The 72,089-nt window shown below is 48.3% G+C and overlaps 1 pseudogene across 1 annotated transcript; it reads right to left on the bottom strand.

Moving 5' to 3' along the window:
• Positions 1-28,223: 28,223 nt before the first annotated feature.
• LOC147094443 (uncharacterized) lies at positions 28,224-66,987 on the bottom strand (annotated as a pseudogene). The gene is made up of 4 exons (XR_015074741.1): positions 66,899-66,987; positions 65,244-65,408; positions 55,734-57,043; positions 28,224-28,998 (listed from the first exon to the last, which is right to left on the bottom strand). The product of XR_015074741.1 is annotated as an uncharacterized LOC147094443 (transcript).
• Positions 66,988-72,089: the final 5,102 nt, after the last annotated feature.

Genomic DNA, 72,089 nt, shown 5'->3' with positions numbered 1-72,089 from the left:
TCGTTCTTGATTTTGCCCCTCTGCTCATTATTAAACATAAAAGCTACTGAACGCTGGTCAGTGAGCAGGGTAAATCGTTTTCCGGCCAGGTAATGCCTCCAATGTCGCACCGCTTCCACAATGGCTTGGGCCTCCTTTTCGACAGAGGAGTGTCGAACCTCGGGGCCCTGGAGGGTCCTTGAGAAAAAGGCCACGGGTCTCCCCACCTGGTTAATGGTTGCAGCTAGGGTGAAGTCGGATGCGTCGCTCTCCACTTGGAAAGGGATGGACTCATCCACTGCGTGCATTGTGCCCTTCGCAATATCTCTTTTTATGAGAGTGAAGGCTGCACATGCCTCTGCTGTCAGGGGGAAGGAGGTGGACTTGATGAGGGGTCTGGCTTTGTCCGCATAGTTGGGTACCCACTGAGCATAGTAAGAGAAAATCCCTAGGCATCTCTTCAGTGCTTTTTGGCAGTGGGGGAGGGGGAGCTCCATAAGGGGGCGCATTCTGTCGGGGTCGGGGCCGATGACTCCGTTCTCCACTACGCAGCCAAGAATGGCGAGGCGTGTGGTGAGAAACATACATTTGTCCTTGTTGTATGTTAGATTCAGCCGCTGGGCCGTACGGAGGAATTTCTCTAGGTTAACGTCGTGGTCCTGCTGGTCATGGCCGCAGATGGTGACGTTGTCTAGATAGGGGAAGGTGGCCTGCAGCGCGTTCTGGTCAACCATTCGGTCCATCTCCCTTTGGAAGTCCGAAACCCCATTGGTGACGCCGAAGGGGACTCGGAGGAAGTGGTAGAGACGACAGTCAGCTTCAAAAGCTATGTAGTGGTGCTCCTCAGCCCTGATGGGAGCTGGTGGTATGCCGACTTCAGATCAATCGTCGAGAACACCCGGTATTGTGCTATCTGATTGACCATGTCAGATATGCGGGGGAGTGGGTATGCATCTAACTGGGTGTAGCGATTGACCGTCTGGCTGTAGTCAATAACTAGGCGCTGTTTTTCGCCAGTCTTCATTACCACCACTTGTGCTCGCCATGGGCTATTGCTACCCTCAATAATCCCTTCCTTCAGGAGTCTTGCTACTTCGGATTTACTGAAGCTCCTATCCCCGGCACTGTACCGCCTGCTTTTGGTAGTGATGGGCTTACAGTCGCGGGTGAGGTTAGTGAACAGGGGGGGGAGACTTTAAGCGTGGAGAGGCTGCAAATGGTGTGCAGCGGGTGATTTAAAAGCTGCTGGCTGCAGACTGTGAGTGGGGTGGGGTCTGCCGTACGCTAATGTGACACTGTTAAGGTAGCACTGAAAATCCAACCCCAGTAGGATGGCAGTGCAGAGATGGGGCAGGACAAGAAGTTTAAAATTTTGTATTCTGTGCCCCTTGCTGAAAGGGTCACTACACAGTAACAACCGACGTCTGCTGAATGGGATTTGGAAGCCATAGAGATCCGATGGTGCATTGGCAGGACCGGGAGAGAGTAACATCGCACCGTGTTGGGGTGGATAAAGCTCTCCTTGCTCCCGCTGTCGAAAGGGCAGGTAGTGGTGCGGCCGTTTACCGTAATGTCCATCATGGACCTGGACAGTTGGTGAGGGAGAGATTGGTCCAGTGTCACGGAGGCCAGCGTATGGTCGAGCGAGTCGCTGTGGTCGTCAGACGAGGCAGTGGTTGAGTCCGGTCACCCGCGATTGGAGTTGGAGTTGTCCAAGATGGCGGACAAAATGGCTGCGCCCATGATCCCGATCCCCACGCGGCGGGAGGTATCCAAGATGGTGGACAAGATGGCTGCCCCCACGGTTCACACGCGGCGCTGCTGGCGTTAGCGGTTTTACCTTTGCAGGCGCTGACGTAGTGTCCTTTCTTCCCGCAGCCAGAGCAGGTAGCATTTTTCGCCGGACAGCGTGCTCTGGGGCGTTTTGCCTGGCCACAAAAGTGACATTTCGGGCCCTTGGACATCGCTGCAGCAGTTGGTGCTGGGGGTGGCGGTCCCATGACCCAAGGTTGCAGCATCCACGGTGCAGAGCGGTTAGGGGAGAATGCGTCCATATTCCGGTAGGCCACGTCTAGCGAGAGCGCGAGGGTCACTGCCTTCTTCACGTCGATTTCGCCCTTCTCCAAAAGTCTCTGCCGGGAGTAGTCGGACTTGAGGCCCGCAATGAAAGCGTCTCGGATAAGTCCCTCCGCTGGTGTCGCGGCCGATACCTCTTTACAATCGCAGGCTCGGCCGAGTATCTGTAGTGCCCGTAGGAATGCCTCCACCGATTCCCCGGACTGCTGTTTGCGGGATCTCAGGAGGTGCCTGGCATAAACCGTATTTACCGGGCGTGTGTATTGTCCTTTTAGCAGATCGATAGCTGCCGCGTAGGTAGTCGCATCCTGGATGAGCGTGTAGATTTGGTGGCCCACCTTGGAGGCCAGGATTTTTAGTTTATTTCCATCTAGTATCACGGCTGAGGATTCCAGGTAAGCTTCGAAGCAACGCAGCCATTGTGCGAACTTGGTAGACGAACCCGCCTCTTGAGGGTCTAGGTCCAGGCATGTTGGTCTGAGGGCATGCAGCAGCGCCTGCTGCTCAGCGTTTGGTGCCGACATTTTGTTTTTGTTAATAAAATTGCTGCGCTATCAATTATTCGTAAGAGACGGAGAGTTAGGAGAGTAACTAAAAGGCTTTTATTAACAAAGAACAGAGCATGCCTCTCGTGGTTGACTTGTTCCCTAGAAGGCAGGGGGCTGCAGAGCAGTCACCTTTATACCTGGGCATGTGGGTGGAGCCAGAGGCAGAGCCAGCTGAGGCATGCATAGATACAACAGTGTGCAACAACAACAGCAACGGTGAACAACAATAACAGTGGTTTACCACAAGGCCGATAAATCCCCAGGGCCTGATAATCTACATCCTAGGGCACTTAAGGAAGTGGCCCTAGAAATAGTAGATGCATTGCTTATCATCTTCCAACATTCGATGGAATCTGGAACAGTACCCATGGATTGGAGGGTAGCTAATGTAACCCCACTAGTCAAAAAAGGTGGTAGAGAGAAAATGGGGAATTACAGACCGGTAAGCCTGACATCGGTAGTGGGGAAAATGCTAGAGTCCATTATAAAAGATGTAATAGCAGAGCACTTGGAAAAAAGTGACCGGATCGGACAAAGTCAACATGGATTTACAAAAGGTAAATCGTGCTTGACTAATATATTGGAATTTTTTGAGGATGTAACTGATAGAATAGATAAGGGAGTACCAGTGGAAGTGATGTATTTGGACTTTCAGAAGACTTTCGATAAGATCCCGCAAAAGAGATTAGCGTGTAAAGTTAAGGCATATGGGATTGGGGCAAGGTAGCGACTTGGATAGAGAACTGGTTGGCAGACAGAAAGCAGAGAGTTGGAATAACCGTGTCTTTTTCCGAGTGGCAGGCAGTGACTGGCGGGGTACCGCAGGGATCGGTCCTTGGACCCCAGCTATTCACAATATATATTAATGATCTAGACAAGGGAACTAGATGTAATATCTCCAAATTTGCAGACGACACAAAGCTGGGTGGGCGTGTGTGCTGTGAGGAGGATGCCGAGAAACTTCAGGATGATTTGGACAGGTTGGGTGATTGGGCAGAAGCATGGCAGATGCAATATAACGTGGATAAATGCGAGGTTATCCACTTTGGTGTCAAAAACAGGAAGGCAGATTATTATCTGAATGGCAACCGATTGGGAGAAGGGGAAGTGCAATGAGACCTGGGCGTCCTTGTGCACCAGTCATTGAAGGTAAGCATGCAGGTGCAGCAGGCAGTTAAGAAGGCAAATGGTATGTTGGCCTTCGTAGCGAGAGGGTTTGAGTACAGGAACAAGGATGTCTTGCTGCAGTTATACAGGGCCTTGGTGAAACCACTCCTTGAGTATTGTGTGCAGTTTTGGTCGCCTTATCTGAGGAAGGATGTTCTTGCCATGGAGGGAGTGCAGCGAATATTCACCAGACTGATACCTGGGATGGCAGGAATGACGTATGAGGAGAGATTGGGTCGATTGTGCTTTTACTCGCTGGAGTTTAGAAGAATGAGAGGGGATCTCATTGAAACTTATAAAATTCTGACAGGACTGGACAGACTAGATGCAGGAAGGATGTTCCCGATGGTCGGGGAGTCCAGAACCAGGGGTCACAGTCTAAGGATAAGGGGTAAGCCATTTAGGACAGAAATGAGGAGGAGTTTCTTCCCCCAGAGAGTGGTGAACCTGTGGAATTCTCTACCACAGAAGGCAGTAGAGGCCAATTCATTAAATATATTCAAGAAGGAGTTGCATATATTTCTGAAGGCTAAAGGGATCAAGGGGTATGGGGAGAAAGCAGGGACCGAGTACTGAATTTGAATGATCAGCCATGATCGCATTGAATGGCGGAGCAGGCTCGAGGGGCCGAATGGCCTACTGCTGCTCCTATCTTCTAAGTTTCTATGTCTTAAAGGAGGATAGCGAGGCGGAGAGGTTCAGGCTGGGAATTCCAGAGCTTAGGGCCCCCGCAACAGAAGCCACGGCCACCGATGGTGCAGCGATTATAATCCGGGCTGCTCAAGAGGGCAGAATTGGAGGAACGCAGATGTCTCGGGGCGGGGGTGGGGCGGTGGGGTGAGGAGGTTGTTTTCTTTGGAACCGAGGAGGCTGAGGGGAGACCTGATTGAGGTTTATAAAATTCTGAGGGGCCGAGATAGGAAGGACCTATTTCCCTTGGCAGAGGGGTCCACAACCAGGGGCATAGATTTAAAGTAATTGTTCGGAGGTTTAGAGGGGAGTTGAGGAGAAATGTTTTCACCCAGTGGGTGGTGGGGGTCTGGAACTCACTGCCTGACTGGGTGGTAGAGGCAGAAACTCTCATCACATTTTAAAAAGTACTTGGATATGTCCTTGAAGTGCCGTAACCTACAAGGCCACGGACCAAGTGCTGGAAAGTGGGATTAGTGTGGATAGCACTTAATCGGCCGGCACGGACAAGATGGGCCGAATGGCCTCCTTCTGTGCCATAATTTTTCTGTGATTCTATCGCGGGCGGTGGGTGGTTGTGAGGCTGAAGGGAATAACTAAGATAGGGAGGGGCGAGGCCATGGAGGGATTTGAAAACAAGGCTGAGAATTTTGAAATCAAAGCATTGCTTAACCGGGAGCCAATGTAGGTCAGCGAGCACAGGGGTGATGGGTGAATGGGACATGGCGTTGAGTTACGACACAGGTAGTTTTGGATCACCTCAAGTTTACGTGGGGTGGAATGTGGGAGGCCAGCCAGGAGTGCATTGGAATAGTCGAGTCTAGAGGTAACAAAGGCCCGGGTGAGGGTTTCAGCAGCGGATGAGCTGAGGCAAGGGCGGAGACGGGCGATGTTACCGAGGTGGAAGTAGGCGGTCTTTGTTATGCTGCGGATATGCGGTGGGAAGCTCATTTCAGGGTCAAATATAACACCAAGGTTCTGAACAGTGTGGTTCAGCCTCAGAGAGATGTTTGCGAGAGGAATGAAGTCAGTTGCTAGGGAACAGAGTTTGTGGCAGGGACTGAAAACAATTGCTTCAGTCTTCCCAATATTTAATCCATAACTGGATTAGAAGTTCGTGGAGGGGTCGAGAGAAGTGTTGGTGAGGTAGAGCTGATTGTCGTCAGCGTACATGTGGAAACTGACGCTGTGTTTTCGGATGATGTCGCCAAGGGGCAGCATTTAGATGAGCAGGTAAGAGCCCATGGGATCCAGGGCAATTTGGCACATTGGATCCAAAATTGGCTTAGTGGCAGGAGGCAGAGGGTGATGGTCGAAGGTTGTTTTTGTGATTGGAAGCCTGTGTCCAGTGGTGTACCACAGGGTCTGGGTCCTTTGCTGTTTGTAGTGTACATTAATGATTGAGATATGAATGTAGGAGGTATGACCAGTAAGTTCGCAGATGACACAAAAATTGGTGGAGTGGTAAATAGCGAGGAGGGAAGCCTCAGGCTACAGGAGAATATAGACGGGTTGGTTAGATGGGCAGCACAGTGGCAAATGGAACTTAACCCTGAAAAGTGTGAGGTGATGTATTTTGGGAAGACAAACAAGGCAAGGGAATACACAATGAATGGTAGAACCCTAGGAAGGACAGAGGATCAGAGGGACATAATAATTCTTATATAAGAACATAAGAAGCAGGAGTAGGCCATACGGCCCCTCGGGCCTGCTCCGCCATTCAATAGGATCGTGGCTGATCCGAACCTAGACTCACGTCCACCTCCCTACCCGCTCCCCGTAACCCCTAATTCCCTTATCAGTTAGGAAACTGTCTATCTCCGTTTTAAATGTATTTAATGTCGCAGCTTCCACAGCTCTCTGAGGTAGCAAATTCCATAGATTTACCACCCTCTGAGTGAAGACGTTTCTCATCATCTCAGTTTTGAAACGGCAGCCCCTTATTCTAAGATTATGCCCCCTAGTTCTAGTCTCACCCATCAGTGGAAACATTCTCCCCGCATCCACCCAATCAAGCCCCCTCACAACCTTATATGTTTCGATAAGATCGCCTCTCATTCTTCTGAACTCCAATGAGTAGAGGCCCAACCTACTCAACCTTTCCTCATAAGTCAACCCCCTCATCTCTGGAATCAACCGAGTGAACCTTCTCTGAACTGCCTCGAGAGCAAGTATATCTTTTCTTAAATATGGAAACCAAAACTGTACACAGTATTCCAGGTGTGGCCTCACCAATACCCTGTATAACTGCAGCAAGACCTCTCTGTTTTTATACTCCATCCCCCTTGCAATAAAAGCCAAGATTCCATTGGCCTTCCTGATCACCTGCTGTACCTGCATACTAACCTTCTGTGTTTCATGCACCAGGACCCCCAGATCCCTTTGTACTGTGGCACTTTGCAGTTTCTTTCCATTTAGATAATAACATGCTCTTTGATTTTTTTCTGCCAAAGTGCATAACCTCACACTTTCCAACATTATATTCCATCTGCCAAATTTCTGCCCACTCACTTAGCTTGTCTATGTCATTTTGCAGGTTTTTTATGTCCTCCTCACTCACTGCTTTCCTTCCCATCTTTGTATCGTCGGCAAACTTGGATACGTTGCACTTGGTCCCCTCCTCCAAATCGTTAATATAGATTGTAAAGAGTTGGGGTCCCAGCACTGACCCCTGCGGAACAGCACTAGTTACTGATTGCCAACCCAAGAATGAACCATTTATCCCCACTCTGTTTTCTGTTAGATAGCCAATCTTCCACCCATGCCAGTATATTACCCCCAATCCTGTGATTTTTTAAATCTTGTGCAGTAATCTTTTGTGTGGCACCTTGTCAAATGCCTTTTGGAAGTCCAAATACACCACATCCACTGGGACCTTGGTGTGCATGTACATAGATCCCTGAAGGCAGCAGGACAGGTAGATAAGGTGGTTAATAATGCATATGGGATACTTGCCTTTATTAGCCGAGGCATAGAATATAAGAGCAGGGAGGTTATGATGGAGCTGTACAAAACGCTAGTTAGGCCACAGCTGGAATACTGTGTGCAGTTCTGGTCGCCACACTATAGGAAGGATGTGATTGCTTTGGAGAGGGTGCAGAGGAGATTCACCAGGGTGTTACCTGGGCTGGAGCGCTTCAGCTATGAAGAGATACTGGACAGGCTGGTGTTGTTTTCCTTAGAGCAGAGAAGGCTGAGGGGGGACTTGATTGAGGTGTACAAAATTATGAGGGGCATAGATAGGGTAGATAGAAAGGAACTTTTCCCCTTAGTAGAGGGGTCAATAACAAGGGGGCATAGTTTCAAGGTTAGGGGCAGGAGGTTTAGAGGGGATTTGAGGAAAAACTTTTTCACCCAGAGGGTGGTTGGAATCTGGAACTCACTGTCTGAAAGGGTGGTAGAGGCAGGAACCCTCACAACAATCAAGAAGCATTTGGATGAGCACTTGAAATGCCATAGCTTACAAGGCTACGGACCAAGTGCTGGAAAATGGGATTAGATTAGACAGGACTTGATGGCCGGCGCGGACACGATGGGCCGAAGGGCCTCTTTCTGTGCTGTATAACTCTATGACTCTATGACTACAAGGCTACGGACCAAGTGCTGGAAAATGGGATTCGAATAGACAGGGCTTGATGGCCGGCGCGGACACAATGGGCTGAAGGGACTCTTTCTGTGCTATGACTCTAAATAGGAGGGGCCCAATGATAGATCCTTGGGGGACACCAGAGGTAACGATGCAGGAGCGGGAAGAGAAGCGTTGCAGGTGATTCTGTGGCTACGATTAGATAGATAAGAGTGGAACCAGGTGAGCGCAGTCCCACCCAGCTGGATGATGGTGGAGAGGTGTTGGGAGAAGGATGGAGTGGTCAACCATGTCAAAGGCTGCAGACAAGTCAGGAAGGACGAGGAGAGATAGTTTACCTTTGTCACAGTCACAAAGGATGTCATTTGATGAGACTTTGATGAGACTTGATTTGACTTCAGGACCAAGTCAATGAGGTGGATTGGGCTGTTTCTGGCCCACTGGTTATTGTGGGCATGGCTGGACACCAGTGGGACCGGCTCTGCCCTGTTTGTTCTTTGAGGCAAAATAAGCCAAAAAAAATTCCTGCTTCCCCACTTACCCTTTCTACACTCCTTTTACAGGGTTTTAGAAGTGGAGCATTTACAGACAGGAAGCTCAAACCAAACATCACCTCAAATTCTGACAAGAGTTACGTGATTCCTCAGGACCTGATTCAGTCGCTCCTCCAATCTGCTGGCACACCCGTGAGTTCACACTGGGGAGAGACCTTTTAAATGTTCTGAAAGAGCTTCAAAATCTACAAATACCTGAAGCGACACCAGTGGCCACACACTGGGGGAAACCCGGGCCCCGTGTGTGGGAAGGAATTCACTCAGCCATCCACTCCAATGATACACCAGCAAGTTCGCACTAGGGAGAGACCTTTAACCCGCTCCATGCGTGGGCAGGGATTAATTGCACCCTCCGTGCTGCTGAGACACCAGCTTGTCCACACCGATGAGAGACCGTTGACCTGCTCCGTGTTTTTGAAGTGATTCTCTCATTCTGCCACCCTCTTGAGACACCAGCTTGTTCACATTAAATGTTCTGACTGTGGGAAGAGATTTAAAAGATCCCAGGATCTGAAGAGACACCAGCTGGAGAGAGCAGGAGAGATTCTGTTCAACTGCTCTGTGTGTGGGATGAGATTCACTCAGTCCTCGAATCTGCTGGCACACCAGTGAGTTCACACTGGGGAGAGGCCGGTGAAACATTCCGACTGTGGGAAAAGCTTTCAAATGTCCCAGGAGCTGAAGGGACGCCAGCTGGAGAGAGCAGGAAAGAGGCCATTCTCCTGCTCCATGTGTGGGAAGAGATTCACTCGGCCCTCCCACCTGTTGAGACACCAGCGAGTTCACACTGGGGAGACACCATTCATCTGCTCCATGTGTAAGGAGGGATTCACTCAGTCATCCAACCTGTTGAGACACCAGCGAGTTCACACTGATGAGAGACCATTTAAATGTTCTGACTGTGAGATGAGCTTTAAAACCTCTGGGGATCTGAAGGAACACCAGCGAGTTCACTCCAATCAGAGACCATTTACATGTTCTGTCTGTGGGATGAGCTTTAAAAGCTCCAGGAACCTAAGCGGACACCAGCAAGTTCACACTGATGAGAGACCATTTAAATGTTCTGACTGTGGGAAGACATTTAAATGTTCAAAGGGCCTGAAGAGACACCAGCTGGAGAAAGAAGGAAAGAGACCATTCCCCTGCTGTGTGTGTGGCAAAGGATTCACTCGGTCATCCCACCTACAAAGACACCAGCGAGTTCACATTGTTCCGTAGTGCAGGGCCCTTTAGACAGTTGGGGTGATGTGAACATGGAACGGATGAATGTTTTATAAATTCTTGTACTGTTGTTTAATCTTTAAGACTGTTGTGCTGATGATTCCCTTCTTTTGACTGTTCATGGTGTTCCATAGAATGTACAGCACAGAAACAGGCCATTCGGCCCAACTGGTTCATTGCGGTGTTTATGCCCCACACCCACCCTACTTCAATTAACCCGATCAACATCTCCTCCCATTCCTTTCTCCCTTGTGTGGCTTCCCCATAAATGCTTCTGTGCTGTTCACCTCAACTACTCCTTGTGGTAGCGAGTTCCCCATTCTCACCATTCTCTGGGTAAAGAAGTTTCTCCTGAATTCCCTCCTGGATTTGTTAGTGACTTTTATATTTATAGCCCCATAAATATTTTGTTAAGCTGACCAGTATGTTGTTGTACTTTGTCTTTTTCTGATGAATGAAACATTACTGAGCCCCTGTACTCGTGTTATGGGATGAAGTGCCAGACAAGTAAAGGCACAATGTCTGGGTGTGAATCTGATAACCTCACGGACCGTATAGGTGTGATAACCAGACGGGCTTGTGGTTATAGTCTGGTCACAGATGGACTAAATTCCCTGAATTAGCAGGAGTTCAGGAGGTGGTCAACAGACGGGTCCAAACAATCCCGCTTCCTGAGCGGTAACCAAGCTTGTGTATAAGAACAGGCCACTTAAGCCGTTGTCAGTTGGAACAGACTCGAGAAGGTTGCACGTGAATCCACTGTACTTCTATTCTCCAGACTGAGGGAATTATCACCCGATCTGTGTCATGCAGCGCTCTTAATAAAGTCTGGAGAGACAATTTGTGTTCTTGTGAGCTTGATTATCTGGTATCCGAAACCCTGGGACTCCCGATCATTAGAGTCAACCTCAGTGTGTGGAAAGGGATTCCCTGGTGTATCCCACCCACTGACACAGCAGAGTGTCCACAGTGTGACTGCGGTGGGTCGATTCCACTGTCCCCAATGCCTTTAATCACATCCAGGACTGAACCATGTTAATTCAGGCAACTGGGGCTTGTTAATGTTAAGAGCCCCCAATAGCTGGGCTGGATTTAAAGATTATTCCCTGTTCTCTCAGTACTAGTGAGCAGAGAGAAGCTGATATTATAGAATCATAAAGCACAGTAGGATGCCTTTCGGCCCATCGTGCTGGTGCTGGCTCTCTGAAAGAGCGATGCAATTAGTCCCACTGCCCTGCTCTTTCCCCACAGCCCTGCAAATTTCTGCTTTTAGTATATATCCAATTCCCTTTTGACAGTTACTATTGAATCTGCTTCCACCTCCCATTCAGGCAGCACATTCCAGATCATCACAATTCGCTGTGTAAAAAAAGTCTCCTCATTTCCTCTCCTGATTCTTTTGCCAATGATCTGAAATCTGTGTCCTCTCGTTACCGACCCTCCTGCCAGTGACAACAGCTTCTCCTTGTTTGCTCGATCAAAACCCCTCATAATTTTGAGCACCTCGATCACAGCTCCACTTAACCATCTCTGCTCCAAGTTGTATTGCAATTGTTTCGTGAATTGTTGCTGTGATCGAGGTGCTGGATGTCCGTGCCTGGGGAATGGGACATTCTATCCTCGTGAGCACCGAGTGTCAGCATCCAGCAATCTCTGGTCAGGGACTGTCTTTTTAAACTGCCTCACATGAGCTTTTTGACGTCCTGATTTCATTATTAAACATTTCAGAGTTTTTGCAGACTGACCAAGGCTGAACAGATAAATGTGAGGTATTACATTTTGGTAGGAAGAATGGGGAGGTCACTTATCACTTGGAGGGTGCGAGTCGAGGTGAGATAGAGGAACAGAGGGATCTCGGAGTACAAATACACAAATCACTTAAAGTTGTGACACAGGTTAGCAAGACCATAAAAAAAGCAAACCAAGCACTAGGGTTTATTTCTAGAGGGATAGAATTGAAAAGTAGTGAAGTTATGCTAAACCGGTATCGAACCTTGGTTAGACCACACTTGGAGTACTGCGTACAGTTCTGGTCGCCATATTATAAAAAGGATATAGAGGCACTGGAGAGGGTGCAGAGAAGATTTACAAGGATGATACCAGAAATGCGAGGGTATACATATCAGGAAAGGATGAACAGGCTGGGTCTCTTTTCTCTTGAAAAAAGGCTGAGGGGTGACCTAATAGAGGTCTTTAAAATTATAAAAAATGTCGATAGAGTGGATACAGAGAGAATGTTTCCACTTGTGGAGAAGAGCATAACTAGAGGCCTCAATATAAGATAGTCACCAAGAAATCCCAAAGGGAATTGAGAAGAACCTTCTTTACCCAGAGAGTGGTGAGAATGTGGAACTCGCTGCCACAGGGAGTGGTTGAAGCGAATAGTATCGATGCATTTAACGGGAGGCTAGACAAGCATATGAGGGAGAAGGGAATCGAGGGTTATGCTGATAGATTTAGATGAGGAAAGACGGGAGGAGGCTCGAGTGGAGCATAAACACCAGCATGGACTGGTTGGGCCGAATGGCCTGTTTGTGTGCCGTACATCTGATGTAATCCTGTGTCAAGTATCCCAGCTGGCTTAGCTCCAGGCACTTTAGCTCAGTGGGCAGCACTCTCACTTTTGAGTTAGAATGTCGTGGGTTCAAGTCCCAGTCCAGAGACTTGAACATAAAAATCTAGGCTGACACTCCAGTACTGAGTGCTGCGCTGTCAGAGGTGCCGTCTTTTGGATGAGATGTTAAACTGAGGCCCCCGTCTGCTCTTTCAGGTGGATGTAAAAGATCCCATGGCACTACATTGAAGAAGAGCAGGGGAGTTCTCCCCGGGGTCCTGGGGCCAATATTTATCCCTCAATCAACATCACTGAAATAGATTATCTGGTCATTGTCACATTGCTGTTTGTGGGAGCTTGCTGTGCACCAATTGGCTGCCGCGTTTCCTTCATTACAACAGTGACTACACTTCAGAAGTTCTTCATTGGCTGTAAAGTGCTCTGGGACATCCTGAGGTCATGAAAGGCGCTATATAAATGCAAGTGTTTCTCAGCAAGAGGGCGAGTGTCAGTGGTTGGAGGGAGGAGCTCAGTGTTGTCACTGGGTGGACACAGACAGATTGAAGCTAAAAGACAGAGAATGCTGAAGTTTGGAATGATAACACCCAAAGTCAGGAGATGAGCCCTTTGCCTAGATAAGGGAAGTGGTTACTAAGAGACCCACAGACCTAATAACACTGCAAACTGCTCAGGCAGCAGACTTGTTGCAACATGAGAGGTCCCGAGTGAGTTGGTGCACAGACAGCAGCGCCTTGGGCATTCCTGAGACACACAAACTGGTTCTGTAACCGGGAGAACAGGTTGAGGGAGTCACCCTACATGGGACTGCTTGTCTGAGGTATTAACACAGAGTCAGCTTGGGAATGGGATGATCAGTGAATCATAGAATCATAAAAATTTACAGCACAGAAGGAGGCCATTTGTAGGTTACGGCACTTCAAGTGAATATCCAAGTACTTTTTAAATGTGATGAGGGTCTCTGCCTCTACCATCCTTTCAGGCAGTGAGTTCCAGACCCCCACCACCCTCTGGGTGAAAGAGTTTCTCCTCAAATCCCCGCTGAACTTCCGACCAATTACTTTAAATCTGTGCCCCCTGGTTATTGACCTCCCTGCTAAGGGATATAGGTCCTTCCTATCCATTCTATCTAGGCCCCTCATAATTGTGTACACCTCAATTAGGTCTCCCCTCAGCCTCCTCTGTTGCAAAGAAAACAACCCCAGCCTATCCAATCTTCCCTCATAGCTAAAATTCCCCAGACCAAGCAACACCCTCGTAAATCTCCTCTGCAACCCCTCTAGTGCAATTACATCCTTCCTGTAATGTGACCAGAACTGCACGCAGTATTTTAGCTGCAGCCTAACTAGTGTTTTATACAGGTCAAGCATAACCTCCCTGCTCTTATATTCTATGCCTTGGCTAATAAAGGCAAGTATCCCGTGTGCCTTCTCAATCTCCTTATCTACCTGTCCTGCTACCTTCAGGGATATGTGGACATGTACTCCAAGGTCCCTCTGATCTTCTCAGTGTCCTACCATTTAATGTGTTCCCTTGCCTTGTTAGCCCTCCCCAAATGCATTACCTCCCACTTCTCCGGATTGAATTCCATTTGCCACTGTTCTGCCCACCTGACCAGGCCATTGATATCTTCCTGCAGTCTGCAGCTTTCTTCTTCATTATCAACCACACTGCCAACTTTTGCATCATCTGCAAACTTCTTAATCATACTGCCTACAGTCAAGTCCAAATCATTGATTTATACCACAAAAAGCAAAGGACCCAGTACTGAGCCCTGTGGAACCCCACTGGAAACAGCCTTCCAGTCACAAAAACACCCTTCGACCATTACCCTTTTTTTCTTGCCTCTGAGCCAATTTTGGATCCATCTTGCCACTTTGCATTGGGTCCCATGGGCTTTTACTTTTATGACCAGTCTGTCATGTGGGACCTTATCAAAAGCCTTGCTAAAATCCATATAGACAACATCAAACACACGACCCTCATCGACCTCCTCAAAAAATGCAATCAAGTTAGTCAGATATGACCTTCCTTTAACAAATCCATGCTGTCTGTCCCTGATTAATCTAAATGGAGATTTATCTGTCCCTCAAAATTTTTCCCAATAATTTTCCCACCACCGTGGTTAGGCTGACTGGCCTGTAATTACTCAGTCTATCCCTTTCTCCCTTTTTAATCAATGGTACCATGTTAGCAGTCCTCCAGTTCTCCGGCACCACACCTGTAGCCAGAGAGGATTGGAAAATGATGGTCAGAGCCTCTGCTATTTCCTCTCTTACTTCTCTTAACAGTCTGGGATATATTTTATCCGGGCCTGCGGATTGAACCACCTTAGACTGGGTATTATTTAATGAGAAATGATTAATTAGCAATCTTGTTGTGCGTGGCCCCTTGGGGAGGAGCGATCATAATATGATAGAATTCTTCATTAAGATGGAGAGTGAAGTAGCTGATTCAGAGACTTGGGTACTGAATTTAAATAAAGGAAACTATGTGAGGCACGAGTTGGCTAGGATGGATTGGGGAATATTACTTAAAGGGCTAATGGTGAATAGGCAAAGGCAAACATTTAAAGAACGCATGGATGAACTAGAGAAATTGTTCATCCCTGTTTGGCATAAAAATAAAACAAAAAAGGTGACTCCACATTGGCTAACAAGGGAAATTAGGGATCGCATAAGATCCAAGGAGAGGACATATAAATTGGCCAGAAAAAGCAGCAAACCTGAGGTTTGGGAGCAGTTTAGGATTCAGCAAAGGAGGACAAAGGTATTTAATTAAGAGGGGGAAAACAGAGTATGAGAGTAAGCTTGCGGGGAACATAAAAACTGACTATAAAAGCTTCTATAGATATGTGAAGAGAAAAAGATTGGTAAAGTCAAGCATAGCTCCCTTGCAGTCAGAATCAGGGGAATTTATAATGGGGAACAAAGACATGGCAGACCAATTAAATACATACTTTGGTTCTGTCTTCACAAAGGAGGACACAAATAAACTCCCAGAGATGTCAGGGAACATAGGGTCTAATGAGAGGGAGGAACTGAATGAAATCAGTATTTGTAGGGAAATGGTGTTAGGGAAATTGACGGGATTGAAGGCCGATAAATCCCCAGGGACTGATAATCTACATCCTAGGGTACATAAGGTAGTGGCCCTAGAAATAGTAGATGCATTGCTGGTCATCTTCCAAAATTCTATAGACTCTGGAATAGTTCCCATGGATTGGAGAGTAGCTAATGTAACCCCACTAGTTAAAAAAGGTGGTAGAGAAAAAATGGGGAATTATAGACCGGTAAGCCTAACATTGGTAGTGGGGAAAATGCTGGAGCCATTATAAAAGATGTAATAGCAGAGCACTTGGAAAACAGTGACAGGATCGGACAAAGTCAATATGGATTTGCAAAAGGTAAATCATGCTTGACTAATCTACTGGAATTTTTTGAGAATGTAACTTGTAGAATAGATAAGGGAGAACCAGTGGATGTGGTGCATTTGGACTTTCAGAAGGCTTTCGGTAAGGTCCCGCATAAGAGATTAGCATGCAAAGTTAAAGCACATGGAATTGGGGGTAAGGTACTGATTGGATAGAAAACTGGTTGGCAGACAGGAAGCAAAGAGTTGGAATAAACGGGTCTTTTTCTGAGTGGAAGGCAGTGACTAGTGGGGTACAGCAGGAATCGGTGCTAGGACCCCAGTTATTTACAATATATATTAATGATCTAGACAAGGGAACTGGATATAATATCTCCAAATTTGCAGACGACACAAAGCTGGGTGGGCGTGTGTGCTGTGAGGAGGATGCTGAGAAACTACAGGATGATTTGGACAGGTTGGGTGATTGGGCAAAAGCATAGCCGATGCAATATAACGTGGATAAATGTGAGGTTAACCACTTTGGTGGCAAAAACAGGAAGGCAGATTATTATCTGATTGGCAATAGATTGGGAGAAGGGGAAGTGCAATGAGACCTGGGTGTCCTTGTGCACCAGTCGCTGAAGGTAAGCATGCAGGTGCAGCAGGCGGTTAAGAAGGCAAATGGTGTGTTGGCCTTCGTAGCGATGGGTTTGAGTACAGAAACAAGGATGTCTTGCTGCAGTTGTACAGGGCCTTGGTGAGACCACATCTTGAGTAATGTGTGCAGTTTTGGTCGCCTTTTCTGAGGAAGGATGTTCTTGCCATGGAGGGAGTGCAGCGAAGATTCACCAGACTGATACCTGGGATGGCAGGAATGATGTATGAGGAGAGATTAGGTCGATTGGGCTTGTACTCACTGGAGTTTAGAAAAATGAGAGAAGGATCTCATTGAAACTTATAAAATTCTGACAGGACTGGACAGACTAGATGTCCGAAGGATGTTCCCGATGGTCGGGGAGTCCAGAACCAGGGGTCACAGTCTAAGGATAAGGGGTAGACCATTTAGGACAGAAATGAGGAGGAATTTCTTCACCCAGAGTGGTGAACCTGTGGAATTCTCTACCACAGGAGGCAGTAGAGGCCAATTCATTAAATATATTCAAGAAGGAGTTAGATATATTTCTTAAGGCTAAAGGGATCAAGGGGTTAGGGGAGAAAGCAGGGACCGGGTACTGAATTTGGATGATCAGCCATGATCGCATTGAATGGTGGAGCAGGCTCGAGGGGCCAAATGGCCTACTCCTGCTCCTATCTTCTATGTTTCTATGTTTCTCTCCACATAACTGAAGTCCCCGATAAGAATATACAAATTAGGAGCAGGAGTTGGCCATACGGCCCCTCGAGCCTGCTCTGCCATTCAATAAGATCATGGATGATCTTCGAGCTCAACTCCACTTTCCCACCCAATCCCTATATTCCTTGATTCCCCTAGAGTCCAAAAATCTATCTATTTTAGCCTTGAATATAATCAACGACTCAGCATCCACAGCCATTTGGGGTAGAGAATTCCAAAGATTCAGAACCCTGAGTGAAGAAATTTCTCCTCATCCTTAAATGGCCGACGCCTTATCCTGAGACTATGCCCCCTAGTTCTAGACACTCCAGTCTGGGGAAACAACCTCTCAGCATCTACCCTGTCAATCCCCCTCAGAATCTTACATGTTTCAATGAGATCACCTCTCATTCTTCTAAATGCCAGAGAGTATCGGCACAATCTACTCAATCTCTCATCCCAGGGATCAATTTAGTGAACCGTTGTTGCACCGCCTCTAAGGCAAGTATGTCCTTCCTCAGATAAGACCAAAACTGTGCACAGTACTCCAGGTGTGGTCTCACCAAGGCCCTGTAAAATTGTAGTAAGACGTCCTTACTCTTGTACTGCATCCCCCTTGCAGTAAGAGCCAACATGCCATTTGCCTTCCTAATTGTCTGCTGTACCTGCATGCTAACATTCTGTGTTTCCTGTACGAGGACACCAAAATCTCTCTGAACACCAACATTTAATAGTTCCTCAATATTTAAAGAAATTCTGTGTGATAAAAATGCTAACTTCCGGGAAGTTATGTCATCACTTCCTGTGAACTATGAACTATGAACTGTGTACATACCTCACTTCCTGTAAATGTCACTTCCTGTTGGACTGGTATAAATACTGGTCTGTTCAGTATTGTAAGAGGCTTCTACCAGAGGCATGGTAAAGACCTCTCTTGTGTATAGTGTGTTTATAAGTTACTTAAAGCTTACTTTAAAGTTACTTGATGGTAAGTCTCCTTTTTCTTACATCAATTTAAGTAACTTAGTATTTACACTGACAAATACTAGACCTTCAGACAAACTCGGAAGTTAAGGATCCAGGGAACCACCCATCATGGAGAAAATCCTTAGACCTATTCGTCTGGACTTGGACCCGAATACACCAGCAGCTGGCAGGGTATGGAAGCATTGGTATCGTACTTTTGAGAATTTTCTGGATGAATGTAAAGTGGATGCTCCTGCTAAATTGAAGATACTTGTCAATTATGTGACCCCAAAAGTGTTCGAATATGTTGATGACTGGGATAATTACGAAGAGGTGATTCGGGCACTTAAGAAACTGTATGCGAAGACCCCAAATGAGGTCTATGCTAGACATCTACTGGCCACAGCCCGACAAGGGCCAGGGGAATCAATTGACGAATTCCTGCAAGAACTTCGCAGGCTCAGCGTAGATTGTAACTTTCAGGCAGCCTCAGCTGAGCTGTACCGCCAAGAAATGATTCGTGATGCTTTCATCTGCGGGATTGCCTCTCCATTTATACGCCAGCGTCTACTAGAAAGTAAAACACTTGAGCTACAAAAAGCTTTTGAACTAGCTTGTTCACTGGATTTGGCAAAGAGAAATGCAGACCTCTATCAGCTGCCCAGATCTCGATCTGCTGCTGTAGCTGCAACCAGACAATTCAAGCGGTCTCAGGTGAACCCTATCATGGGGGAATCTAATTCTGATAATTCTGATGAAGAAGAGGAGGACGACCCCACTTTAGCAGCCTCTTGGCAATCTAGGAAGGAATGCTTCTTTTGTGGAGATGCTTTTCACCCTAGGAAAACCTGCCCTGCTCGCAATGCAATCTGCAGTTATTGCGGGAAAAAAGGACACTTTGCTAAAGTTTGCCTATCAAGGGCCTCTACGAGGGCCAATCCAGCTAAGGCCTACCGAACTGCCCCAATTAGGGCCTATCAAGATGCTCCAGCTAGGACCTATCAAGCTTCCTCTCGAGCTCTCTCCCGAAGAAGCACACCGAGAGTTTTAGCCACTCTCTGTGCAACGACACCAATTACAGCTGCTTGCCCACAGAACCTGTCTCAGGCAGCCACAAAAATTTCAATTAAAGGGCATACCTTAGATGCCTTAATTGACTCAGGAAGTACTGATAGTTTCATTAAGGAACAGATTGTTGCGAAATTGAAACTACATGTCTTCCCATCGGACCAGGCAATTGCGATGGCCCAGTCATCACTTAATACCAGAATCTCCGGCTTTTGTGTTGTTGATATGACACTTCATGGTCGTATGTATCCCTCCACCCGACTTTCAGTGCTCAAAGACTTATGTAGTGATCTCCTCTTAGGGCTGGACTTCCAAAAACAGCATAAGAAACTCACCATTGAGTTTGGTGGATCCAAACCCGGACTTACTATTTCTAATATACCATCTAAATTACCATTTTGTGCATTATCAGCAGCTTCACTTGATGAACCCTCATTATTTGCCAGTATTCCGCCTCAATGCCAACCGATAATAACGAAATCGCGGTGCTTTAATCAGGGAGACCAATCTTTTATTGCGGCTGAAATCTCTCGACTTCTAGCAGAGGATATCATTGAACCATGTTCGTCGCCCTGGCGGGCTCAAGTCGTCATTGTCAAGAACCCTCTAAAACCTCACAAACAGCGACTATGCATCGATTATTCGCAAACCATCAATCAATATACCGACCTGGACGCCTACCCATTGCCACGCATTGATGATATGGTTAATAAACTGGCCGAATACAAAGTGTTCTCAACTTACGATTTAAAAAGTGCCTATCATCAGTTACCCTTGAAGGTCTCAGATAAGCAGTACACAGCCTTTGAGGCTAATGGACGGCTGTACCAATTTCGTCGCCTCCCATTCGGGGTTACTAATGGAGTGGCTGTCTTTCAACGGGCAATGGATGGCCTGGTTAAGCAGGAAAACCTAAGGGACACTTTTCCCTATCTTGATAACATTACCATTGCAGGTCACGATCAACAGGAACACGACTCCAACCTCCAAAAATTTCGGGATGCCCTCCATCGCCGTAATTTGACCCTGAATGAATCCAAATCTGTTGAGTCGCAACCGACCATCAACATCCTTGGCTACTGCGTAGGCAATGGTATCATTAAGCCAGACCCAGAAAGACTTCGCCCGCTCCAAGAGCTCCCGTCACCTAAGAATCCGGCTTCTTTACGTCGGGCTCTCGGTCTGTTTGCATACTACGCTAAATGGATTCCTCATTTTTCGGACAAAATCCAACCCTTGCTGCATGCTAGATCATTTCCACTGGGAACAGCGGCTGTTGCAGCCTTTAACCTTCTCAAAAAACAGTTGGAGAAAGCGGCTCTTCACTCCATCGATGAGAATCTCCCTTTCGTGGTTGAATGTGATGCCTCGGAGGTGGCGATCTCGGCTACTCTGAATCAGGAAGGTCGTCCTGTAGCATTTATGTCCAGGACCTTACAAGGTGCCGAGCTACATTATCCTCCGGTTGAGAAAGAAGCCACAGCCATCATAGAGGCAGTACGGAAGTGGAACCATTTTCTAGCTCGCCAGCACTTTACATTGATCACGGACCAACGATCAGTTGCCTTCATGCTCGATAATCGAAAACGAACCAAAATTAAGAATAATAAAATACAACTTTGGAGGATGGAACTGGCCTCTTTTGGTTATACCATTCTCTATCGGCCTGGCAAGGAGAATGTGGCCCCGGACACCCTCACACGGGCATTCTGCTCCACTATGTCATCCTCTACTCTCATGGATGTCCACAATGGTTTGTGTCATCCTGGCGTTACGCGCATGCTACATTTCGTACGATCACGGAATCTCCCTTTTTCCACTGGAGATGTAAAAAAAATATGCTCAGAATGCCGGCTTTGTGCGGAATTAAAACCTCAGTTCTTCCGCCCCTCAGATGGTATACTCATACATGCAACCCAACCGATGCAACGATTTAGCATCGATTTTAAGGGCCCAGTGCCCTCTTCAACTCGGAACACATATTTGCTCACCATGATCGACGAATATTCACGTTTTCCGTTTGCCTTCCCCTGCTCCAATATGCTGGCGTCCACAGTAATCTGCTGCCTTGAGCAGGTATTTTCTCTCTGTGGCATGCCGGCTTATATTCACTCAGATCGGGGTCCATCCTTTATGTCAAGGGAACTCAAGGACTACCTCTCAGAACGGGGAATTGCTACAAGCAAAACAACACCATACCATCCCATCGGAAATGGGCAGGTAGAGAGGTATAACGGTATCATCTGGAATTCCGTATGTCTCGCTTTAAGATCTCGGGGCCTACCAGACCAGCAATGGGAAACAGTGCTTCCGGATGCATTGCACTCTATACGGTCCCTGCTTTCTACAGCCACAAATACTACACCTCATGAGCGGTTCTTTGGATTCCAGCGTCGCTCATCTCATGGAACATCACTCCCGTCATGGCTAACTACTCCTGGACCTGTATTACTCCGAAGATACGTTCGGACGTCTAAAAATGACCCTCTTGTAGACGAGGTCGAACTAACCGATGCCAACCCCACCTATGCAAACATACGATATTCCGACGGCCGAGAATCTACCGTATCATTACGGGATCTGGCTCCCTGCCCACCAGGACCTAGTGGGACATCGGGTGATGGCATTTCACCAGGAAACTCTTGGGACCTATCGGGTACCCCTCTCCAGGATCCTGATCAGACACCAACTAGCTTGGTGCCGGTAGAACCCCGTGCTCAAGGTTGCGACCCTCCCAGTACCGCGCATGAAAGTACTGATCCGCCACAGACCAGCTCTGCACCTCCCTCTGAACAGAGGCAGTCCGACTTTGAACCTATTGGGGCTCGTACTCGAAGCCATGATCTCCCCGACCCTTCACAGGGCAATCCAGGCCACACAGACTCTGATCAATGGCCAACCGCATGTAAGCGGACCAGCGACCCTCTACGACGGGAATCCAAATGCGTGCGACTCTTCCTTGTTCGGCGGCTACGGACCAAAAGGTAGACCACAGCCTCCTAATCCTGCAGGAGGGAAGAATGTGATAAAAATGCTAACTTCCGGGAAGTTATGTCATCACTTCCTGTGAACTATGAACTATGAACTGTGTACATACCTCACTTCCTGTAAATGTCACTTCCTGTTGGACTGGTATAAATACTGGTCTGTTCAGTATTGTAAGAGGCTTCTACCAGAGGCATGGTAAAGACCTCTCTTGTGTATAGTGTGTTTATAAGTTACTTAAAGCTTACTTTAAAGTTACTTGATGGTAAGTCTCCTTTTTCTTACATCATTCTGTTTTCCTATTTTTCCTATCAAAGTGAATAACCTCACAATTCTCCACATTATACTCCATCTGCCGTCGTATTGCCCCCTAACCTAACCTGTCTACATCCCTTTGCAGGCTGCTTGTGTCCTCCTCTCAGCTGACTTTCCCACCTAGCTTTGTATTGTCAGCAAACATGAATACATTGCACTTGGTCCCTTCATCTAATCATTGATATAGATTGTAAATAGCTGAGGCCCAAGCATCCTTGCGGCACCCCACGAGTTACAGCCTGCCAATCAGAAATTGACCTGTTTATTCCTACTCTCTGTTTTCTGTCAGTCAACCAATCCTCTCTCCAAACTAATACATTACCCTCAATCCCACGAGCCTTTCTCTTGCTTAGCAACCTTTTATGTGGCACATTATCGAATGCCTTTTGCAAATCCAAATATACTACATCCACTGGTTCGCCTTTATCTACCCTGCCAGTTACATCCTTAAAAAACCTAATACATTTGTTAAACACGATTTCCCTTTCATAAAACCATGTTCACTCTGCCTAAGTGCCCTGTTACCACTTCCTCAGTAATGGATTCCAGCATTTTCCCCACGACTGATGTCAGGCTAACTGGACTGTAGTTCCGTTTTTGCTCTCCCTCCTTTCTTGAATAGAATGCTTGGGCCGATGGGCCCTCCCCAGAGGAGGATTAATGCTCATGCCTATGGGGCCCTCCCCTATGGATGGATGAATGCTGCTGATGGCCCACAGCACCTTATGGGTACCCAGTTTTGAGCTGCTAGGTCTGTTCAAATTCTATCGCACTTAGCACAATGGATCATTTGCACAGTGTGAAGACACTTGGTGTGATCTGTAAATTCCAACAACATGCCTCCAGTTTCTGAGTCCAAATGATAGTGAACACCAGTGGTCCCAGCACGGATCCGTGTGGGACACCAGTTCTCACTTTCTGCTAGTCCGAGAAACTCCCCTTAACTTCCACCCTCTGATTTCTGTTTTGGAGCCATCTTTCTACCCATTCTGATACCTGGACCTTGACTCCACACGGCCTGACCTTGGTCAGCCTGTAGATCGTACTTACTGTGGACACAGTACATCAATGGTGGAGGGGGTGGATATTGAGTCCTGTGCCAAGGCGCTGATGAAGTGAACTTCTCTGTCTTTGTGTTTTAGGCAACGCTGGTGGCGTTTTTCACCTCCTTCCACCTTTATAAGAATTGTTGCCGAATTATTAAACCCTTTTACAGCCTCATGAGTGGGACACGCAAACAACGAGGCCTCGTAAGTTTCCCTCAGAATTACAGACGGGCGGAAGGTGAGAATTGGTGTTCCACGGGGATTGGTGCTGGGACCACTGTTGTTCACCATTTACATGAATGATTTGGACTTGGGAATCAGAAGCACAATTTCAAAATTTGCTGATGACACTAAATTGGAGGGTGTAGTTAATACTGAGGAAGACTGCAATAGCATCCTTGTAGAATTATTCAGCTTTGTTCAGTAAATAGCAGCATCTTTTAATTTGCCTTGAATGATCACATCATTATATAGTTATGTGAAAAACAGAAATCATTAAAAGCTCCCAATTTCAGAATTGTCAGATTCAAACTCAACTTCTTCCAAGTACAATCTAACATTCAAAAATTGTAATGGATGTAGGCAAGATATTAGGACTGTTGTCTAACACAATCCAAACACAGTGACACACAGACAGATGGGCAGGTGCAGCTTCACAGCGAATCCTTTCAAGCCTCAGTAAAAAGTGGCAGACTGGCAATCCATTGTTCACTAATGGAGTTGTGATCTTTGTAAATTAAGAATGGAAATGCATGGAAATGTGTCAAAGAGTTGATTAACAGAGTGGGGCATCATCTCCCTTTGATTTCTATTTCTGACACCAGGCAACAGAAAAAGGTCATTACAACACGACATAAACAGACTCTTCAGGTGTCAGAGATCAGACTTCAGAACAACATGTCTGCCAGCTCTGGCCACAAACTCCAGTACAGTCAACCTTTCAGCAGCTGCAGCCCTGATTAAATAACTAGTAGTTTAACATGTCTAGTAGAGCTTTTGTAGCAAAATAGAAGAAATGTATTTGTGACACACACACAATTAATAATTAAATCACAATGTGATTGTGAGGATCGATTATCGTCTCTTTAACCCGAGGTGTCCACCGGTCGAGGAATGTATCAAGTGAACTGATGGACACTGCCTGCTCCCTCTCCAGGGCCACCCGGGCAGGGACAAGGCCACGGGAGAGAGGCAGGCAGCCAGAGTGACCCCCCATGGGCCCCCTCCCATCCAGGGCTGACAAATTGCTGTTTTCACCAGGCCCAAGAGCAGGTCCAGGAGAAGATCCTCCAACTTACCCACGCCCCTCCGCACCAGGTACGCAAAGATTAGGAGAGTGGGGCTAAAGTGTAGCCAAGAGTTGAGGAGCAGCCACTTCAGGTAACTATACAGGGGCTGCAACCTCTCACACTGAATATATACATGGCCCGGGGATTCCTCTTGGCCGCAGAAAACACATCTGGCCTTGGAGTCCGGAAAGGAGCTTAAACTGTTGCACACGACAGCTCCCTGCAACAGTCTCCACCCTAGATCCCCAATGGTGCTGGGAAGGACTCCCACATAGAGAGCCCTCCATTGGGGACCCTCACCTCCGTCAGACAGCAAGATGACCCGCCAGTCTGATTGAAATTGGGCAACAAACAAAATTAATCAATAAATGACACAGAAACCCGAGTGCCTGGGTCCTCAGCCCTGGTGTGAAGTACGCTGGCCACCAATTTTCCGTTACTATCTCGCACCTCAGGCCCCACCCAGTCTGGTTTAATTACTAAATGTTTTCTAACTCAGGTTTCAGGCCTGTCATTCTGAGGGAAACAAGGCCTCATTTATTGGTGTGTCGCACCCGAGCGGCTGTTAATGGCTTTAATAAACTGGCAGCAAGGTTTTTTTTAAAGGTGGAAAGAGGTGGAAAACGCAACTAGCAATGCCTCAAAACTCACGGACAGAGAAATCCACTACATCAGCGCCCCTGCCACAGGACTCAATATTCACCCCCTCCACCACTGGTGCACTGTGTCTGCAGTATGTATGGCCTACAAGATGACCATGGTCAGGCCGTGTGGAGTCAAGGGCCAGGCAACAGAATGGATGGAAAGATTGCTACAAACTTCCCTTAACTCCAACCCTCTGATTTCTGTTTTGTAGCCAGCTTTCCATCCATTCTGCTTCCTGGCCCTTCCCTCCACACGGCCTGACCTGGGTCATCTTGTTGATCTTACATACTGTTATGGATAGCAAGCTGGTCACAAAACAGAAAACAGAGAGTAGGGGTTAAGAGTAGCTACTCAGATGGGCAAAAGGTGGGAAGCGGTGTTCCACGGGGATCGGCGCTGGGATCACTATTGTTCACCATTAAAATAAACGACTTGGACTCATGAATCAGAAGAAAAATTTCAAAGTTTGTCGATAACACCAAATTGGGAGGTAGAGTTAATACGGAGGAAAACAAAATGCAAGAAGACATTAATAAATTTCAGAATGGGCGTGTAATTGGCAAATGAATTACAGTGTAGATCAGTTTGAGGTGGTGTGTTAATGAATTTCACTATAGATCAGTGTGAGGTGGTGTGTTAATGAAGGTCACTATAGATCAGTGTGATGTGGTGTGTTAATGAATTTCACTGTAGATCAGTGTGAGGTGGGGTGTTAATGAATTTCACTATAGATCAGTGTGATGTGGTGTGTTAATGAATTTCACTGTAGATCAGTGTGAGGGGTGTGTTAATGAACATCACTATAGATCAGCGTGAGGGGGTGTGTTAATGAATTTCATTATAGATCAGTGTGAGGTGGTGTGTTAATGAATTTCACTGTAGATTAGTGTGAAGTGGTGTGTTAATGAATTTCACTGTAGATCAGTGTGAGGTGGTGTGTTAATGAATTTCACTATAGGTCAGTGTGAGGTGGTGTGTTAATGAATTTCGCTGTAGATCAGTGTGAGGTGGTGTGTTAATGAGTTTCACTGTAGATCAGTGTGAGGTGGTGTGTTAATGAATTTACTATAGATCAGTGTGAGGTGGTGTGTTAATGAATTTCACTATAGATCTGTGTGAGGTGGTGTGTTAATGAATTTCGCTGTAGATCAGTGTGAGGTGGTGTGTTAATGAATTTCACTATAGATCAGTGTGAGGTGGTGTGTTAATGAATTTCACTGTAGATCAGTGTGAGGTGGTGTGTTAATGAATTTCACTATAGATCTGTGTGAGGTGGTGTGTTAATGAATTTCACTGTAGATCAGTGTGAGGTGGTGTGTTAATGAGTTTCACTGTAGATCAGTGTGAGGTGGTGTGTTAATGAATTTCACTATAGATCAGTGTGAGGTGGTGTGTTAATGAATTTCACTATAGATCAGTGTGAGGGGGTGCTTTAATGAATTTCACTATAGATCAGTGTGAGGCGGTGTGTTAATGAATGCCACGATAGATCAGTGTGAGGTGGTGTGTTAATGAATTTCACTGTAGATCAGTGTGAGGTGGTGTGTTAATGAATTTCACTATAGGTCAGTGTGAGGTGGTGCGTTTTGGTGGGAAGAATAAGGAAGCCACTCACTGCTTGGACAAGGGGGTGAAATTGGGTTGCTTTGTGCCTCCCGTGATATTTAGCGGGAGGTTAGCAGCAGAGGTAGTCAGTAGCTCCCCGCAGCACTGCACCGCTGGCAATGACGTCATCGCCACGCACAGCAGCCCGGCTGCAACCTTGGGTTGCGACCCCTGACCTATCGCCGGACGATATGTACGACAGGGTCAGGGGTCATTTCTACAGCCGCGGCGATGCAACTTAAAGGGCAGGTGTCGGGCGGCAATATTTTATTTTGGCTGACTACCAGCACCTGCCCCCTTCCCCTTTCTTCTTCGGGGTGTCGGCCGCAATCGCACAGCCCAGCGCTCCTCTTGATCCGACACCCCACTCCCCGGTGGTCCAGCAGGGCCCCGGTGTGCGCAGTGCTAGGCCCCTCTCCTTTAATCAGGGAGGGAGGTCTGCTATGACGCGGTGCTATCTGCCAACGGGCGTGGCGCTGTTACATGAATTGCTGTGAAATTCACTGGTAGTGCCTCAAGAGGGAGAGCAGCGCTTCCAGTAGCACCCTGCCTTCTGCCTGGGGTGACACGACTGAATGTGATGCGCAGGGGCGCTAACTATTTTGGGAAGTTAAAATTAGCCCCGGTGACGTTAGCGACCCAAAGGGGGTGCCACCGAATTTCCCCCTAAGAGTCTAAATGGGCTAGAGGAGCAGAGGGATCAAGGGACACAGATACACAAATCACTAAAAGTAGCAACACACATTAATAAGGCCATTAAAAGAAAGCACTGGGGTACATTCCTAAAGGAGCCTTCTGTTCCATGCCTAGGAGCTCTGAACCATGGCAGAGAGCGGCTGGGACATATTTCTCACACGCCTCGAGATTAACCCGCACAGCAACTTTGCTGTCAGTGAAGAGAGACAAGAAAGACCAAAGTGCCGTTTGCCCCTCTCAGTGTGGCCCTGAAGGACTGTGTCCAGGCTGGAGTTCTGTTCCCACCGTACGATCCTCCCCCAGATTGTCCTTTCTGAGCTCCAGCCAGGTGATGCTAAACACTCAGGTGGGAAAGACAAAAATCTACAACAACGTGTTTAAAACAAAGTTGATTTATTTGACATATATCCAGAATATTAAACTCCAGCCCAGTTCCCGGAGTTATTAACATCAGCAGAAACAACCCCCAACTGTCAGAATGAACATGGTTCAGTCCTGGATGTGATTAACAGCAGCAACAACAACAGAATCCACCCCCTGCAGTCACTTGTGAACTTGCTGGTGTGTCAGCAGGTGGGATGAGCGAGTGAATCCCTCCCCACACACGGAGCAGGTGAATGGCCTCGCCCCAGTGTGAGTGCATTCGTGTTGTATCAGCTTCCTTTTGCTTTTAAAACTCTTCTCACAGTCCGAGCATTTAAAAGGTGTCTCATCAGTGTGAACTCGCTGGTGTTTCAGCAGGTTGGATGACTGAGTGAATCCCTTCCCACACTCAGAGCAGGTGAACGGCCGCTACCCGGTGTGGACACGCTGGTGTATCAGCAGGTCGGATGAATTAGTGAATCCCTTCCCACACTCAGAGCAGGTGAACGTCCTCTCCCCAGTGTGAACACCCTGGTGTGTCAGCAGGTGGGATGAATTAGTGAATCCCTTCCCACACTCAGAGCAGGTGAACGGCCTCTCCCCGGTGTGAACTCGCTGGTGTATCAGCAGTTTGGATGATTGAGTGAATCCCATCCCACACTCAGAGCAGGTGAATGGCCTCTCCCCGGTGTGAACACACTGGTGTATCAGCAGGTTGGATGTCTGAGTGAATCCCATCCCACACTCAGAGCAGGTGAACGGCCACTCCCCGGTGTGAACACGCTGGTGTTTCAGTAGGTTGGATAACTGAGTGAATCCCTTCCCACACTCAGAGCAGGTGAACGGCCTCTCCCCGGTGTGAATGCGCTTGTGTGTCGATAGGCCAGAGGATTGGCTGAAGCCTCGTCCACACACAGAACACGTGTACGGTTTCTCCCCGCTGTAAATGGTGCTTTTTGCTTCCATGTTCAGAGGCCGATGATATTCAGATCCGATGAGTCGAGTGACTCTGTCAGATCTTGACGTGATGTTTGGTTTGAATTTCCTGTCTGCAAATCCTCCCCTTCCAGTGCCCTGTAAAATTAATTTAAAACAGGGAGCGTGAAGAAAACAAAGGCAGGTTGTGAAATTGAGCTCAATGAATTTGGTCAATTGTGGGGTCGGCACTAGAGAAAAGTGACCATGAAAGCTGCCGGATTGTCATAAAAACCCAACTGGTTCACTGATGTCCTTCAGGGAAGGGAATCCGCCACCTGGTCTGGGCCTACACAAGTCTCTGGCCTCTATGGGAGGAGAGAGTGAGAGAGAGAGAGAGAGGTGGGTGTGGTAGGGGGAGGGGGTGAAGGAAAGGAAGTTTATACATCTGCAACTCGACCAGAACTTTGATAGAACATCCAAAACCCGCAACCTCCACCACCTAGAAGGACAAGGGCAGCTGTTGTATGGGAGCACCATCACCTCCAAGTTCCCCTCCAAGTCACACACCATCCTGACTCAGATATATTCATAGTTGCTGGGTCATAATCCTGGAACTCCTTACCGAATAACACTGTGGGAATACCTTCACCACACGGACTGCAGTAGTTCAAGAAGGCGACTGACCACCCACTTCTCAACGGGAAACTGGGGATTGGCAATACAGGAAACTTTCGTTTCAACGGAGGTTAAATATCCGGAATGCTCTATCCACTGGCAAAATTCAGGAGTCGGTTCAGATAACTTTTTTTTACTTTTAGCTGCTTTTTATCTCCATTTGTGGTTCTGCAAGCGTCTAGCTGAAGCTGTTGCTTAGCTACAGAGACGCTTGCAAGCTGCACCGACTGTTTTGAAGCTGTTGCTAAGCAACAGGGTTTGTTGCTTCAGACAGAGCTCAGAAGCTCCGTATCTTTTAACTATAGCGCGCGTTTCTCCGGCAGTGTTGATCGACCGGCACCAGCTCGGTCCCGCCAGTGCCAGATATCAGAAAGTTTCCTGTATTTGCTGCTCTTGCTAGCTACGCCCACATCCCAAGAATGAATTAAAACAAATCTGTAGATGTAAACTGGATTAAAAGCCTGTACAGAAATACTTGTTCCTAAAACAATACACGTTTACATTGTACGGACAGTGTCTGTGTAACAAACTAATCTCCCCTAGAGTCCACCTCCCTTGACAGTCTCACATTGGAAATTGTTGGGTCCTCTTGGGCTCAGAAATAGTGGGGGTTAAACCCAGCAGCTTCTCCTCCATCTCCACTCCAGCTCAAACTGAAACATAGGAACATACAAACATAGAAGATAGGAGCAGCAGTAGGCTATTCGGCCCCTCATGGCTGATCATCCAAATTCAGTACCCGGTCCCTGCTTTCTCCCCATACTCCTTGATCCATTTAGCTTTAAGAAATATATCCAACTCCTTTTTGAATATATTTAATGTATTGGCCTCTACTGACTTCTGTGGTAGAGAATTCCACAGGTTCACCAGTCTCTGGGTGAAGAAATTCCTCCTCATTTCTGTCCTAAATGGCTTACCCCGTAACCTTAGACTGTGACCCCGGTTCTGGACTCCACGACCATCGGGAACATCCTTCCTGCATCTAGTCTGTCCAGTCCTGTCAGAATTTTATAAGTTTCAATGAGATCCCCTCTCATTCTTCTAAACTCCAGCGAGTACAAGCCCAATCATCCCAATCTCTCCTCATATGTCATTCCTGCCATCCCAGGTATCAGCCTGGTGAATCTTCGTTGAACTCCTTCCACGGCAAGAACATCCTTCCTCAGATAAGGTGACCAAAACTGCACACAGTACTCAAGATGTGGTCTCACCAAGGCCCTGTACAACTACAGCAAGACATCCTTGTTCCTGTACTCAAACCCTCTCGCTATGAAGGCCAACATACCATTTGCCTTCTTAACCACCTGCTGCACCTGCATGCTTACCATCAGCGACTGGTGCTCAAGGACACCCAGGTCTCATTGCACTTCCCCTTCTCCCAATCTATTGCCATTCAAATAATAATCTGCCTTCCTGTTTTTGCCACCAAAGTGGATAACCTCAGATTTATCCACATTATATTGCATCTGCCATGCTTCTGCCCAATCACCCAACCTGTCCAAATCATCCTGTAGTTTCTCGGCATCCTCCTCACAGCACACACGCCCACCCAGCTTTGTGTCATCTGCAAATTTGGAGATGTTACATCTAGTTCCCTTGTCTAGATCATTAATATATATTGTGAATAGCTGGGGTCCAAGGACCGATCCCTGCGGTACCCCACTAGTCACTGCCTGCCACTCGGAAAAAGACCCGTTTATTCCAACACTTTGCTTCCTGTCTGCCAACCATTTCTCTATCCAAGCCAATACCTTGTCCCCAATCCCAGGTGCCTTAACTTTACACACTAATCTCTTATGCGGGACCTTATCGAAAGCCTTCTGAAAGTCCAAATACACAACATCCACTGGTTCTCCCTTATCTATTTTACTAGTTACATCCTCAACAATGAAGCAACAAAAAGACCTACACAGGCGGCCAGGGGCCTACCTTCCGTCAGCCTGCAATAAAGCTCTTCCCCACAGCTGCTGACTAATGGCGGCCGCAACACCCACAATTCCCCACGCCCCAGGAACCACTCTATGCAACGCGCCGATTTCCCCGCTGAGAGTGCGCATGCTCCCCGGGGCTATGGGCCATTCTGGGAGCCTGGCTCCTGTCCTTTGTCCCGAGTTGAACTCAGTGGTACCAGCTGAAGAAACCGGGAAGCGTCAGCTCGGATGGGAGAGGCACTGCACCCTGGGTTTCCTGGTGCCAGGGCCCTGGCCGCACGTCCACCGGACCCAGCCGCTCTGATTCTGATTGAGTTTTTGATGAGCTAACAGAGAGGGTTGATGAGGGCAATGTGGTTAACGTGGTGTACATGGATTTCCAAAAGGCGTTCGACAAGTGCCACATTATAGTGAAGGGGTTAAAATTAATCCTCTCAGAATTCAGGCAGCTGAGGTGCCAGCAGAATTAAAATCAGAACAAAGGAGTGGGTTCATGTGAGAATGAATGAGAGCTCAAAGAAACCAGGTGGTGATAAGAAATTTCACAATATAAATTGACTTACGTAAAAAGGCAAAACTAAAGAAAGGACAGGCTGAAAAGTGCTATGTGAAAAACAAAGATAAGACAGTACAGATTGAAAAAGTGCTACTCTCGCTAGTCTTGCACAAAAGACAGTGTGAGAAGCTTCAAAAAACCAAGATAAGACACAATTGTGGGACAAGACAGAATGTGTGTTCTGAGTAAGCGATAAGGAATATGCTGCTTTAGCTAAAAATTGTAGACACAGCAGAATATAAGGGTCATGGGAATTTGACCTGTGACCAAAGGCATAGTAAGATGTAACTAACCTTTACTAATACTGAAAAGAATAAATAAGCCATATGTGATCAGGTGATTATTGTAATACAATGTGATTGGATGAAAATGGAATAAAAAGCTGTACCAACCAAGAGAGAACAAGAAGGGTGTCATTAGACCACGGGGTCTATGACCTTCTCCCAGAATGTTCTGTTAATAAACTGTGTACTATCACTTTTACTTTAAGGCAGACTCGAGTGAATTTGTTTTTCACCAACAAATTGGCATAGCGAGCAGGGTGCTACGGAACTGAATGACTGCCCGTACCAGTGAACCCGGACGAGAAGTCAAATTCTGACCGTCCAGAAATTGAGTCATCTGGGAAGGTGGAGGGACAGTGCCGTAGCATCATGAATCAAGTGAAAGTCTGTAAGAGGTGAGAGAACACAGTTGTGTGAGTGTGGATTGCATGAACTAAGGGAACACTGTGTAGCGATAGACGTCGCGAAGGAATGAGTGATTGACTGATCGACAAGGACAAGGAGGGTGCCTGTCTCATTGACCCTAGCCTGAGCCGGAATTAAGAGAGCGATTGGGCCCCACATGATGGCTAGGATCAAGTAGGCTGAGAGACTCCAAAGTACCCTGGGATCGTGAAGTCAATGAATATATGTGTGCTTAATTGTGATTAATTAACCGCTTAAAAAGTCTTTTACGACCACCGGGGGTGTTACGAGAGGTAAGATGGAGGGGAGAAATCCCAGGTCACGGACGTACCACGAATAAAGACAGGATCACAGCAAACCCGCACAGAGAAATGCAGCAGAGTAGGTAAGACTGATGTAAGACTGGATATGGTGTCGGGGAAAGAGATGGAATGGGGACCCCCTGGGTCCCTTACCAGGCTCTATGCAGACGACCGGAAGGGTTTGATAGATAAGATGAAAAAGGATGGATGGGATCCGTCTAAGGTACCAGTGTACCAACGAGAATGGTGGGAGACACAAAAGGGAAGTAAGACAAAGAAAGCGGGAGTTATATTGGTACACCAATTAGTAACGGTCATTCAAAAGACTGAGGAAATTAAAATGAAAATCTACAGGAGCAGGTGACAAAATTAGAGAAAAAAAATTGGCAAAACGAAAGGATAAACAAGGCGAAAGAAGATAGGGACACCGATGGAAAAAGAGGGAAAAAAAGAGAATCTTAAAGTTTTACTGACATGGAAGTTATTAACATTTGTGCTGAGACAAATAAAACACAAGATTTGCTGAGTTAAAGGAACCTTAAAAAATGCTGGAATTTTAGTTTGTGTGAAAGTGTGTGTTAAAGTGTGAATGTTTTCCTGACTATGAATGTTTAAGAAGTTACAGTATTTCTTTTGTCTGAAAGTCTGTGTTTAAAAAAAGATTCTATGTTTGTTTTAGCTCCACCCACTCCTCTGTGTTAAAAGTGTTTAAAAACTTTTGTCTAGTCTTGGATTTTGGAAGTTCTAAGAATGTACGAATAAGATTGTGCCGCAAGAATTGGAAAAAAAACCTTTGAACTAATTTAAGTTAAGATGGTGTGTAAAAACTGAGAAGAGCAACAAAAAGTTTGTTTAACAAAAGATTAAGGGCTAGAAATTCGGTCTCGCCCCGTTTGGGGCGCTAGTCCTGGCAAAGCGCAAAGTTTAGCACCAGGCGCAACTTGTCACTGTATTGGGTTGCTGCGCCCCTGATGGTGATTGCGGCGCTAAATCAGGCACTGCACGCTACTCTTAAGGCGCTAATTTGGAGGCGCAACACAATTTCGCCGTGGTGGGGCGCAGCACAGGTGCTGTCAATAATCACTGACCCCGAGACACACTGGCGCCGGACAGCACTTAAAGGGGCGGGTCAATTGGAATCACAAGACACAACACTTCCTGGCACGCCTTAAATTCGGTGGAAGCTAAACAGAGGCACTCCAGGCTCTGCAAAGATGCAAAGGGTCAGGCAGAGGGCTGTACGCTTTGATGAGGGGGCCCTGGAGGCTTTGGTTGGCGCTGTGGAGCGCTGGCATGAAACGCTATATCCCCAGGATGGCAGGAGGGCGCCACATGCCGAACACAGGCACGCCTGGAGGGACGTGGCCACCAGAGTGGGCTCCAGGCGCGTGGTCCCTCGCACTGCGGTCCAGTGCCGGAAGAAGTTCAATGACCTCACTCGGGTCGTCAGGGTGAGTGCCTTTTCCATGATCTTGTTCATCCCTCCATGTGCACCTGACTTTCTGGCTAGAGGGTGGGCGAGCCGCCAAAGGCCATCTGCCAGCCAGCACCCCTGGCCCTTTCAGGAAAGACACATGCACATGCTGCTCAGTGCATGATGTAAGGGCTATTCAACCATGGGGGGCAGCTGATGTGTGCTCAGTGCAGGATGTTTCAGCAATTTCCATCCTTTCTGTTGCAGGGGAAGCTGGCACATAACCGACACCAGCAAATGGCCACCGGAGGAGGACGTGCCCAGATCCAGGCTCTCACTGACCTGGAGGAGAGGGTCCAACATATCATGGGGACCCGGCTGACTGGTCCTGCCGCCTCTGGAGCTGCCGACCCCATAGTGGCCTACGATGGTAAGGCTATCGCCTTTTGGATCTCTCTCCTCCCAACTGTTCCCCCCAGCAGCATGATCACTGACTGTGGATCCACTGCAGTATATTGCAGCACTCATTCCTCCCTCGCTGCCACCCTGTCCTCACGTTAATGCCACTCCTGCACCTCCATGCCTCCCTCGCTGCCACCCTGTCCTCACAGTAATGCCACTCCTGCACCTCCATGCCTCCCTTGCTGCCACCCTGTCCTCACATTAATGCCACTCCTGCACCTCCATGCCTCCCTCGCTGCCACCCTGTCATAGAAACATAGAAGATAGGAGCAGGAGTAGGCCATTCGGCCCTTCGAGCCTGCTCCGCCATTCAACGAGATCATGGCTGATCATCCAAACCCTAGCACCCGGTCCCTACACTGACAGCCATCCCACACAAGCCCTATCCCTGTAACCCCGTAACCCCACGTATTTAATCCCCCCCTAACACTAAGGGCCAATTTTTGTCATGGCCAATCAACCTAACCCGCACATCTTTGGACTGTGGGAGGAAACCGGAGCAGCCAGAGAAAACCCACACAAACACGGGGAGAATGTGCAAACTCCACACAGACAGTCACCCGAGGCCGGATTTGAACCCGGGTCCCTGGCGCTGTGAGGCAACAGTGCTAACCACTATGCCACCGTGCCGCCCACGCCTCACGTTAATGCCACTCCAGCACCTCCATGCCTCCCTCGCTGCCACCCTGTCCTCACGTTAATGCCACTCCTGTACCTCCCTGCTTTCAGCTGCTGACTCGTCCGGGGAGGAGTCGGGCCCTGAAGCTGCCACTATGGGTGACTCTGGAGGCGGCGACCAGAATGAAGCCGAAACACCAGATGAAGCCGCAGGCGAGCCAGCGCAGTGGCGGACTGGGGGCACACCATCCCGGGAGGGGAGCGGGGGGGACACCACGGATGAGGATCCACTAGCGGGCCCCAGTGGCCTGCAGCAATGCAGGGGGAGAAGGGAAGCTCGGGGGCCGTCTCCCCGGAGGGTGAGTCAGGCCACCAGTGCTGCTGCAGAGAGTGCAGAGGATGTACATGCCCTCAGGAAAATGAGCGCTCAGGCTGGCCGGAGGCACACTGAGCTCATGGCTGCAGTGGCAAGGTTGCCTCAAGCCACCGAGACACTGACGACCACTGTCCAAGACATTGGCGCAGCACAGGCCCGGAGTGCGCAGGACTTCAGGTCAGCTTTGGAAAGGTCTGTCCAGGGCTTCAGTGCAGCGATGGATAGGTCTGTGCAGGGCTTCAGTGGGGCAATGGAAAGAAGTGTCCAGGGCTTCACTGAAGCAATGGAGAGGAGTCTCCATGGCTTCCGCGGGACAATGGAAATGACTGTCCAGGGCTTCACTGAAGCAATGCAAAGGACTGTCCAGGGCTTTGCCGAAGCACTGGCACCTGCCACGCAAGGGCTAAGTGCTGCCACGCAGTCACTCGCTGGTCTCCTGCAGAGGCACATGGAGGCCACACGACCAGTGACTGCTGCCACCCTCGATGGCTCAGGCATGATTACCCGGGGACCTCACAGCACCGCAGCAGACCAGCAATCTGTGCTCCCACAGATTGCTCCGGCTGCTGAGGTACTGCCCCGTGGGAGTGCCAGTGTGTTGGTCGAGCAGGGAGGTGCTGTCGTCTCTCAGGATGACAGCATTCCTGCTCCCACCACTGGCACTTCACTGCAGCTGCCAGCACCTGCAGGACAGACTTGCTCCACCCATGCACAGGTGGAGCAGTCAGCAGCCGGGCCCTCTAGGCCCAGAGGTCATCCAGGCCGCACCTCAGGGGCATCTGCACTCCGGGACAGTCAGCAGGCCTCCCCCAGCCTTGCTGCAGCCACTGGGGCCCCCTTAAGGAGGAGCTTCAGGGTGGGAAGGGGACAGACGTCCAAAAGACCACGCTCCCCATCAGGGGGGAAGAACTGAAGGGTGCCCCTGAAGCGTCTGGCCAGTTGGAACCAAGCCCAGGGGAATGTCTCTGCCTACTGTCATGTTTTATTTCATCTGTCTCACGGGAGGGAGAGACGAATGTGTCCGTCTGTGACTTTTGATTTCTGTTCGTTTTGTTTAGTAATGTTGGAAGGGAGCACGTTTTTGTAAATAAACACTTTTTTATTCCTTAAGAATGGCCATGCCTGCTATTTATATGCATCTTGCCCTTCACAGGCTTGGGGGTATGAGGTTGGTTCCATTCCTGTTCTTGGATTGGCTGCAAGCATTCCGTCAGAGTGGCCTAGAATCGATTTGTGATCAGCCTCAGACGCATGGCCCTTCCAGTTAGAACCTCCCTCCCATCCTCCTCCTCCTCCTCCGCTGGGGCGGCAATGTCTGGTGGCATTGGCTGGGTACACAGGATAGCAAGGTTATGGAGCATGCAGCAAACAACCACAAAGTGCGAGACTCGCTCAGGCAAATACTGCAGTGCTCCGCCGGAATGGTCCAGACAGCGGAACCGCTGCTTCAGCATGCCAATTGTCTGTTCGACAATGTTCCACGTGGCCTGATGGCTCGCATTGTAGCGCTCTTCAGCAGGGGTTCTGGGCATCCGGAGCGGGGTCATCAGCCACGGGCACAGAGGATAGCCCTTGTCCCCGAGAAGCCAGCCTTCTGGTTGAAGCAGTGCCTCAAAAAGGTCTGCAACAGTAGTCTGGCGCAAGATGAAGGCGTCATGGCTGCTGCCTGGGAACTGCGCATTCACTGCGAGGATCAGGTGTCGGTGGTCACAGACCAGCTGGACATTGAGGGAATGGAACCCCTTGCAGTTGTGGAACTCCTCCGGATTGAATACAGGTGCCCGCAAAGCCACATGCGTGCAGTCAATGGCACCCTGCACCATGGGGAAGTCCGCGATTGCTGTGAAGCCCTCTGCGCACTCCCGCTGCTTGTCCGGGGTCATTGGGAAGGAGATGTACTGCCACCTCCTTCTAAACAGGGCATCAGTCACTTGACGGATGCAGCAATGCACCGCAAACTGGGAGATGCTGGCTATGTCGCCAGATGCAGCCTGAAAAGAGCTGCTCGCGTAGAAGTTCAGGGCAACAGTCATCTTCACAGCCACCGACAGAGATGTCCTGCACCTTAACTGAGGCTGCAGATCTGTCTGAAGCAGGTGGCACAGCTCAGTCACCACCTCCTTTCTGAAGCGCAGCCTTCGGACACACTGCTCCTCTGACATGTTCATGTAGGAAAACTGCTGGCGGAAAACCCTGGGAGCGTAAGGTCTGGTGTGGTGACGTCTGTAGGCCCTCCTCCGTCTGGGCACGGCCGGCCCCCTCTCCCTGCGTCTCAGTGCCCTTTGCAGATAATGCAGCAGCAGGATGTCCGCATCCAATGCAGCCCCCATAATAAGTGCGCGCAGGTAGTTTTGCCATTCTTAATGCTCACCAGCAGTAAAGCAATGGTCCGAATGACGAAGTTCCTCTGCCAGCATGGACCCAGTGGTCAAAAGGCTCTCTGTGTGCAGCTCAGCAACTCCTTGTAGCGCTCGAGGAAGTTGTGCTGCAGAAATGGCTGCCACTTTTAAAGCACACCAGTCCCCTTTAAATAACGCCCTTCCAGCACGAGTGCAACTTGGTAAGGTTCCAGGTAAGCTATCACTAATAGCGCCAGGCGCTACGGAGGGGTGGGCCACTGAATTTGCGGACGGGGGCGCCCAAAAGGCGTTGCACACTCAAATGACGTCATTATCTGCCTGCGCCCATGAGCGGGCGCTAAGAGTTAGCACCGGCGCTAAAACCATGCTCAATATGGGGCGAGGCACTAGGCTTCCTGCGCCTGCCCGGAAATTGGCTAGCGCCCCATTTTTTGGCCTCTTTAGGCGTTATTTGGAGGCGCTAGCAACCCAATTTCTAGCCCTACGTTTCAGTCTAAGATTTAACCTTGGAGTCGCGGTTGCTACGGTGAAATCTTCTAAAGCAGTTTGATTTGATAAGAAAATATGACGTAATTTACTGTTTTCTGCAAGAATGTGCTATTTTGTTTTGTTTGTCTGTTCATAGTTTTACAAAAGATAAGCTTCTGCCTTAAAGTTACAGTTGCCAACGTACTTTTGTTATATGGAAGTTACCTTGTAAACTAATTGCAGCACTTCTGTCTCTAATGTTAAAACACTGTGTAAGCTACCTAGCCTGAGAATCACTTGTTTCTGAAATTGGAAATGGAAGATAAATTGATAGAGATTAAATTGAACATTGACAAAACCTGTCAGTTCAACTGTACTGCTATTTGGATTTTGGGATAATTTTGAAATGACAAAATGGACTCAGGCACTATATATTTGGTTACTTTTGGGAAAATAAAAGATCCTCTAAAAATAATGATAATAAAATGTGTTAATAACTTGAATCAAGTGAGAATGTTTGATCTATGCTTTCTATCTTAAATATTGTACTGGACAGTAAAGTTTTTCCAGGACTCATGAATGAGATATGAATGGTAATTAAAGGAAAGTGATTGAGAGTGTAAGATTGAAACAGGAGAATTACACTACTGAATGGGAATTTTCAAAATTTTCTAGTGAAAGTCAGGAAAATGTAGTTAAGAATAGTAAATTGATAGCTTTCTCTTGGAGACATTTGTGTCCCTGCCTTTAATGAACTTTTAAGAAAACTGAATTTGATAGTCTGGTCACTACCCAAGACATCGGGACCATGCAGAGGAAGATGAGCAAAGATCTCCAGGCGACTACAATCTTTCGATAAGATACCTGAAAGCCCGAGAAAGGCTTGTATCGGATGGCACGTGTGGTACGATATTGAGATACTGATATGAGTGTGCAAATGGGATTCAATACGAATGAGGTAATTACCATCATGGAATGTATGTTGAGTTTGCACTGAAGAATGGGTCTCAGACATGCTCAGTTACTTGACAACAGCAAGACATGAAATGGTTAATGTGGCTCAGGAGAGCGAGACAACTTTTAAAGCATACTCCATCGAGAAACTATCTAATTAATGAAACAATCAGAATAGAGTTAAACACACGGGTACCTGTTAGAGGGATTGAAGTTGAAGTGGAGAGTTGCAAGGAATCTGGATTGATACAATCGAGGGCTAAGGAGAAATCATGTTCAGTAAGAATTATCCACAAGATGGATACGAGCAAAAGAGAGATCTGGAGAATCTTTTAAATCCATGATTTGTTGATTAGATGTTAAACTGTAATGTATTTGATATGATTGTAAGACTGAATTTAACTGTGACTGTAATAATTGTGTTTTGTAGGTAACAGAGCGTGGGAAAAACCAGTACGAATCCAGTATGAGGTGATTTTAGTGGTGCCCCCTGTGTCACTACTACTGCAATTACCATGCTTTACGGGTCTAACAGGACCTGTCCCATCAACCAACACGTTTTTAAGTATGAGCTACACAATTATGTGGCACAATTCGGATACTCGGATTCGACATTGCCGTTGTTTGTGGGTTTCAGTGAGCTCATGATGCGACTGAACTCCTCCCTAAAGCATTTTTATGTTTTGGAGCAAGACAACTCGAGAATAGATATTGAAATTGACAGCATAGGGGACAACTCACATTGATGGGATATTGGGCTTAATACATCAGCACACCCTTAGGTTTGTATTATTTCACATGCTCTGGTAGTTATCCAACTTGTAATGATAGTGTATTTGATATATGTAACGTGTGTAGTAAGACTTTGATACATAAGCCAATTGGGTACTCATGCCCATGACTGACAAGCACTAACAAATTAATTGAGCACACCAAAAGAGAAGATCCGAAGCAATGTAGAGGAGACCCCAGGAGGGGTAACATCAGGAAAGATAGAAGAAACAGAGGATATCCCAGGCGGGGCAGAATTGTAACACCGGAACAGTGAATTGAATTTGAGTAAGGGGTCAGAGGTTGCTCCTTCTCCTCAAAGGAATGGACTGTAAGGAAGGGAGAAATCTTCAAGACCCCCTACTAACTAACGCCCAATTTGAGAGAGCAATAAGAGCTGGCTAGATTAGTCAAGAGCCGATTGTGAGAAGTCAATAAAGGTATTTCCTTCTAAAAAAAAAAGGGAATTGTAAGAAATAGCTATTAGATTCAAAGATGGGTTTTAATTCTTAAACCAGGGACTGACAACGGGCAAGCGGAAAAAGATAGCATAAATGCCAGCAAGGTCGAATATCAAGTATCAAAAGACAAATAGAAATGATAAGGACTTCTAATTATCATTATAGTTGTAGTATTATTTTGTGTTATAATGACGGTTCTGTAGGGCAGCTGTGTCCCGAATAGTGCCGGTTGCTACAGTTGATATAATCAATATTGAGCCAGAAACCGAACAGTTAATGTGGGATAATGAACTGATAGCGATAGTAACATACATGTAAAGTTCATTAGTCATTTGCACAGACTACCACGCCTAGCACAACAAGATAGACAGAGGGGAAAGATGAGCTTAGGTACTAAGTTTAAGCCATCAGTATAGGAGTAATCCCGGGGATGGTAAAAGTGGAAGAGAAGTTGGTATCCCTAGCCAAAGTTTAAATTTGGTGCGGGACCAACAGGAGGGATTGAAAGGGTTAAAAGCAAATCCTTTCAGTGTTTAAAATGCAGGGCAAACAAATTAAAGAGAGAGGGGTCATGTGCGAGATCACTAAGAGCTGAGGAGAAGCCAGGTGACGATAAAATGTCTGCCCAGCTCAAGGACTTCATACAATGGAGCCTTGCAAGAATAAGATAAGGCATAGCCACCAAGCTACATACAGCTAATGCTGAATTGTGAGAATGATTTAATAAAATCAGCTAAACTTAAAGTAGTAACATAAAGAAACAAAATGGCTTGCGTAGATTATTAAAGAAACCTCAGCCTAGCAAATATGGTCTGGCAGCCTGTAGAACCAGACGTCATAATCCAGGTGGCAGAGATAAGAAATAGAACAGAAAGAATGGGCTCAGTTATAAACGAGTTGTTGATACTGTAACCTATGACCTGCAGCCCAGTATTGCAGACCAAGAAGGATCACGAGGGCCTAGCTGCCAGAATCATTGCAGGGGAGGATTAATTAGCTATTGTATTGAAGGGGTTAAATTGAACCCTCTCAGAATTCGGACAGCCGAGGTGACCACTAATTAAGTGATGCCAGCAAAATTAAACTCAGAACAAAGGAGTGGGGTCATGTGAAAGTGAATAAGATAAGAAATATCACAATAAAAATTGACTTACGTAAAAAGGCAAAACTAAACAAAGAACAATGTGAGAAGCTTCGAAAAACCAAGATAAGACGCAGTTGTGGGACCAGACAGAATATGTGTGTTCTGAGTAAGCGATAAGGAATATGCTGCTTTAGCTAAAAATTGTAGACACAGCAGAATATAGGGGTCATGGGAATTTGACCTGTAACCAAAGGCATAGTAAGATGTAACTAACCTTTATTAATACTGAAAAGAATCCATATGTGATCAGGTGATTATTGTAATACAATGTGATCAGGTGATTATTGTAATACAATGTGATTGGATGAAAATAGAATAAAAAGCTGTCCCAACCAAGAGAGAACGAGAAGGTGCTCACACAGACCGCGGGGTCTGAGACTCTTCTCCCAGAGCTCTGATAAAAAACTGCATCTTTTTACTTTTACACGGTTTAGATGTGAATTTATTTTCACCACAACAGTAGGAAAAACAGAAAGGCAGAGTATTATTTAAATGGTGATAGATTGGGAAATGTTGATGTACAAAGGGACCTGGGTGTCCTTGTACACCAGTCACTAAAAGCAAACATGCAGGTGCAGCAAGCAGTTAGGATGGCAAATGGTTTGTTGGCCTTCATTGCAAGAGGATTTGAGTACAGGAGCAAGGATGTCTTACTACAGTTGTACAGGGCCTTGGTGAGACCACACCTAGAGTACTGTGTGCAGTTTTGGTCTCCTTACCTAAGAAAGGATTTACTTGCCATAGAGGGAGTGCAGCGAAGGTTCCCCAGACTGATTCCTGGGATGGCAGGACTGTCGTATGAGGAGAGATTGGATCGACTAGGCCTGTATTCACTAGAGTTTAGAAGAATGAGAGGGGATCTCATTGGAACGTATAAAATTCTGACAGGGCTAGACAGACTGGATGGAGGGAGGATGTTTCCCCTGGGTGGGGGGGGGGGTCTAGAACGAGGGGTCACAGTCTCAGGATACAGGGTAGGACATTTTGGACTGAGATGAGGAGAAATGTCTTCACTAAGAGGGTGGGGAACCTGTGGAATTCTCTACCACAGAAGGCTGTGGAGGCCAAATCACTGAATATATTTCAGAAAGAGATAGATAGATTTCTAGACACAAAAGGCATCAAGGGGTATGGGGAGAGAGCGGGAATATGGTACTGAGATAGAGGATCGGGCATGATCATATTGAATGGTGGAGCAGGCTCGAAGGGCCGAATGGCCTACTCTTGCTCCTATTTTTCTATGTTTCTATGATATGGGCTTGGCTATATGGAGCACAAGATCAAAATTTCCGGATGAGACTGTAATGTATACAACATTGAAGGGACTACTTTGTTTTGCGGATGTACATCCTTAGTTGCGAGCGTATATAACAGACGCGTATTGATTTGTACAGTCAGTGCCGAAGTTCCAGTTACCCAGTAAAGTTCTCTTGAAGTTACTCTCAGTCTCTGCTGCTTTATTGTTTTTTGTAGTTGTGTGTAGTGGTACAAACACAACAAATTGGCGATGAGAATTATGAGCATACATCTTCCTATTCTGGCATCGCATCCAGAGGACACCGAAACTTGGAAGAAAGGAGCGAGAAGGTAGAGAAAATGGAGCACACTTGCTAAGCTAGGCAGGGGTTACGTAAGTCAAGTGAAAAGTGCACAGGACTTGCATGGCGCTAGCTAACTAGTAAAGAAAGAAAAACGGGTTTGGAAAAAGAAAAATGGTGATGATTGGCACGATTGCAGCATTTGATAGCAGCATTGAAGACTGGGCAACTTACATTGAAAGAGTGGAGTTGTACTGTGAGGCTAACGGAGTGGAGGTAGGAAAGAAAGCCACTGTTTTGTGTGGTAAACCACTGTTTGTATTCCTGTTTGTCCTGTTTGTATTCCACTGTGTACATGCCTGGACATGCCTCGGCTGACTCCTCCCACAGGTCCTAGTATAAAGGTGACTGCTCCCCAGCCCTTAGTATCATGGACCGGTCGACCACGCGAGGCAGACCTCCATTCTGTTGTTAATAAAAGCCTTTGGTTACTCTTCTAACTCTCAGTCTTTTATGAGTAATTGATAGCGCATCAATTTTATTAACAACATTTTTATAATGGAGAAGATCCTCACACCAGCATGCCTGGACTTAGATCATCGGGAGGCGGACTCATCCACCAAGTTTACTCACTGGCTTAAGTGTCTCGAAAAATTCCTGACCGCCTCCGAAGCAATCAAATCGGACGAGGACAAACTGGATGTCCTGACCTCCAAAGTGAACCACCGAGTGTACTCGGTCATCCAAGACGCGACCTCGTACGCGGACGCTATCAAGCTCCTCAAGGACCAGTACACGCGCCCAGTGAACGAAGTGTACGCCAGGCACCTCCTGGGGAGTCGTAAACAACAACCTGGGGAATCGACCGTGGAATACCTTCAGGCACTGTCTGTGCTTGGCCGGGCCTGTGGTTGTAAGGATGTAAAGGCCGCCGTGTACACAGAGGAACTTATCCGGGACGCTTTTGTAGCGGGCCACAGATCCAATTACACCCGACAGCGACTGTTGGAGCAGAGTAACCTCGACCTCAACAAGGCCTCTGAACTCGCACTATCGTTGGATGCAGCCTACCAGGGCATGGTTGCCTACTCCTCTGCACCGTGGACGCCGCGGGGAATGACAGCCTGGGACACGGTAGGACCGCCTCATAGCGCCGTGCCACCCCAGCCACACCCCAACAACGGCCCAACTACCGCAGCAGTGTCCCAAGGCCAGACAGCAGTGCCACAAGGCCAGAAATGCTACTTCTGTGGCCAGGCAAAACACCCCAGAGCGCGCTGCCCGGCGAAAAACACGATCTGCTCGGGCTGCGGGAAGAAGGGACACTACGCTAGCGTCTGCAGGGCCAAAGCCACCCCGAACCCCAGCAGCGCCGCATGTGGGCCATGCGGGCCACCATCTTGGACCTCCCCGGCCATGTGCGATTCACCGGTACAGCAGCCATTTTGGACGCCTCCAGCCACATGGGGATCATGGACGCCGCCATCTTGGACGACAGCCGGGACGCAGCAGGCCCCCGACACCGCCTCATCTGATACCCGCAGCGACACACCGACCCCTACGCTGGCATCCGTTACACTGGACCAAGCGAGACCGCACCAACTGGCCAGTTCCACAATGGACATTAAGGTAAATGGTCATGATACAATCTGCCTTTTTGACTCTGGGAGCACGGAGAGCTTCATCCACCCCGACACGGTGCGGCGTTGCTCTCTCCCAGTCCTGCCTGCGCAACAGCGGATTTCTATGGCCTCCGAGTCCCAGTCGGCGGACATCGGCGGCTACTGCGTGGTGACACTCGTAGTAGACGGGACCGTGTACGATCATTTTAAACTTCTGGTCCTGCCTGACCTCTGCGCTGCCGTCCTGCTGGGGTTAGATTTTCAGTGCCACCTTAAAAGTGTTACGATGGCGTACGGTGGACCCCTACCCCCACTCACAGTCCGCAGCCAGCAGCTTCCAAACTGCCCGCCGTGCACCAGGTGCAACCTCTCCACACTCAGAGTCACCCCCCCCCAACTGTTTGCTAACCTCACCCCCGACTGTAAGCCCATCGCCACAAAGAGCAGGCGATACAGTGCCGGGGACAGGGTTTTCATTAAAACCGAAGTGGAGCGGCTCCTGAAAGAAGGGATTATTGAGGGCAGCACCAGCCCCTGGCGAGCCCAGGTTGTGGTCGTTAAGACCGGCGAGAAGCAGCGCCTGGTCATCGACTACAGCCAGACAATAAATCGCTACACCCTGCTGGATGCCTACCCACTCCCCCGTATAGCTGATATGGTCAACCAGATCGCGCAGTACCGCGTCTTCTCGACCATTGACCTGAAATCAGCGTACCACCAGCTCCCCATCCGCCCTGAGGACCGCCAGTACACTGCCTTTGAGGCAAACGGCCGCCTCTATCACTTCCTTAGGGTTCCCTTTGGCGTCACCAACGGGGTCTCCGTCTTCCAAAGGGAGATGGACCGGATGGTAGATCAAAATGCGTTGCAGGCCACTTTCCCATATCTGGACAATGTGACCATCTGCGGCCGTGACTTGCAGGACCATGACGCAAACCTCGAAAAATTCCTCCGCACCGCCCAACTCCTAAACCTGACATATAACAAGGAGAAGTGCATATTCCGCACAAACCGCCTCGCCATCCTTGGCTGTGTTGTGGAACACGGAGTCATCGGCCCCGACCCCGACCGGATGCGTCCCCTTATGGAACTTCCACTGCCCCACTGCCTCAAGGCCCTGAAGAGGTGCCTAGGGTTTTTCTCCTATTACGCCCAGTGGGTCCCCTACTATGCGGACAAGGCCCATCCGCTGATCAAGTCCACCTCTTTTCCCTTGACGGCAGAGGCCCGCTTAGCCTTCCACCGTATCAAGGAGGACATTGCCAAAGCCACCATGCACGCAGTGGACGAATCCATCCCCTTCCAGGTGGAAAGCGACGCGTCTGACTTTGCCCTGGCCGCTACCCTCAATCAGGCGGGGAGACCCGTGGCCTTCTTTTCACGAACCCTCCAAGGCCCGGAGACCAGACACTCCGCTGTTGAGAAGGAGGCCCAGGCGATTGTGGAGGCTGTGCGTCATTGGAGGCACTACCTGGCCGGAAAACGATTTACCCTGCTCACTGACCAGCGTTCAGTTGCTTTTATGTTTAACAACAAGCAGAGGGGCAAAATCAAAAATGACAAGATCTTGAGGTGGAGAATCGAACTTTCCACCTACAACTACGAGATCTTGTACCGGCCCGGGAAGCTAAATGAACCCCCGGATGCGCTATCGCGTGGCACCTGCGCCAGCGCGCAGATCGATAGACTGCGGGCCCTCCACAATGACCTCTGCCACCCATGGGTCACCAGGTTCTTCCACTTCATCAAGGCCCGCAACCTGCCTTACTCTATTGAGGAGGTCAGGACCATGACCAGGAACTGCCAAGTCTGCGCTGAGTGCAAACCGCACTTTTATAGACCAGACAGGGCCCACCTGATAAAAGCCACTCGCCCCTTCGAGCGCCTGAGCGTCGATTTTAAAGGGCCTCTCCCCTCCTCCGACCGCAATGTGTACTTCCTCAATATTATTGATGAGTACTCCCGTTTCCCGTTCGCCTTCCCCTGCCCGGACATGACCAGTGCCACGGTCATTAAATGTCTGAACAACCTCTTCACCCTGTTCGGCTTCCCCAGCTATATCCATAGCGACCGGGGCTCATCGTTTATGAGCGACGAACTCCGTCAGTACCTGCTAACTAGGGGTATTGCCACAAGCAGGACCACCAGTTACAACCCCCGGGGGAACGGACAGGTGGAAAGAGAAAATGCGACAGTTTGGAAGGCCGTCCTGCTAGCCTTAAAGTCTAGGGGCCTTCCAACCTCCCGCTGGCAGGATGTGCTCCCCGATGCGCTCCACTCTATTCGGTCACTGCTTTGCTAAGTGTTATGGGCGCAAGTACATATGGGCTGCTACGTAGTTTACTAAACCCTGAAAAGCCAGCAAACAAAACATTCAAACAAATAGTGGACACACTCCAAGACCATTTAAGCCCCAGACCACTGCTTATAGCTGAAAGATTTAAATTCCATAAGCGGAACCAGAGCAAAAATGAAAGCATTTCTGAATATTTGGCAAAGTTGCGCAAATTATCAGAACATTGCCAATTTGGAGTGGGCTTATCAGACACATTGAGAGACAGATTTGTGTGTGGTATGCAAAGTGAAAGCACACAAAAGAAGCTCCTGTCTGAAAAAGATCTCACCTTGGAGAAGGCTCTAAGTATTGCAATTTCAATGGAAGCAGCAGCACGTGGCGCTTTAGAAATTCAACAAAAATCCCTGGAATATTCCACTGACAAAATGTCTCTGAAACAGAAAGAAAGTGCTATTGCTGTGGTAAAATGTCACATGACCACAATGACTGTTGGTTTAAAGACAAAGATTGCAGACAATGTAGCAAACGAGGGCACATTGAAAGGGTCTGCAAAGCAAAGCAGAAAACTGATACAATACAGAGTAACAAAAAGGCACACCAAGTGACTGGAAACAAGAAACATTTCAAAGATAGATACAAGAGGGTACACCAAGTGACTGGAGATAGGAAGAGGATCTGGCTTGTCTAAATCTACACAGTGTGAAAGAAACAGAGGATCACAGAATAATATGGGTTACTCTAGAAGTGGCAGGAGTTAGGCTGAAAATGGAGTTGGACACAGGCTCAGCTTTAACAGTGATCTCTGTACATGACTACAAACGACTGTTTTCACACATACCGCTAAGGCCAACTAAAGTACTGTTAAAGACATACACAGGACAAAGAGTGTGCCCCAAAGGTAAAATAAAAGTGACAGTGACATACCAAGAAAAAAAAATACCGCAATTGAACCTCTATGTAGTGGAAAATGGAGGACCACCATTGCTGGGACGTGAATGGCTCAGGAAAATACAGTTGGATTGGCACACCATCCAAACACTGTTTGTGTCAGCAAAGGAGGACAGCAACGCCACTCCTGAGAGACTGTCACAAATACTCTCTGACTCTCAGGAAGTGTTCAAGAAGGGAATAGGAACACTTAAGGGCATGAAAGCAAAAATTAAGATTGAGGAGAACGCAAATCCAAAGTTCCACAAGGCCAGACCAGTGCCTTATGCAATTCGCCCTTCAGTAGAAGCAGAGCTGGAGAACTTGGAACAGTTAGGGGTCCTGTCCAAGGTGGATTGGAGTGAATGGGCCACACCTATAGTTCCAGTGATGAAGAAAACCTCCAGCACAAAACCAAGAAAGCCAAGAAAAGTGCGCATTTGTGGAGACTTTAAAGTGACTGTTAACCCAGTCCTCCACACAGTACAGTACCCATTGCCTCGCATTGAGGACATCTTTGCTTCCCTGTCAAGAGGGGAACGCTTCACAAAGATTGACTTGGCCCAGGCCTATCTCCAAATGGTAATTGATGATGCATCAAAGAAGTACCTAACAATAAATACGCACAAAGGCCTTTACCAGTACAATCGGCTGGTATTCGGAATAGCATCAGCTCCTGCAATCTGGCAAAGGGCAATGGACCAAGTCCTGCAGGGGATCCCAGGTACTCAGTGTTATCTTGATGACATCATCATTACTGGCAAGAATGACAATGACCACCTTTCCAACCTTGAACAGGTGCTCATCAGGTTACGGGAGTATGGGCTCCGAGCGAACCGAGACAAGTGTGAGTTTTTCAAAAAGGAAATCTCATACTGTGGACAAGGACGGTTTACACAAGTCTCCAGACAAGATTGAAGCTGTGATTAATGCACCAACACCTGAAAATGTGTCTCAGTTGAGATCATATCTTGGACTGGTGAACTACTATCACAAGTTCTTGCCCAACCTATCCACAGTGTTACATCCACTAAATGCACTGCTACAGACAGGGTCACAATGGAAGTGGAGTGACAGCTGTGAACAAGCTTTTCAAGAGAGTAAAAGACTCATTACTTCAGAAGAGGTGCTAGCTCACTTTGACCCATCCTTACCTATTCGACTGGCATGTGATGCTTCACCCTATGGCATTGGTGCCGTGTTGTCACATAAGTTGCCAGACGGCTCAGAGAGACCAATAGCCTTTGCTGCAAGATCCTTGACTACAGCTGAATGCAATTATGCACAGATTGACCGAGAGGCCCTCAGCCTTGTGTGGGGAGTCAAGAAATTCAACCACTACTTGTATGGTCAACAGTTTACACTGTTAACTGACCACCAGCCTCTCGTTTCAATCTTCAACCCAAGGAAGGGCGTTCCAGTGATGACGGCACAACGGCTGCAGCGATGGTCACTCTTCCTAGGGGCTCACCTGTATGACATTGAATACAAGGGGACCAAGCAACATGGCAACACTGATGGTTTGTCATGTTTACCACTGCCGACCTCAGAAGAAACTACAACAGTTGACTCAGCAGAGGTATTTCACACAATAGTTGAGCAGCTACCAGTGACAAACTCCCTCATTGAAAGATAAACACGCAATGACCCTACATTGTCAAAAGTTTATGACATCACTGTGAAGGGATGGCCAGCGCATGGTGACTCATTATTTCCAGCATTCTCAGCTAGGAGGGAGCAGTTATCAGTGTGTCGAGGAACACTGATGTGCGGCTCATGAGTTGTGATTCCTCCCAATCTTCGTGACCGAGTGCTAGATGAACTGCATGAAGGCCACTTAGGTATGGTAAAGATGAAAAGCCTTGCATGTGGATACGTGTGGTGGCTGGGAATTGACAAACAGATCGAGGACCTGACAAAGAGCTGTTCAGGATGTCAAAAGGTCCAGAACGCACCACCACAAGCCACTCTCCACCCATGGGAATGGCCCTCATCACCATGGCAATATGTGCACGTCGACTTTGCCGGACCGTTCATGGACTCCATGTTCTTGATTGCAGTCGATGCACATTCCAAATGGCCCGAGGTCATTAAAATGAAATTAACCACATCTGAAAAGACCATTTCAGTTCTGAGGACCATGTTCGCTAGAAATGGACTACCAGAACAAATCTGCACAGACAATGGACAACAATTTGTCTCTGACGAATTCCAAAGGTTCACGAGGAAAAATGGAATCAAGCACTACACATCTGCCCCGTACCATCCAGCTACAAATGTCTTGGCAGAAAGATTCGTACAGACTTTCAAGAAGGCCATCAAAGCAATGTACAGCGAGAATCTACCACTGCAACACAAGACAGGCAATTTCCTCTTTGCTTATCGGAATGCAGTACACGCAGCCACTAATCAGACTCCAGCGATGATGTTTCTGAACAGGAACCTGAGATCTCGCATGGACCTTCTTAAACCGAATGTACGTCATGATGTAGAGAACAAACAGTTCAAACATTTGAATGCTAAGCCAACAAGAAGCTTCAGTGTGGGACAGTCAGATCTTGCTCGTGATTTCCGGACGGAAGAGTGGCAACCAGATACAATATCCACAAGAGAGGGACCACTGATGTATACTGTAGATGTGGGAGAGAATGCTTTGAGACGTCATGTGGACCAAATTCTGGACGTTCAGGTGGAAAACACCCCTATACCTCGCCCAGACTCACCTGACATGGAAACAGACACTCCTGATTCATCAGCATCAGCACCAGCCTCGTCCACAGCTGATAGCTCACCTGATGCAACTGTACCTGTACAGTCTCATTCCCCAAAGCAAGAGAGTCTGGAGAGACGTTACCCAGAGAGGCAGAGGAGGCCTCCCCAGAGACTTGACTTGTAAATAAAATTTATGTTGGAATTTGAATTTTGTTACTGTAAAGACAGGCTCTGTATGTTAATTATAGAAATTTTGCATTAATATACTATTAAACTAAAAGGGGAGGAAGTGTAATGTATACAACATTGAAGGGACTACTTTGTTTAGCGGATGTATATCCTTAGTTGCGAGCGTATATAACAGACGCGTATCGATTTGTACAGTCAGTGCTGAAGTTCCAGTTACCCAGTAAAGTTCTCTTGAAGTTACTCTCAGTCTCTGTTGCTTTATTAGTTTATGTTGTTGTGTACAAACACAACAGAGACCAAAATATGGATTGTGGGAAGCTGTGAAGAGGACTGTAAGTGACTTCAGTGTGAATACACAGGTTAGTAAATGGGGCATGTAGATGTCAGAGGAAATTTAACGCAGTGAATTATAAGGTGATGCATTTTGGCTGGAAGAAAAAAGTAGGAAATCTCCATTAAATGGTAAAACTTTAAAAGGTATAGTGGAACAGAGGGACTTTGGGGTGTAAGATTCTAGCTAATGCCTTGTCTTATTAATTAGCAGAATTGAGAGTCTCATGTCACCAACTTTAATACCTTATTCGGAAATATAAGGTCAGCAGATCCTCTGTCCTCTAACGTACCTGATATTGATCCTCTATCAGAGTGAACATGCAAGTCCCGCGTGTCCACAGTAACTTAGAAACATAGAAGACAGCAGCAGGAGTAGGCCATTCAGCCCCTCGAGCCTGCTCCGCCATTCAATGAGATCATGGCTGATCATCCAAACTCAGTACCCTGTTCCTGCCTTCTCCCCATATCCCTTGATCCCTTTAGCCTTAAGAAATATATCTAACTCCTTCTTGAATATATTTAATGAATTGGCCTCTACTGCCTTCTGTGGTAGAAAATTCCACAGGTGAAGAAATTCCTCCTCATCTCTGTCCTAAATGGCTTACCCCTTATCCTTAGACTGTGACCCCTGGTTCTGGACTCACCGGCCATCAGAAACATCCTTCCTGCATCTAGTCTGTCTAGTCCTGTTAGAATTTTATAAATTTCAATGAGATCCCCTCTCATTCTTCTAAACTCCAGCAAGTATAAGCCCAATCGCCCCAATCTCTCCTCATACATCATTCCTGCCATCCCAGGTATCAGTCTGGTGAATCTTCGCTGCACTCCCTCCATGGCAAGAACATCCTTCCTCAGATAAGGCGACCAAAACTGCACACAATACTCAAGATGTGGTCTCACCAAGGCTCTGTACAACTGCAAGACATCCTTGTTCCTGTACTCGAACCCTCTCGCTACGAAGGCCAACATACCATTTGCCTTCTTAACCACCTGCATGCTTACCTTCAGCGACCGGTGCACAAGGACACCCAGGTCTCGTTGCACTTCCCCTTCTCCCAATCTATTGCCATTCAGATAATAATCTGCCTTCCTGTTTTTGCCACCAAAGTGGATAACCTCGCATTTATCCACATTATACTGCATCTGCCATGCTTCTGCCCAATCACCCAACCTGTCCAAATCATCCTGGAGTTTCTCGGCATCCTCCTCACAGCACACATGCCCACCCAGCTTTGTGTCGTCTGCAAACTTGGAGATATTACATCTATTTTCCTCATCTAGATCATTTATATATATTGTGAACAGCTGGGGTCCTAGGACCGATCCCTGTGGTACCCCACTAGTCACTGTCTGCCACTCGGAAAAAGAGACGTTTATTCCAACTCTTTGCTTCCTGTCTGACAACCAGTTCTCTGTCCAAGTCAATATCTTGCCCCCAATTCCATGTGCCTTAACTTTACACGCTAATCTCTTATGCGGGACCTTATCGAAAGCCTTCTGAAAATCCAAATACACCACATCCACGGGTTCTTCCTTATCTATTCCACCAGTTACATCCTAAAAAAATTCCAGTAGATTAGTCAAGCACGATGTACCTTTTGTAAATCCATGTTGACTTCGTCCGATCCTGTCACTGTTTTCCAAGTGCTCTGCTATTACATCTTTTATAATGGACTCTAGCATTTTCCCCACTACCGATGTCAGGCTTACCGGTCTATAATTCCCCATTTTCTCTCTACCACCTTTTTTGAATAGTGGGGTAACATTAGCTACTCTCCAATCCATGGGAACTGATCCAGATTCTATTGAATGTTGGAAGATGATCAGCAATGCATCTACTATTTCTAGGGCACTTCCTTAAGTACCCTAGCATGTAGATTATCAGGCCCTGGGGATTTATCGGCCTTCAATCCCGTCAATTTCCCTGACACCATTTCCCTACAAATGCTGATTTCTTTCAGTTCCTCCCTCTCATTAGACCCTATGTTCCCCAACATCTCTGGGAGGTTATTTGTGTCCTCCTTTGTGAAGACAGAACCAAAGCATGTATTTAATTGGTCTGCCATTTCTTTGTTCCCCATTATAAATTCCCCTGATTCTGACTGCAAGGGACCTACGCTTGACTTCACCAATCTTTTTCTCTTCACTTATCTATAAAAGCTTTTAGTCAGTTTTTATGTTCCCTGCAAGCTTACTCTCATATTCTATTTCCCCCCTCTTAATTAATCCCTTTGTCCTCCTTTGCTGAATCCTAAACTGCTCCCAATCGTCAGGTTTACTGATTTTTCTGGCCAATTTGTATGTCCTTTCCTTCGATCCTATGCTATCCCTAATTTCCCTTGTTAGCCACGGTTGAGTCACCTTTTTTGTTTTATTTTTATGCCAAACAGGGATGAACAAATTCTGTAGTTCATCCATGCGATCTTTGAATGTTTGCCATTGCCTATCCACCGTCAACCCTTTGAGTAACATTCCCCAATCAAACCTACCCAACCCACGCCTCATACCATCGTAGTGTGAGGTGGTGTGTTAATGAATTTCACTATAGGTCAGTGTGAGGTGGTGTGTTAATGAATTTCACTATAGGTCAGTGTGAGGTGGTGTGTTAATGAATTTCACTATAGGTCAGTGTGAGGTAGTGTGTTAATGAATTTCACTATAGGTCAGTGTGAGGTGGTGTGTTAATGAATTTCACTATAGGTCAGTGTGAGGTGGTGTGCTTTGGTGGGAAGAATAAGGAGGCCACTCACTATTTGGACAAGGGGGAGAAATTGGGTTGCTTTGTGCCTCCCGCGATATTCAGCGGGAGGTTAGCGGCGGAGGTAGTCTGTAGCTCCCCGTGGCACTGCACCGCCGGCAATGACGTCATCACTATGCGCAGCACCCCGGCTGCAACCTTGGGTTGCGACCCCATACCTATCACCGGACGATATGTCCGACAGGGTCAGGGGTCGTTTCTGCAGCCGCGGCGATGCCACTTAAAGGGCAGGTGTCGGGCGGCAACTTTTTATTTTGGCCGACTGCCAGCACCTGCCCCCTTTCCCTTTCTTCTTCGGGGTGTCGGCCGCGATTGCTCAGCCCGGCGCTCCTCTTGATCAGACACCCCGCTCCCCGGTGGTCCAGCAGGGCCCCGGTGTGTGCAGTGCTAGGCCCCTCCCCTTTAATCAGGGAGGGAGGTCTGCTATGACACGGTGCTATGTGCCGGCGGGCGTGGCGCTGTTACACGAATCGCCGTGAAATTCACTGGTAGCGCCTCAAGAGGGAGGGGAGCGCTTCCAGTAGCACCCCGCCTCCTACCTGGGGCGCTACCACTGAATTTAATGCGCAGGGGCGCTAACGTTTTTGGGGCGCTAAAATTAGCCCCGGCACCACCGAATTTCTCCCTAAGAGTCTAAATGGGCTAGAGGAGCAGAGGGATCCAGGGATACAGATACACAAATCACTAAAAGTAGCAACACAGGTTAATAAGGCCATTAAAAAAAAAGCACTGGGGTACATTCCTAAAGGAGCCTTCTGTTCCGTGCCTAGGAGCTCTGAACCATGGCAGAGAGCGGCTGGGACACGTTTCTCACACGCCTCGAGATTAACCTGCACGGCTACTTTGCTGTCAGTGAAGAGAGACAAGAAAGACCAAAGTGCCATTTGCCCCTCTCAGTGTGGCCCTGAAGGACTGTGTCCAGGCTGGAGTTCTGTTCCCGCCGTACGATCCTCCCCCAGATTGTCCTTTGAGCTCCAGCTAGGTGATGCTAAACACTCAGGTGGGAAAGAAGAAAATCTACAATAATGTGTTTAAAACAAAGCTCGTTTATTTGACATCTATCCAGAATATTAAATTCCAGCCCAGTTATAGGGGTTATTAACATCAGCAGAAACAAACCCCAACTGTCAGAATGAACATGGTTCAGTCCTGAATGTGATTAACAGCAGCAACAACAGCAGAATCCAACCCGTGCAGTCACTTGTGAACTCGCTGGTGTGTCAGCAGGCTGGATGACTGAGTGAATCCCTTCCCACACTCAGAGCAGGTGAACAGCCTCTCCCCAGTGTGAACTCGCTGGTGTCTCAGCAGGTCGGATGACTGAGTGAATCCCTTCCCACACTCAGAGCAGGTGAATGCCCTCTCCCCAGTGTGAACTCGCTGGTGTGTCAGCAGTTTGGATGCCAGAGTGAATCCTTTCCCACACTCTGAGCAGGTGAACGGCCTCTCCGCAGTGTGAACTCGCTGGTGATTCAGCAGGTTGGATGAATTAGTGAATCCCTTCCCACACTCAGAGCAGGTGAACGGCCTCTCCCCAGTGTGAACATGCTGATGATTCAGCAGGTAGGATGGCTTAGTGAATCCTTTCCCACACTCTGAGCAGGTGAACGGCCTCTCCCCAGTGTGAACTCGCTGGTGATTCAGCAGGTTGGATGAATTACCGAATCCCTTCCCACACTCAGAGCAGGTGAACGGTCTCTCTCCAGTGTGAACATGCTGATGATTCAGCAGGTTGGATGACTTAGAGAATCCCTTCCCACACTCAGAGCAGGTGAACGGCCTCTCCCCAGTGTGAACGCGCTGGTGATTCAGCAGGTTGGATGAATTAGTGAATCCCTTCCCACACTCAGAGCAGGTGAATGGCCTCTCCCCAGTGTGAACTCGCTGATGTGTCTGAAGGTCGGATGACTGAGTGAATCCCTTCCCACACTCAGAGCAGGTGAACAGACCCTCTCCAGTGTGAACTCGCAGGTGTGTCAGCAGGTTGGATGACTTAGTAAATCCCTTCCCACACTCAGAGCACGTGAACGGTCTCTCCCCGGTGTGAACACGCTGGTGTATCAGCAGGGTGGATGACTGAGTGAATCCCTTCCCACACTCAGAGCAGGTGAACGGTCTCTCCCCAGTGTGAACTCGCTGGTGTGTCAGTAGGTTGGATGACTTAGTGAATCCCTTCCCACACTCAGAGCAGGTGAACGGCCTCTCCCCAGTGTGAACTCGCTGGTGTGTCAGTAGGTGGGATGACTGAGTGAATCCCTTCCCACACTCAGAGCAGGTGAACGGCCTCTCCGCGGTGTGAATGCGCTTGTGTATCGATAGGCCAGAGGGTTGGCTGAAGCCTCGTCCACACACAGAACACGTGTACGGTTTCTCCTCGCTGTGAACGGTGCTTTTTGCTTCCATGTTCAGAGGCCGATGATATTCAGATCCGATGAGTCGAGTGACTCTGTTAGATCTTGAAGTGATGTTTGGTTTGAGCTTACCGTCTGCAAATCCTTCCCTTCCAGTGCCCTGTAAAATTAATATAAAACAGGGAGCGTGAGAGACAACCCACAAGAAAACAAAGGCAGGTTGTGAAATTGAGCTCAATGAATCTGCTCAATTGTGGGGCCGGCACTAGAAAAAAGTGACCATGAAAGATGCTGGATTGTCATAAATACCCAACTGGTTCACTAATGTCCTTCAGGGAAGGGAATCCGCCACCTGGTCTGGGCCTACACAAGACTCTGGCCTCTATGGGAGGAGAGAGGGAGGTGGGGGGGGGGGGGAAGGATAGGAACTTTATACATCTGCAACTCGACCAGAACTTTGATAGAACCTCCAAAACCCACAACCTCCACCACCTAGAAGGACAAGGGCAGCTGTTGTATGGGAGCACCATCACATCCAAGTTCCCCGCCAAGTCACACGTCATCCTGACTGAGATATATTCATCGTTGCTGGGTCATAATCCTGGAACTCCTTACCGAACAACATTGTGGGAATACCTTCACCACACGGACTGCAGTAGTTCAAGAAGGCGACTCACCACCCCCCTCTCAATGGGAAACTGGGGATTGGCCATATTTGCTGCTCTTGCGAGCTACGCCCACATCCCAAGAATGAATTAAAACAAATCTGTAGATGTAAACTGGATTAAAAGCCTGTACAGAAATACTTGTTCCTAAAACAATACTCTTTTACATTGTACGAACAGTGTCTGTTTAACAACCTAATCTCCCCCAGAATCCACCTCCCTTGACAGTCTCACATTGGAAATTGTTGGGTCCTCCTGGGCTCAGAAGTACTGGGGGTTAAACCCAACAGCTTCTCCTCCATCTCCACTCCAGCTCAAACTGAAACATAGAAGATAGGAGCAGGAGTAGGCCATTCGGCCCCTCGAGCCTGCTCCACCATTCAATGCGATCATGGCTGATCATCCAAGTTCAGTACCCGGTACCTGCTTTCTCCCCATACCCCTTGATCCCTTTAGCCTTAAGAAATATATCCAACTCCTTCTTGAATATATTTAATAATGTATTGGCCTCCACTGCCTTCTGTGGTAGAGAATTCCACAGGTTCACCACTCTCTGGGTGAAGAAATTCCTCCTCATTTCTGTCCTAAATGGCCTACCCCTTATCCTTAGACTGTGACCCCTGGTTCTGGACTCCCCGACCATCGGGAACATCCTTCCTGCATCTAGTCTGTCCAGTCCTGTCAGAATTTTATAAGTTTCAATGAGAGCCCCTCTCATTCTTCTAAACTCCAGCGAGTACAAGCCCAATCGTCCCAATCTCTCCTCATACGTCATTCCTGCCATCCCAGGTATCAGCCTGGTGAATCTTCGCTGAACTCCTTCCACGGCAAGAACATCCTTCCTCAGATAAGGTGACCAAAACTGCACACAATACTCAAGATGTGGTCTCACCAAGGCCCTGTACAACTGCAGCAAGACATCCTTGTTCCTGTACTCAAACCCTCTCGCTATGAAGGCCAACATACCATTAGCCTTCTTAACCGCCTACTGCACCTGCATGCTTACCTTCAGCGACTGGTGCACAAGGACACCCAGGTCTCATTGCACTTCCCCTTCTCCCAATCTATTGCCATTCAGATAATAATCTGCCTTCCTGTTTTGGCCACCAAAGTGGATAACCTCACATTTATCCACGTTATATTGCATCTGCTATGCTTCTGCCCAATCACCCAATCTGTCCAAATCACCCTGTAGTTTCTCAGCATCCTCCTCACAGCACACATGCCCACCCAGCTTTGTGTTGTCTGCAAATTTGGAGATATTACATCTAGTTCCCTTGTCTAGATCATTAATATATATTGTGAATAGCTGGGGTCCAAGGACCGATCCCTGCGGTACCCCACTAGTCACTGCCTGCCGCTCGGAAAAAGACCCGTTTATTGCAACGCTTTGCTTTCTGTCTGCCGACCAGTTCTCTATCCAAGTCAATATCTTGCCCCCAATCCCATGTGCCTTAACTTTACACGCTAATCTCTTATGCGGGACCTTATCAAAAGCCTTCTGAAAGTCCAAATACACAACGTCCACTGATTCTCCCTTATCTATTTTACTAGTTATATCCTCAACAATGAAGCAACAAAAAGACCTACACAGGCGGCCAGGGACCTACCTTCCGTCAGCCTGAAATAAAACTCTTCCTGACAGCCGCTGACTAATGGCGGCCGCAGCACCCACAATCCCCCGTGCCCCAGAAACCACTCTATCCAATGCGCTGATTTCCCTGCTGAGAGTGCGCATGCCCCCCGGGGCCGTGGGCCATTCTGGGAGCCTGGCTCCTGTCCTTTTCCCGATTCGGACTTGGTGGAACCGGCTGAAGAAACCGGGAAGCGGCGGCTTGAATGGGGGAGGCGCTGCACCCTGGGTTTCCTGGTGCCGGGGCTCTGGCCACATGTCCTCTGGTCCCGGCCGCTCTGATTCTGATTGAGTTTTTGATGAGGTAACAGAGAGGGTTGATGAGGGCACTGCGGTTAAGGTGGTGTACATTTATTTCCAAAAGGCGTTCCACAAGTGCCACATAATAGGCTTGCCAGCAAAGTTGAAGCCCATGGAATAAAAGGGACAGTGGCAGCATTGATACAAAATTGGCAAAGTGACAGGAAACAGAGAGTAGTGGTGAACGGTTGTTTTTCGGACTGGAGGAAGGTATACAGTGGTGTTCCCCAGGGGTCGGTACTAGGACCACTGCTTTACTTGATATATATTAATGACCTAGACTTGGGTGTACAGGGCACAATTTCAAAATTTGCAGATGACAGAAAACGTGGCAGTAAAGTGAACAGTGAGGAGGATAGTGATAGACTTCAAGAAGACATAGACAGGCTGGTGGAATGGGCGGACATGTGGCAGATCAAATTTAACGCAGAAAAGTGCAAAGTGATACATTTTGGTAGGAAGAACCAAGTGAGGCAATATAAACTAAAGGGTACAATTTTAAAGTGTGTGCATGAACAGAGACACCTGGGGGTATGTGTGCACAAATCGTTGAAGGTGGCAGGGCAGGTTGAGAAAGTGGTTAAAAAAGCATACGGGATCCTGGGCTTAATAAATAGAGGCAGAGAGTCCAAAAGGAAGGAGGTTATGATCAACCTTTATAAAACACTGGTTCGGCCTCAACTGGTGAATTGTGTCCAATTCAGGGCACTGCACTTTAGGAAGGATGTGAAGGCCTCAGAGAGGGTGCAGAAAAGATTTACAAGAATGGTTCCAGTGATAAGGGATGAGGGACTTCAGTTATGTGGATAGACTCGAGAAGCTGGGGTGGTTCTCCTTACAGCAGAGAAGGTAGAGAGGAGATTTGATAGGTGTTCAAAATCATGATGGGTCTGGACAGAGTAGAAACTGTTCCCATTGGCGGAAGGGTCGAGAACCAAAGGCGACATGAGGAAAAACTTTTTTATGCAGCGAGTGGTTAGGATCTGGACTGCACTGCCTGAAAGGGTGGTGGAGGCAGATTCAATCACGGCTTTCAAAAGGGAATTGGATAAGTACCTGAATGAAAAAGAATTGCAGGGTTACGGGGAAAGGGCGGGGAGTGGGACTAGCTGAAGTGGTCTTGCAGAGAGCCGGCACGGGCTCGACAGGTCGAATGGCCTCCTTCTGTGCTGTAACCATTCTATGATTCTATAAAATATTAGAAAGTTTGTTCCACAGAAGCACGAGCTTTATCTGCTTTTATTGATGAATTTAAAAAGTCTGTATTAAAACCTGAGCCAGTGTGTTGTGAGCCAAAGAGCCTTGTGTCCAATGAGGGGAATAAAGGCCCACAGCCTCCCCTGGCCCCGGGCCCTGAACAAGGGACTGGAGAAACTCGCTGCCCTGCGGATCAGACAATCAGCCGGCGCTAGTCCCGCCCCTCGGGCTCCCCGATTGGTTGGAGGAGCCGCCGCCGGCTCGCTCCTCCAGCCCTGCCCCGCTCGCTCCCTATTGGTTGGAAGCTCCCGTCAATCAGGCCCTGGGCCCGGGTCACATTTCCCCGAGGAGATCACGTGCTCCGTCCAACTGACGCTGCTCGGTCCGGGGCCTCGCGGACTCTCAGATTTTTCTATTTCTCTTTATTGTCTCCCGATCCACCCCTACCCCCACCCTGCGCGATTCTCCACCCAATCGGAGCGGAGAAAACTCACTTTGCGTCACCGATCGCGACTCTGGACCCGACACTAAGGCCTTTCCCCGGAATGCCCCACGCCAACTCCGTCCGGCAGGATCCGAGTGCGCAGGCGCAGCTCCGAGTGGGGGAGGGGGGTTGGCCCCTTCTGGGCATGCACGGTTTTTACCCTTGGTGACCGGGAGGGGTCACTGTGCCGGACTCGGTCCGAACCGCCGCTCCCTGTGCGCATGCGCAGACTATTGTCTGTCAATTAACCATCAGCCAGAAGAGGTCGCTGGTGAGACCAGTGAAGAAAGAAACACTTGCATTTCTATAGCGCCTTTCACCACCACCGGACGTCCTAAAGTGCTTTACAGCCAATGAAGTCCTTTTGAAGTGTAGTCACTGTTGTAGTGTAGGAAATGCGGCAGCCAAATAGCGCACAGCAAGCTCCCACAAACAGCAATGTGATAATGACCAGATAATCTATCTTTTTGTTAACTCTGTTTCTCTCTCTACTGATGTTGCCTGGCCTGCTGAGTGTTTCCAGCATTTCCTGTTGTTATTTCAGATTTCCAGCATCCGCAGTATTTTGCTATTATCCTTTTGTTCCATTGATTGAGGGATAAACATTGGCTAGGACACCGGGGATATTTCCCCTGCTCTTTTCCACATTAAAACAGTGACTACACCTCAAAAGTACTTCATTGGCTGTAAAGCACTTCAAGACGTCTGCTGGTCATGAAAGCACTATATAAATGCAAGTCTTTCTTTCTCAAAACAGTGTCATGGGATCTTTTACATCCACCTGAGAGCAGACAGGGCCTCAGTTTAATGTCTCATCCGAAAGACGCCACCTCTGACAGTGCCTCAGTACTGCACTGGAGTGTCAGCCTGGATTTTTGTGCTCGAGTCTCTGGAGTGGGACTTGAACCCACAACCTTATGCCTCAGAGGCAAGAGTGCTACCATAGTCATAGATTTATACAGCACAGAAAAGGACCTTCGCCCATCGTGTCCACGCTGGCCATCAAGCCCTGTCTATTCTAATCCCATTTTCCAGCACTTGGTCCGTAGCCTTGTATGCTATGGCGTTTCCAGTGCTCATCTAAATCCTTCTTGAATGTTGTGAGGGTTCCTGCCTCTACCACCCTTTCAGGCAGTGAGTTCCAGATTCCAACCACCCTCTGGGCAAAAAAGCTTTTCCTCAAATCACCTCTAAACCTCCTGCCCCTTACCTTGAAACTATGCCCCCTGGTTATTGACCCCTCTACTAAGGGGAAAAGTTCCTTTCTATCTACCCTATGCCCCTCATAATTTTGTACACCTCAATGAGGTCCCCCCTCAGCCTTCTCTGCTCTAAGGAAAACAACCCCAACCTGTCCAGTCTCTCTTCATAGCTGAAGCGCTCCAGCCCAGGTAACACCCTGGTGAATCTCCTCTGCACCCTCTCCAATGCAATCACATCCTTCCTCTAGTGTGGCAACCAGAACTGCACACAGTATTCCAGCTGTGGCCTAACTAGCGTTTTGTACAGCTCCATCATAACCTCCCTGCTCTTGCCTTCATTAGCCGAGGCATAGAATATAAGTATCCCATATGCCTTCTTAACCACCCTATCTAGCTGTCCTGCTGCCCTCAGGGATCTATGTACATGCACACCAAGGTCCCTCTGATCCTCTGTCCTTCCTAGGGTCCTACCATTCATTGTGTATTCCCTTGTTAGTCCTCCCAAAATGCATCACCTCACACTTTTCAGGGTTAAATTCCATTTGCCACTGTGCTGCCCATCTAACCAACCCGTCTATATTCTCCTGTAGCCTGAGGCTTCCCTCCTCGCTATTTACCACTCCACCAATTTTCGTGCCATCTGCGAACTTACTGATCATACCTCCTACATTCATATCTAAATCATTAATGTACACTACAAACAGCAAAGGACCCAGCACCGATCCCTGCGGTAACCCACTGGACACAGGCTTCCAGTCACAAAACAACCTTTGACCATCACCCTCTGCCTCCTGCCACTAAGCCAATTTTGGATCCAATGTGCCAAATTGCCCTGGATCCCATGGGCTCTTACCTTCTTGACCAGTCTCCCATGTAGGACTTTGTCAAAAGCCTTACTGAAGTCCATGTAGACTACATCAACTGGACTGCCCTCATCCACACACCTAGTCACCCCCATCGAAAAATTCAATCAAATTGGTTAGACATGATCTCCCCCTGACAAAGCCATGCTGACTATCCTTGATTAATCCTTGCCTCTCCAACTGGAGACTAATTCTGTCCCTCAGAATGTTTTCCAATAATTTCCCTACCAATGATGTTCAGCTCACTGGCCTGTAATTACCTGGTTTATCCCTACTACTACCCTTCTTGAATAATGGTACTACATTAGCTGTTCTCCAGTCCTCTGGCACCTCCCCTGTGGTCAGAGAGGTTCTGAAAATTTGTGTCAGAGCCCCTGCAATCTCCTCCCTTGCCTCACACAGCAGCCTGGGATACATCTCGTCTGGGCCTGGAGGTTTATCCACTTTTAAGCCCGCTAAAACCACTAGTACCTCCTCCCTTTCAATACTAATTTGTTCAAGTATATCACAATCCCCCTGCCTGATTTCTATGCCTGCATCGTCCTTCTCCATAGTGAACACAGATGCAAAATATTAATTTAAAACCTCACCTACATCTTCTGGCTCTACACACAGATTGCCACTTTGGTCCCTAATGGGCTCTACTCTTTCCCTGGTTATCCTCTTGCCCTTAATATACTAATAAAACACCTTGGGATTTTCCTTTATTTTGCCTGCCAGTGTTTTTTCATGACCCCTCTTCGTTCTCCTAATTTCTTCTTTAAGTACCCCCCTGCACCTTCTATACTCCTCTAGGGCTTCCACTGTTTTTAGTCCTTTGTATCTGCCAAAAGCCTCCCTTTTTTTCCTAAACCATTCTTGTATGTCCCTCGACATCCAGGGTTCCCTGGATTTGTTGGTCCCACCCTTGACCTTTACGGGAACATGTTGGCGTTGTACTCTCTCTATTTCCTTTCTGAAAGACTCCCACTGCTCTGATGTGGATTTTCCTACAAGTAGCTGATCCCAGTCCACTTTGGCCAGATCCTGCCTTATCATATTAAAATCGGCCTTCCCCCAATTTAGAACCTTTATTTCCGGTCCATCTTTGTCCTTTTCCATAACTACTTTAAATCTCACCAAATTATGGTCACTGTTACCAAAATGCTCTCATACTAACCCTTCTACCACTTGCCCTGCTACATTCCCTCGAATTAGGTCCAGTACCGCCCCCTCTCTTGTAGGACTTTCTACATGTTGGCTGAAAAAGCTCTCCTGGATGCACTTTAAGAATTCCACACCCTCTAAGCCTTTCACACTCTGACTATCCCAGTTAATATTGGGGAGGTTGAAACCCCAACAATTATTACCCTATTATTTCTACACCTCTGAGATTTGCCTACATATCTGTTCCTCTATCTCCCCCTTACTGTTTGGGGGCCTATAGTACACTCCCAGCAAAGTGCTTGCCCCCTTTTTGTTTTTAAGTTCTACCCATATGGCCTCATTAGCGGAACCTGCTAAGGTATCATCCCTCCTTACAGCAGAAATTGACTCCTTGATTAATATTACTAACCTGATTTTTGGTCAACTCTTGGAGCATTCAACTTTAATAAATCTCCGGGAGAAGGAGTCGCTTCACTTGCACTGGTTCCTGGAGCCTGATCACCTTCCCCAGGAGCAGGGCCCTGATTCTGGAGGTGTTTTATTGCACCACTTGGTGTACTTGAGAAGAGCCCCATCAGGGCGAGTGCGGGAGAGTCAGGGGGCGAGTGCGGGAGGGTCAGGGGGCGAGTGCGGGAGCGTCCATCTCCAGGACCAGTGTGTATCTGAGTCAATGAGACTCTCTCTGACCTTTCTCCCCAGTCCCTCTCCAGGATCAGTGTGTATCTGAGTCAATGGGACTCTCTCTGACGTTTCTCCCCAGTCCATCTCCAGGACCTATATGTATCTGAGTCAATGGGACTCTCTCTGACCTTTCTCCCCAGTCCATCTCCAGGACCAGTGTGTATCTGAGTCAATGGGACTTTCTCTTACCTTGCTCCCCAGTCGATCTCTGGAAGCTCTTTGAATCGGAAGGGTTCTCTCCGGTTGGTGCTCACAATCCTGTGCTGGTTAACCGGCTGTTGTTCCTCAGTCGACAATCCCTGTTTACTTTGAGCTGAGCACCTTCGTCAATCACACCATCATTCACCGGGAGATCTAATTGTGGCAAAGCAGAAAATAAGAACAACATTGAAAGCGTGAAATAATGTAATGTAGGCTTTTAATCTGCTTACTAATAATCCAATGTGAAGGCGGAGTATTTGTTTGATTTTGTGCCTTTGCTCAGATCCCCAGTTGCGGGGCTGTGTGTTTAGTTTGGAGATTTTCCTCAGATCCCCAGTTGCGGGGCTGTGTGTTTAGTTTGGAGATTTTCCTCCGATCCGCAGTTGCGGGGCTGTGTGTTTAGTTTGGGGATTTTCCTCAGATCCCCAGTTGCGGGGCTGTGTGTTTAGTTTGGGGATTTTCCTCAGATCCCCAGTTGCGGGGCTGTGGGTTTAGTTTGGAGATTTTCCTCACAGTAAATTTCCGGCCTCCTGAGACTCCCCCATTCTCACTGCTCTGGGCGGAAATGCGCCATTTTCTGTGCGGTGTTACTGCCCGGAGCGGTGACCCTGTGAGCCTCCTTCGCTGTGATCGAAACTCGGGGCTGAGCAGCCGCTGTCGGGCCGAGTTCCCTCAATCAGCCTGTGTCTGACCCTCACTCACCGATCAACCCGCGCCGCCCGGCCCAGCACACAGCAGGGGAACGGCACTGCGCCTGCGCCAGAGGGCAGGGGAGAGGCACTGCGTCTGCGCCGGAGGGCAGGGGAGCGGCACTGCGCCTGCGCCGGAGGGCAGGGGAGCAGCACTACGCCTGCGCGGGAGGGCAGGGGAGCGGCACTGCGCCAGCGCCGGAGGGCAGGGGAGCAGCACTACGCCTGCGCGGGAGGGCAGGGGAGCGGCACTGCACCTGCGCGGGAGAGGTAGAAAGGGAGCGGCACTGCGCCTGCGCCGGAGGGCAGGGGAGCGGCACTGCGCCTGCGCGGGAGAAAGGGAGCGGCACTGCGCCTGCGCCGGAGGGCAGGGGAGCGGTATTGCGCCTGCGCGGGAGGAAATGGAGCGGCACTGCGCCTGCGCGGTAGAGCTATGTCGCACGAACGCATCACTGTCGCTCCCAGTGGTGGGAGGACTACATCAGAACATATACAGGCCCAGGTTAACGGCAGCCATCTTTGTAAAGGAGGGAGGAAAGTTACCATATGCCTGAGACAAAGAGCCTTGTGTCCAATGCGGGGAATAAAAGCCCACAGCCTCTCCTGGCCCCGGGCCCTGAACAAGGGACTGGAGAAACTCGCTGCCCTGCGGATCAGACAATCAGCCGGCGCTAGTCCCGCCCCTCGGGCTCCCCGATTGCTTGGAGGACCCGCCGCCGGCTCGCTCCGCCAGCCCCGCCCTACTCGCTCCCTATTAGTCGGAGGCTCCCGTCAATCAGGCCGCGGGCCCGGGTGACGTATTCACGAGGAGATCACGTGACCGTCCAACTGCCGCCGCTCGGTCCGGGGCCTCGCGGACTCTGAGGTTTTTCTATTTCTCTTTTTATTCTCTCCCGATCCACCCCGCGCCATTCTCCACCCAATCGGAGCGAAGAAAACACACATTTGCCTCACCGATCGCGACTCTGGAACCGACACCAAGGCCTTTCCCGGAATGCCCCGCGCCGACTCTGTCCGGCAGGATCCGAGTGCGCAGGCGTAGCTCCGAGTGGGGGAGGGGGTTGGTCTCCAGTGGGCATGCGCGGTTATTACCCTTGGTGACCGGCAGGGGTCGCTGTGCCGGACTCGGCACAAACCGCCGCCCCGTCTGCGCATGCGCGGGCTCATGGCTGTCAATCAGTCAGCAGCCAGAAGAGGTCGCTGGTGAGACCAGTGAAGAAAGAAAGACTTGCATTTATATAGCGCCTTTTACCACCACCGGATGTCCCAAAGCGCTTTACAGCCAATGAAGTACTTTTTGAAGTGCAGTTACTGTTATAATGTAAACAAAGAAACAGAAGATCGGAGCAGGAGTAGGCCATTCGGCCCCTCGAGCCTGCTCCGCCATTCAATGAGATCATGGCTGATCATCCAAACTCAATACCCTGTCACGGCCTTCTCCCCATATCCCTTGATCCCTTTAGCCTTAAGAAATATATCCAACTCCTTCTTGAATATATTTAATGAACTGGCCTCCACAGCTTTCTGTGGTAGAGAATTCCACAGGTTCACCACTCTCTGGGTGAAGAAATTCCTCCTCATCTCTGTCCTAAATGGCCTACCCCTTATCCTTAGACTGTGACCCCTGGTTCTGGCGTAGGAACCGCGGAAGTCAGTAAGCGCACCGCAAGCTCCCACAAACAGCAATGTGATAATGACCAGATAATCTATCTTTTTGTTGTGTTAATTGAGGGATAAACATTGGCTAGGACACCGGGGGATAACTCCCCTGCTCTTTCCCACATTACAACAGTGACTACACTCCAATAGTACCTCATTGGTTGTAAAGCACTTCAAGACATCTGCTGGTCGTGAAAGGCACCATATAAATGCAAGCCTGTCTTTCTCGAAATAGTGCCATGGGATCTTTTATATCCAGCTGAGAGAGCAGACAGGGCCTCAGTTTAACATCTCATCCAAAAAACGACACCTCCAACAGTGCCACACTCCCTCAGCACTGCACTGGAGTGTCAGCCTGCATTTTTGTGCTCAAGTCTCTGAAGTGGGACTTGAACCCACAACCTTCTGACATCAGAGGCGAGAGTGCTACCCACTGAGCCACTGGCTGACACTAAAGAACAAGCAGTTCTGACAAAAGGTCATCGACCTGAAACATTAACTGTTTCTGTCTCCACAGATCCTGCCTGACCTGCTGAGTATTTCCAGTAGTTTCTGTTTTTATTAAAGAAACGAGGGAGTGATTGCTGACAGGAAGAATGTTGGGTTGTCCTGCGCATGTGCACCTCCCTGGCGGCTGAGGCAAAACACCGACTCGCCCCCACCTGAGCCGCGCACCAGTACCAGATGTTGCGGCTGCGCATGCGCGGCCGGTGTTCCAACCGCGGGGTTTTGTGTGATGAGCATGCGCGTTGCGGACTGATCGGGACGGGCGATTGTAGAGCAGGAGGGAGAGCGCGGGGGCCATGAGCACATGCGCGGGACTCAGCGTCAACAGAGCGCTTTCTGGAGCGCGGGGGCTTGTGGGTATTACAGCCGCCATTACTGCTGATCCTTTCAACCAACCTGTGTAGCAGCTGGAGCCTGCAAATCAGCTTCACTGCCCCTAGGTTCGGAAAGGGGAAAATTAAACAACAGTTTGCCTCTGATCCTTTTCTGATCTCAATTTACAGGGTTATAGAAGTGGAGCAGTTACAGGCGGGAAGCTCAGACCAAACATCACGTCAAGATCTGACAGAGTCACTCGATTCATCAGGACCTGAATATCATCGGCCTTTGCACATGGAAGGAGAAAGCAGCGATCGCAGCGATGACAAACTGCACACGTGTTCGGTGTGTGAACGCGGGTTCAGCCAATTGCCTGACCTGGTGAGACACGTGCACCGTCACACCTGGGAGAAACCAGGTAAAGGTGGGGACGGCGGGAAGGGATTCAGTTCCCCGTCTGCATTGGAAGTTCAATGGCACAGTCACACCAGGGACAGTCTGTTCACCTGCTCCGTGTGTGGAAAGGAATTTGTTTGTTCATCCCACCTGCAAACACACCAGCGAGTTCACACTGGGGAGAGACCATTTCAGTGTTCTGACTGGGAAGAGCTTTAAAAGCCCCAGGGATCTGAAGAAACACCAGCTTGTTCACACTGATGTGAGACCCTTTAACTGTCCTGACTGTGGTAAGAGCTTTAAAAGTCCCCGGGAGCTCAAGCAACACCAGCGAGTTCACACTGGGGAGAGGCCGTTCACCTGCTCCGATTGTGGGAAGGGATTCACTCAGACAGCCAACCTGCAGAGACACCAGCGCCTCCACACTGGGGAGAGGCCATTCACCTGCTCCATGTGTGGGAAGGGATTCAGTGAGTCATCCAACCTGCAGACACACCAGCTTGTTCACACTGACGAGAGATCCTTTAAACGTTCTGACTTTGGGAAGAGCTTTAAAAGCCCCCAGGAGCTGAAGGGACACTGGCTCCTACACACTGGGGAGAGACCGTTCACCTGCTCCGTGTGTGGGAAGGGATTCGCTCGGTCCTCCACCCTCCTTTCACACCAGCTTGTTCACACTGATGAGAGGCCGTTTAACTGCCCTGACTGTGGGAAGCGTTTTAAAAGCCCCGGGGATCTGAAGGGACACCAGCTTGTTCACACTGCGGAGAGGCTGTTCACTTGCTCCGTGTGTGGGAAGGGATTCTTGAAGTCCTCCACCCTGCTGAGACAACAGCTTGTTCACACTGATGAGAGGCCATTTAACTGTTCTGACTGTGGGAAGAGCTTTAAAAGCCCTGGGGAGCTGAAGGGACACCAGCGAGTTCACACGAATGAGAGACCCTTTAAATGTTCTGAGTGTGGGAAGAGTTTTAAAATCCCTGGGGAGCTCTAGCAACACTAGCGAGTTCACACTGCAGAGAGGCTGTTCACCTGCTCCATGTGTGGGAAGGGATTCACTGTGTCATCCGCCCTCCTGTCACACCAGCTTGTTCACGCTGACGAGAGACCCTTTAAATGTTCTGACTGTGGGAAGAGCTTTAAAAGCCCCCAGGAGCTGAAGAGACAGCAGCTTGTTCACACTGGGGAGAGACCATTTAACTGTTCTGATTGTGGGAAGATCTTTAAAAGCTCCTGGGAGCTGAAGAGACATCGGCTCCTCCACACTGGTGAGAGGCAGTTCACCTGCTCCGTGTGTGGGAAGGGATTCACTCAGTCATCCACCCTCCTGTCACACCAGCTTGTTCACACTGACGAGAGACCCTTTAAATGTTCTGACTGTGGGAAGAGTTTTAAAAGCTCGAAGAGCCTTAAGAGTCACCAGCGTCTTCACACTGATCATCGAATCTAACAGCACAGAAGGAGGTGATTCGGCCCATCGTGTCTGTGCCGGCTCTTTGAAAGAGCTGTCCAATTTAGTCCCAAACCCCAGCTTTGTCCCCAGAACTCTGCAAACTAGTCCTCTTCAAGTACATGTCCAATTACCGTTTGAAAGTTCCTGTGGAACCTGATTCCAGCATTCTTTCAGATGGTGCGTTCCAGATCTTAACAACCCTCTGTGTGAAAACAATTCTCCTCATTTCCCTCTAGTTCTTTTAGCAACTATTTTAAATCTGTGACCTTTGGTTACCGACCCACTTGCCAGAGTGAACAGTTTCTCCCTACTTGCTCGATCAAAACCCCTCATCATTTTGAACACTTCTATCAGGTCTCCTCTTAAACCTCTCTGCTCTAAGGGGAACAATCCCAGCTTCTCCAATCTCTCCACATAACTGAAGTCCCTCATCCCTGGTACCATCCTGGTCAACCTCCTCTGCACCCTCTCCAAGGCCTTGACATCCTTCCTAAAGTGTGGTGCCCAGAACTGTACACAAGACTCCAGCTGAGGCCAAAACCCTGCAGCTGTACAAAACCCTGGTTAGGCCACACCTGGAGCACTGTGAGCAGTTCTGGGCATCACACCTTAGGAAGGATATATTGGCCTTGGAGGGAGTGCAGCGTAGGTTTACCAGAATGATACCTGGACTTCAAGGGTTAAGTTACGAGGAGGGATTACACAAATTAGGGTTGTATTCCCTGGAATTTAGAAGGTTAAGGTGTGATCTGATCGAAGTTTTCAGGATATTAAGGGGAACAGATAGGATAGATAGAGAGAAACTATTTCCGCTGGTTGGGGATTCTAGGACTGGGGGCATGGTCTAAAAATTAGAGCCAGACCTTTCAGGAGTGAAATTAGGAAACACTTAGATACATGGATACATAGAAGATAGGAGCAGGAGTAGGCCATTCGGCCCTTCGAGCCTGCTCCACCATTCAATGAGATCATGGCTGATCATCCAAATTCAGTACCCGGTCCCTGCCTTTTCCCCATATCCCTTGATCCCTTTAGCCTTAAGAAATATATCCAACTCTTTCTTGAATATACTTAATGAACTGGCCTCCACCGCCCTCTGTGGCAGAGAATTCCACAGGTTCACCACTCTCTGGGTGAAGAAATTCCTCCTCATTTCAGTCCTAAATGGCTTACCCCTTATCCTTAGACTGTGACCCCTGGTTCTGGACTCCCCGGCCATCAGAAACATCCTTCCTGCATCTAGTGTGTCCAGGCCTGACAGAATTTTATAGGTTTCGATGAGATCCCCTCTCAATCTTCTAAACTCCAGTGAGTATAAGCCCAATCGACACAATCTCTCCTCATACGTCATTCCTGCCATCCCAGGTATCAGCCTGGTGAATCTTCGCTGCACTCTCCATGGCAAGAACATCCTTCCTCAGATAAGGTGACCAAATCTGCACACAATACTCAAGGTGCGGTCTCACCAAGGCCCTGTACAACTGCAGCAAGACATCCTTGTTCTTGTACTCGAACCCTCTTGCTACGAAGGCCAACATACCATTTGCCTTCTTAACCGCTTGCTGCACCTGCATGCTTACCTTCAGCGACTGGTGTACAAGAACACCCAGGTCTCTTTGCACTTCCCCTTCTCCCAATCTATTACCATTCAAATAATAATCTGCCTTCCTGTTTTTGCCACCAAAGTGGATAACCTCACATTACTCACATTACTGTTTTCCAAGTGCTCTGCTATTACATCTTTTATAATGGAGTCTAGCATTTTCCCCACTACTGATGTCAGGCTTACCGGTCTGTAATTCCCCGTTTTCT

Source organism: Somniosus microcephalus, unplaced genomic scaffold, assembly GCF_052327205.1.
Source record: "Somniosus microcephalus isolate GS21.2 unplaced genomic scaffold, FLI_Smic_1.0 unresolved_chr1, whole genome shotgun sequence".
Taxonomy (NCBI): domain Eukaryota; kingdom Metazoa; phylum Chordata; class Chondrichthyes; order Squaliformes; family Somniosidae; genus Somniosus; species Somniosus microcephalus.
The sequence above is the reverse complement of the archived record's forward strand: the minus strand, read 5'-3'. Positions and strand labels throughout refer to the sequence as shown.